Source organism: Jatropha curcas, chromosome 4 (genome assembly GCF_041381405.1).
Source record: "Jatropha curcas cultivar XTBG-Jc1 chromosome 4, XTBG_Jcur_1.0, whole genome shotgun sequence".
Taxonomy (NCBI): Eukaryota; Viridiplantae; Streptophyta; class Magnoliopsida; order Malpighiales; family Euphorbiaceae; genus Jatropha; species Jatropha curcas.
In genome coordinates this window covers 5,502,206-5,565,189 of record NC_143154.1, presented here as the reverse complement: position 1 = coordinate 5,565,189, position 62,984 = coordinate 5,502,206, and the positions used below count along the sequence as shown (strand labels likewise).

At 31.3% G+C, this 62,984-nt stretch overlaps 6 protein-coding genes and 1 long non-coding RNA gene across 8 annotated transcripts; 4 read left to right on the top strand and 3 right to left on the bottom strand.

Annotated features, from left to right (window-relative positions):
- Positions 1 to 3,359: 3,359 nt before the first annotated feature.
- Positions 3,360 to 9,676, top strand: POP1 (ribonuclease Ps). Of its 2 annotated transcripts, none has more exons than XM_089720492.1 (12): positions 3,360 to 3,781; positions 4,070 to 4,228; positions 4,785 to 5,302; positions 5,391 to 5,487; positions 5,746 to 5,853; positions 5,953 to 6,183; positions 6,532 to 6,650; positions 6,725 to 7,249; positions 7,999 to 8,107; positions 8,182 to 8,771; positions 9,089 to 9,256; positions 9,342 to 9,481. In XM_089720492.1, the coding sequence occupies exons 3-12, from the start codon at positions 4,866 to 4,868 to the stop codon at positions 9,352 to 9,354; spliced, it is 2,397 nt and encodes a 798-aa protein (XP_089576618.1). In that variant the 5' UTR covers positions 3,360 to 3,781; positions 4,070 to 4,228; positions 4,785 to 4,865; the 3' UTR covers positions 9,355 to 9,481. The 2 variants fall into 2 exon arrangements, with proteins under 2 accessions (XP_089576618.1, XP_089576617.1); XM_089720491.1 differs by having other exon boundaries at positions 3,361 to 3,781; positions 9,362 to 9,676.
- Positions 9,677 to 11,238: 1,562 nt separating this feature from the next.
- Positions 11,239 to 14,702, bottom strand: LOC105640061 (alpha/beta-Hydrolases superfamily protein). Its single transcript, XM_012224271.4, has 4 exons — positions 13,834 to 14,702; positions 13,597 to 13,699; positions 11,879 to 12,087; positions 11,239 to 11,718 (listed from the first exon to the last, which is right to left on the bottom strand). The coding sequence occupies exons 1-4, from the start codon at positions 14,472 to 14,474 to the stop codon at positions 11,454 to 11,456; spliced, it is 1,218 nt and encodes a 405-aa protein (XP_012079661.1). The 5' UTR covers positions 14,475 to 14,702; the 3' UTR covers positions 11,239 to 11,453.
- A 1,798-nt stretch (positions 14,703 to 16,500) lies between these two features.
- LOC105640060 (alpha/beta-Hydrolases superfamily protein) lies at positions 16,501 to 20,135 on the top strand. Its single transcript, XM_012224270.4, has 7 exons — positions 16,501 to 16,763; positions 16,865 to 16,966; positions 17,211 to 17,349; positions 17,710 to 17,880; positions 18,468 to 18,708; positions 19,229 to 19,320; positions 19,582 to 20,135. The coding sequence occupies exons 1-7, from the start codon at positions 16,667 to 16,669 to the stop codon at positions 19,853 to 19,855; spliced, it is 1,116 nt and encodes a 371-aa protein (XP_012079660.1). The 5' UTR covers positions 16,501 to 16,666; the 3' UTR covers positions 19,856 to 20,135.
- A 1,266-nt stretch (positions 20,136 to 21,401) lies between these two features.
- Positions 21,402 to 25,038, top strand: LOC105640071 (uncharacterized). Its single transcript, XM_020681700.3, has 11 exons — positions 21,402 to 22,795; positions 22,971 to 23,081; positions 23,176 to 23,208; positions 23,324 to 23,501; positions 23,588 to 23,769; positions 23,856 to 23,992; positions 24,090 to 24,185; positions 24,345 to 24,414; positions 24,510 to 24,584; positions 24,665 to 24,710; positions 24,792 to 25,038. The coding sequence occupies exons 1-11, from the start codon at positions 21,494 to 21,496 to the stop codon at positions 24,857 to 24,859; spliced, it is 2,298 nt and encodes a 765-aa protein (XP_020537359.1). The 5' UTR covers positions 21,402 to 21,493; the 3' UTR covers positions 24,860 to 25,038.
- Positions 25,039 to 26,580: 1,542 nt separating this feature from the next.
- Positions 26,581 to 29,834, bottom strand: LOC105640059 (Rer1 family protein). The gene is made up of 4 exons (XM_012224269.4): positions 29,675 to 29,834; positions 28,993 to 29,355; positions 27,071 to 27,251; positions 26,581 to 26,918 (listed from the first exon to the last, which is right to left on the bottom strand). The coding sequence occupies exons 2-4, from the start codon at positions 29,331 to 29,333 to the stop codon at positions 26,868 to 26,870; spliced, it is 573 nt and encodes a 190-aa protein (XP_012079659.1). The 5' UTR covers positions 29,334 to 29,355; positions 29,675 to 29,834; the 3' UTR covers positions 26,581 to 26,867.
- A 6,973-nt stretch (positions 29,835 to 36,807) lies between these two features.
- On the bottom strand, positions 36,808 to 39,486 carry LOC149496760 (uncharacterized). The gene is made up of 2 exons (XR_016320554.1): positions 39,108 to 39,486; positions 36,808 to 37,056 (listed from the first exon to the last, which is right to left on the bottom strand). It is a non-coding gene; the product is annotated as an uncharacterized LOC149496760 (long non-coding RNA).
- Positions 39,487 to 47,423: 7,937 nt separating this feature from the next.
- LOC105640058 (uncharacterized) lies at positions 47,424 to 55,721 on the top strand. Its single transcript, XM_012224268.4, has 8 exons — positions 47,424 to 47,580; positions 52,249 to 52,734; positions 53,325 to 53,471; positions 53,565 to 53,663; positions 54,075 to 54,266; positions 54,408 to 54,527; positions 54,721 to 54,792; positions 55,153 to 55,721. The coding sequence occupies exons 2-8, from the start codon at positions 52,459 to 52,461 to the stop codon at positions 55,375 to 55,377; spliced, it is 1,131 nt and encodes a 376-aa protein (XP_012079658.1). The 5' UTR covers positions 47,424 to 47,580; positions 52,249 to 52,458; the 3' UTR covers positions 55,378 to 55,721.
- The last annotated feature ends 7,263 nt before the right edge of the window (positions 55,722 to 62,984 follow it).

Genomic DNA, 62,984 nt, shown 5'->3' with positions numbered 1-62,984 from the left:
AGAGATTGAACAAACTACATCTAAAGGGAAGCTGCCAAGGAAAGGCTTAGTCTATATGAAATGTAGTGTACATGGTGTTATTGGCCACAATAAGAGGCTTCATGGCATTGACAAGAACAACCCTTCACAAAGCAAATCTGTGAGTTAATTTCAAGTTACAATTGCATATTGATTAATTATGACCCTCCTTTAATGATAGCAACCTATTTCTTATCTGCGTCCCATCTATTGTTGTGTTCCAAGCTTCCTTGTTGCACGAAGAGAGAGAAAAGTTAGCAGTTGTAGCTAATGAGGTAAACCTCAAACCTCCCTCTAAGCCCTTAATGCTAGTTATTTTCGAGCAATTTCTGCATTTTGTGAAGGATTTGGAATATTAAATTTTTAGGGTGAAATTTAAGAAAATTTAGGAATTTATTTAAGTTGACTAATATTTTCAGAAACTGAGGTTTCTCACTCGATTGCTACTCATCATTGCCGTGCGAATGATTGATTTCAACTCTACTCAACTATAGTATAGGACACCGTAACGATGACTATTGAAATAGAGTAGAGAAAGGGTCCTTTCTTTCACAAGCTAGTCCGCCTCTTTCTTTGTCTTTTGCCTTTGTCTGGTCCGGTAGAGCTACTAAAGTGAGTAGGAGCCTTCTCCTTTCGCTAGCGACTGAACCAACCTTAGCCAGCATGTTACCAAGCCACCTTTGAGCATTTCTTTTTTTTCTTTCAGTTGCTTAGCGAATCCGCGAAAGCAGTGAGTTAACTGGGCGTAAGGGAATTCTGAGACGGTGGTCCTACGAAGGTTCCCAGCGACTAGAAAAATTTTCATCAGAATGCCAAATTTGTGCATAGATCATGAATATGCAATTGGCTTTGCGAATCGAACTTTGGACTAGTTAATCATTGTTGTAACCTAATTAGGCCTAAAGTGAAAACTAGCCGAAATAAATGTTTGAATGGTCATTCATGGTGCTAGCAGCACATCACTAATATTAGTGCTTTATTGTCATTATGATAAATTACTAATGATGTTTTTTTCCTAATTAAATTAAAATATATTTTTTTATTTTTTAAATATTAGGATTTATAATTGAGTTTTTTTCTGTTTTTCTTTTCAAGGATATCAAGATTCCTAGTAGTTAAATAATGCGATGGCAAAAATATCCCTCTCCTTGACAGATGCCTTAAATAGTTCTGCAACATATTCTGCCAAATCAGTGCCAAACTCATCCACACTTTCATGAATCCTCAACTCTTCTCTATCTTTATGAAACCCGAAAAGAGCCATCCTTTAAAAAAGAAGTTTAGAAACTCAATCATTAAGTTTAAACAAATGCAACATCGCACAAATTTATGGTCAAAAGAAGAAACAAATCACACACTATTTAGCGTCAATACTGAGAGAATCAATGAGGACAGACTGGTAAGTAAACAAATGGGAAGAGAACCTCAAATAGCCAAAGATTTCAAGGTTCAAGGGCACTGAAAGCGAAGAAACATTAAGGATAGAGATCATTATCCCCTTGCAAAGCTCATGACTGAAAATCAGAATAATATTTTTTTTTTTTTCTCTAGGGATAAACAGCAAAGGAAGCAGTGCACACATTCAGTCCTACTTAGCAATATAATAGCAATTCAACTAACTGGTACTGATCATTGTAATTAAAAAAGAAAAAAAAAATTAGATAGAAAACTAACAAAATCACATATACAATAAACAGATTAATTTCTCAGCAAAATTATAAACATATATACCCAAATCACAAAACTGTCTGAAAACTGAAGCCCATTAATATCTTTCAATTTTGTTAGAAAATGAAATCGACTATATAATAAAAGAAAAAGACAAGAAAAAACAAAACAAAACAAAAAAAAGAACCTGTTATATGCATGCAAGACCAGTAACTCCTTGACTGCGGTGTACCCAACTCTTACTCCTTTGCATTTCACAATCTGTAACAACAATTTATAGTTAGATATTGAGTGCTCAAACTAACTAGGACAATATCCATTTTGCTTGGACTTTTAGGTACCAACAATTATAGAATATTTGCTTTCAAAACCAGATTGGCGAGTCACGAATAGCACACCATGCTGATGACCGGGTTTGGAACACCATTTAAGTTTTTACTGTTTTTCTACATGTATTTTGCTTTAAATGTCTTAAGGATTTGTGTGCATGTGAACAGTATGTAGAGCTTTGTTCATAATAAAGTGAAACAGAAAAGAATGACATTTTATCTGTTGGTAAAAGCTTAGAACTCAAACCGTTAACATGCTTATTAGAAACTAAAAACAAAATGCTGCTTTTTTTTATCCATAATATTTTTTATAAGAGTGTGATAGGCTGTATGAATCTTGAATCATTTCTGTCCATTTTGTATGATGTTCTTATTCCCAAAATGCAATATTGTCATCATGGACGGAACTAGAACTTTAAGTTTGGAGGGGCTAAAAGCAATATTGATTTACTATTTTTGATTGATTGATTTATATTTTTTTCTGTATTTGATGTGTTATTTGCTGTTTTAATAATCTAATTTAGTTTGCTTTAAAATGAAAATTTGAAAAATATCAAACTACTGAAAAGAGTTTTCTAGGTTTTATTTTTGGGTGATTGATTTGGTGTTTTGCTCTTATTATTTAATTTTGTTTACTAATATATATGGCTTTACTTTGCGTCCCTAAATTGCATAAAAAATGAGTTTGGAATTTAAGAAGTTTGGTTCTATAAAACTAATATAGTTTGGTTCTTTTGTTATAATTCTTCTACTCTATCCACTTCTATCATGTTGCTTGACAATGGAATTGGAGAACTGTTGTAGTTGCAGTAGACTCATAACTCTTATCATAAATGGATTCAGGACTTGGAGCAGAGGCTGAGCAAAGTAATATGATTAATTGTCGGAGGTTTAGCAAGAATTTATGTTGTAACATTCTTTTCTCTCACTTTCCTAGAAAATGAGTCTCCAATGAGTTATTAGTATGAATTTCATCCATTAGTCTCGCTTTCCCATAATTTTGACGCTGTCCAACAATCTAGCAAGCTCCATCTAGAACTGCTACTATCCAGCATTTGATTATTCATAAAAAATGTTTGGTTATTGTTCAAGTAAATATGGTGTGTCTATTTATTTTATATTTATTCTTCTCTTCAAAACAAAACAGGGGAAAAGGAAGTTGTTGGTTTTTATTAATTATAGGAAAAATAATTATTTCGTCCATGAGGTCCAGTATTTTGTCAAAATATTTGAACCGTCCTGATATTTGCCTTTTTAGTCCTTCCGCTAAAAAAACACGCGTTTTCCATTAATTTTAAAGTAAAAAGACAAGATTAACCTTTGTATACTTCTTTTCCATATCAATCTCTCTTCTCTCTAAAATACTTGCTGCCATCAAACTTTGTCTCGATCACCAAACCAACTCTTTTCCCGTGTTCCGGTCACCGTTCAACCACCTCTAGCATCGGATAACTTGATGTGGGTCCGAAAGCATCATCTCGACGTCCTTTCCTCCATTAGCGCTGAGTTCTAACGAAGATAACCCAACTCTCTCTCGATCGCATCGCAGCACCTACCCATCACCTGCTCCCGATTTCCGATCACCTCTCATCGATCTCAAGCTGACGAAGCCTCCTTTGACCTCTAACTGCCAACGAGATGCTTTCCTCTTCCTTTCTGATGCTGAGAAAGCTGCGAATCGCAACCTTTGTCACTTCACTGCTGTCGTAGTGATAGTCATTAAACTTCGGAGAAGTCAAGCTTTTCTGATGAAGGCTATCAATTAGGTAGGTCTCCAAACATCACTTTCTTCTTCTAGACTTCACCACTTTCTTTTTCTAGGCCTCAGTGACATGGCGTCACATGCTTGACAAAATACCCTATTGAGAATTTATTGAAATCTTGAATTCCCGTTGTTCAGCGAGTGCTGGGTCTTTTGGTCTTTAGCTATGAAGCCAATTTTTTTTGTGAAATCTAGTAGCAGAATGCAATTTGATAGTTGCGATTTTGTTTCCTGATAAACCTGATGATTAATTTTTTGGGAAACTGAGTTTGCATTTTGGTTTGATTTTCAGCTATGAGTTTGAGGTGAATGAGCCAATTCCTTCATGACTAGGTAATGAAGGGTTAACGTGAGAGGGTTGCCTCAAAATGTTCTTATAAAAGTGCAATTGATACGCCAAATAAATCTCTAACATCCGATTGTTCAGACCAATCAGGTTCCAGTGGTGATAGTAAGTTCTCAAAAGGGTTTTATGGTCAAGCTTTTTCACATGGCTATTTTTGTGTTTGCCATTTTTGTGAGCGCTCGAAATAGAGAAAAGTGAGATTAAGAGAAACTGTTAATTAGATAATTTAGGGTAGTTTTGTCTTTTTATAAAAAATTAACGGCATAAAGTGTGTTTTTTTAACGGAAGGACTAAGCAGTAAGCGATAGGCAAATCTCAGGGACAGTTCAAATATTTTGACAAAATACTGGATTACTTAGATAGGTAAATCTCAGGGACGAAATTATTATTTTCCCTTAATTATATGCTGCCTAAAGAAACATGAAAGTTGCATTGAGTTTTTTGAAGTTTTTCCACATAATATTACATATCGTGCTAAATGAGTTTTTGAGTTTAAGATTTTCTTTTTGCAAGTAATTGATTTCTTTTTTACAGTTGCATTTAATATGCCACAGCGAAGTGTGATCTTAATTGCTTGTGACAACTATAAGGAGACATAATTTAGAATGTTGCATTTAGTAGAAAGCCGTCAACTTTATTTCTCACTGGCACGCTTGCATAGGTACGGCAGCCAACTCTAAGCCATCAGCGAACTATCATCACCCCGAAGGCAAGTAAAAGTTGAACTTTAATAAGAGTTACAATGGCCGGTGATAGAAGCAAAAGAAATGATGCTTCAGCAATTCTGCCTCGAAAAATCAATGTGCAGAAATTCGCAGAATCCCGTTCTTCTGCGCTTGAGACTCTTCACTCAATCATCTCGGACCGATTGAACAACGATTTCCGGTCTCGAAGAAACAAGAGAAGAAGAACCACTGCCTATGACAATCTAGTTAAGAAGAAACATAGAAAAAGGAGGAAATTAGTGGATAAAAGCAATGCTGTGGATTTCGAGAAAGTCAAGGAAAGAGTTCCTCCTCGCCGCCTTCGTCGGAGGATGGAACTTAGAAAGAATCCTGAAAGTGGTTTCTCTACTTCAGGGGATGGGACTAAGAGACTGAGGACTCATGTTTGGCATGCGAAAAGGTTCACTATGACAAAGCTGTGGGGTTTTCACCTTCCTCTGGGTTTGCAGGGCAGGTATTTTTGATATTCAAACGCTTCTTGATAAATTTATAAACCTTCTCTTTGTTGTTGACAATAATAATACCGAGTTCTGTGCGTGCAGAGGAAGAGGTTCTAGGGCTTTACTGAGGTGGTACAAGCATGGAGCACTTGTGCATGATGCTAGCTATTATACTGCTGTGCAATTAGAGGGTCCAGAGGCAGGCATCAATTTTTCTCTATAATTAGCAGAGTCTAAATTATGAATTTTTGTTGCTTAATTTACTTATGCATGAAGATAAGAATCCATATCAAGTTAAAGTAAAGGGTTTCCTCATATGTAAAATATATACATCACTTTCTTGGTTTGAAGTGAAAATGGTGCTTTTTTGTTCACATTTATTGAAAGGTTAGTAATGCAAAAGCTCTTTATGCTTATTAGATTTATAGTCTAAACTTCTTATGATTTGTGTCTCTAGGAGTCATTAATGTCAGTACTAAGGATGGTGCTGGAACCTTCTCCATCTACTCATTCTGACGAAGTTACCAATGCTATTCTTTCTGGTGTTACTTATGGGACTGCCATGGTAGTTACTCGCTGCAATTCTTTCTTCTTCCTTTCTGGTTTTTTACCCTTCGAAGAGGGATTATCAAAAATGGATATATAAAATCCCTTCTCTTTTCAGCTTCGTCATGTTGGAGCTAATGTTTCTCAGTTGATAGCTCCTGTGACTTATATGTGGCAACCTTCTCATCTTTGGAATGGAGAAAACCGTGGTAATGAAAATAATTATGATGGAAGCAATAAGCCACTAAGTTCTGAATCTTGTCCTTCCGGTCGCCAGCTTTGGGTGTGGATACATGCTTCAGCTTTTAGCGAGGGATATGACGCTCTGAAATCCGCTTCTCAGAAACAGGTATGTACTTTTTGTTCTTGTAAGAGAATTAAAGCATGGTAATCAATATTGTTTGATTTTGCTGACTCAACATTCCATCCTCACAATTGAGGTTTCAAGAATCATTTTTTTCCTTCCGAAATCATAGCATTTTGCTAAAAGATAGTCGGTTGACCATTATATACATATTCTACTTTTTTGTCTCTTGTGATTTGTTTTAAATTGGTAAATCATGTTACCCAGTGATATAATTTTTGTTTTAAACATTAAGTTTGTAATGGGGATTGAATAATGTAATTCTGTAAAACTACATCCTTTGCTTGCTGTCTTAAAGATGTGATTTTCTTAGTTTTATATCTAATTTTTCAGATGAATGAGAGTGGCATGTTGGTAAATTGTTTCTCGCTTGAAGGTCAACTTGCAAAATTGGAGGTAATGGGATCAGGGGCATTCCAACTTCTTCAAAAGATATTGCATCCTGTTTCTTGGTGAGCTACTTAAGATAATGCTGAATCCTTTGAGTAGAAGTTAACGATGGCTAAAGTTGCTTGCTTGCTTGCAGTGAATCAAATAATTCTTTTCTACTGAAGAAATGTTCTATTGGAGAGGCAAAAGATGAGTCTGAATTTAAGAAGTCCATACTTGAAAACGAAAAGAATATTTCTTCATGTTCAGTTTTATATTTTACAGCCATGGATCCTCGAGTGCTGCCTGAGGAAAAGATGGCTGATGTTCTCGTGGCAGCTCCTACTGTTACAAATTATGTATCAGAAGAGGAACCCAGAAGGGATGTAACTCTACCTGGAAGTTCAGAAAAGAGTAAAGTATTACTTTTGCCTTCATGTTCAAAACCTGAAGGGGACAACAGTTTCTCTGACAAGAGGAATCTGTGGGATGCTAGCTGTAGAATAAGTAACCCATTGGAAGAGAATATTCTTTGCCTGGAAAAACACCGTTTGTATATGGATTCTATTTGCCTTGAGGATCGAAAATCAGAGATAATGAGTGCTTCAACTAAGGTGCAGGGTTCAAGATCTTGTGCTGTTGTGCTTCTTAAAAACAATGATCAAACAGGCTCGTTCATGGGGTAATCCTTTTACTAGATTTAATCTCTTATTCAACATAATATTTTTTACTCAGTGTATTGAATTAAATTAATTGCTGCTATTTTTGCTTTAGTATCTTGACTGCATATGCCTGTTTCCCTTTTTTATGCATGTGTATTCTCACTGAATGCTATTATTTTTTAAATATATGGCTTTGTTGAGCGCTGTGATTATCAAGTTAAGTGATAGCTGTAAATATTCATTCGTATGTTAAGAACCTAATGTTAGATTCCATCTGTCAAACCTTTTTCCATCCTTGCTTAAAATTTGGAAGATAGTAATGGACAAGAAATACATATTCCAAAATCCTTCGTCTCTAACAACCTTCAAATATTGACATTCATTCTTGTGTTGTTCAATTATTACTTGTTTTTAAGAATATGTTTTAAGTTGGCTTTGGCACTTATACTTAATATGGTGAATTTGTCCTGGTAGTTTTTTGATTTGAATATTCATCTATGGACAAATTGCATTTGTATTTATCCTAATGGGAACAGGGAGCTGGAGTCCTTCCCCTTAACCAAAGGCTGATGGGCTTTAGTTGTCAAGTTTTTGTGATGTTCGGCTTTAAATTACACCTGAATGGATGAGATTGGCCTGGCTTGTTTTCTATGAATTCATATGATATCTTATATCTGTGTCATAGAAACATCTTTCAGAGCATGAACTGTATGTCTTCTCTAGCACTTCATGGACGTTTTTTTTTTTTTTTTTTTTTTTTTTTTTTCAGATGGTCAATAATACTCCCCTTATGCTGGGTCAAGGTCTTCTGGATTCCTTTTGTCTCCAAGGGGGCTCATGCCATAGGTCTTAGAGAGAAGCGGTGGATTTCATGTGAAGTATGTGAACTTACAATGGACATTTTTTTTTAAAGAAAAAGGGAACTATTTGTGCTAAAGTTTTCTCCTTGCAGGCCAGGTTACCATTTTTTCCTTCAGATTTTCCTGACTGTAATGCATACTTGTCTTTTATGGCAACTGAAGCTGTTGCTCTACACCAAAAAGCAGAACGGTTATGTCATGCTGTAAGACCCTTGAAACTGCCTATTCCACCCCCATGGGATAGTGTCCGTGTTACTGTTGACAAGATGTGCGTTGCAGGACAAGATGCTTCAGTTTCGACTGCAAAAGATATGATTGATTATAATTTATCATTGAACTCCGGATGCAGGGATAGTTGCACGGCATCATCATTAAGAGTTGATGGTAACTCGTTTGATGGAATTGTTGCAAGGACATCCAGTATACTAACTGATTTCTTGAATGAAATCAACAGTGACAATTTACTATTATTTCCTCAAGTTCCAGAAAGGAAGCTGAGTCTTGTAGAGGTTATGAAAGATGAGAGCAAGTTTGGTCAACTTCATAATGGTATTCAAATTACTTGTGACCGTAAATTATGTTTTGTTAGAGTTCTCCTCCATGCATACAAGGAAGGTGTTTTTGAAGAGGGTGCGGTTGTATGTGCACCTTGCCTCAGTGATGTATCATTATGGACTCTCAGGTGCTCTTCCAAAACTTCTTTCTGTATTAACTTTTTCTTATTACTTGGTTTTAAAATTCGAAGTCTTGTTGATTATTATGAGAATTCTTTTGGATAATTGTTATATTTTCGATGGATCTATAGTTAGCAAAAATAATAGATGAATATTTTGCAAAATTTCAAGGATATTTGTGCAAGTATCTCTTATATTTTTGGGTTCCGAGCCGGGGACTGACAGTGTCTTTCACTATAGAATGGACATTGCCAAGAGCATTTCATTTACAAGGGAAAAAAAATAGTGATTTTGATGTTACTGATGTGGTTGTTGCATGCTTCAGATCGAAAAATAATGAGGCTAGATTTCAAATTCCAGAGTCTTCTGTATGGTCATACTTCAAAGAGCAATCTTCTGGTAAGTGGGAGCTCCAGATTCCAGAAGACTGTCTTGCTAGAGAATCTCATCGATGGCCTATTGGTTTTGTTACAACTGGATTTGTTCGAGGGAGGTTGGTGATGATTCTTATTCTCTTGATACATAGCCACTGTTGTTTTTTTCTTTTTCAATGAATTTGTGATATCTTAAAATCATAGTATATGTTTTTGATCTGCAGCAAGAAGCCAGTGGCAGAGGCCTTATGTGAAATTGTTTTACTTGCTCGTCTTAGGGAAGAGCAATGGAATGAATTGCCTGTGAAACAAAGGAGGAAGGAAATATATGTTCTTGTCAGGAGCTTGAGATCATCAGCATATAGACTCGGTCTTGCATCCATAGCCCTTGAACAACAAGAGGAAGATGTAGAATTCTTGTGATGATTTTTGACATTTATTTATTTGTTAGGAGGTTTTCTTAGTTACAGGTACATTTTGTCAAGTAATTATAATTTTTGTGTGTGCAAAAATATGTTTATCTTCTGTTGTTTTTGTAATCTTCATTGCCTGTATAATTTTGGTGTGGCCTTAGTAATTTTGTTCCTGAAGCAGCAAACTTGGGCTAGCAATTTAGGTGCTCCGCAATAATTTCTAAAATAGAGTGCTATTAACTTTTGGTCAATTCAAAATGAATTAAATAAATATGAATAAATTGAAAATGAAAAATTGCTAAAAACCAATTATCTACAATCAACAGTGGTCTGATTGTTTTTTCTATTTCTCAGAAAAAATGTAGGAAGTGTGATGTCTCGAGTCTTTTTAGTATCACCAATTTGATAAATGTTATTCAAAAAAATGATGGTTATTTTTACTGTACAGTGCAAAACGTTAAATTTAATTTTAAAATATAATTTGTAAATTTAATTTCAAAATGTAATTTGTAGAAAGGATGCATGAATGCATACCATTACTTAACAATAGGTATGATCTTCCATTAAAAAAAAAAAGGCTTTATTACTTAACAATAGGTATGATTTCCCATCAAATAAAATAAAAAAAAAAAAAGCTTGATCTTGTGTCAAATACATAAATTCATTCTTCTATTTATTTTCAATAGAAAAATTTGAGAAAGTTTCAACTTTATTTTGATATATTGAACACTTTAATTTATAAAATTACAAACATTAACACTTCAACTTGATTTATTTAACATCTTAACTTGTAAAATTAAATCAATAATTAATCTTAACATTTATTGGTAGGGATGAGGCTAAATAATTGCCCCCCTCCTATTTTTGTTTTTTTTTTTTTAAAATTCCCTTAACAACATTGTGATTTAAACCTTGGCCTAAGGGAATTTTCAAGACACATTAATCATTTTGCCTCGCTCTTTTTTTTTAATTTTTATAATATTCTTTTAATAAATTCTTATAGTAGCTTGCTCCCTATTTATTGGATAGTTAAAAAAATATAATAATTATTTTTTCAAAAGTTGTATCATTCACTATCAAATCAATATAGTCTAAAAATCAATATAGTCTAAAAATTATTATTGTTAATACGAAGAAGGGTTCAACATTACCAAAAATCTTCAACGATAGATACATAATATCAGTCCGGCAAAAATTAATTTAAAATGATATAAGATTTTTCATGAAAATAATATATGTATCTCTCTTATTTTAAAAGTGAAGGTGCAAAAATAACCCACTTTCATAATCTGAATCGACCGCGCATGCTCTGCAATTTGAATGCATTTAAACAGTCATTCAACGACATTTAAACAGATTGTTAAACGACCAAGTTTAGAAGGAACTAACTGCTTTCAAACGACCGGGCAGAACTATTACGCAGATAATTTGCTAATCGTAAAACAACCAAGATTTATTAGCTGTCTCGAGGCACTATAAGCAAAGGATGATTGGGCTTAACCAGGCCCAATCAGTAATTCTACTTATTTTTTCTTATTGTTTCGTTAAGCATGAAATTAAAATATTTTAGATCTTCAACCCCTATCTCCAATTCTAGTGTCTTCAAAACATTCTTTAACAATGCATTTTCAGGTTGTGCTTTTTATCAGGAAGATGAAGATTGAGATTGTTGTAGATGGCAAGGAAACTAAAGAGTAAAATCAGAAGCGGCTCAAGTCCTTCACAATTCTGATACAATGAAAAATGTATTGAAAGGAAAATACAGAAAAATACAAATGATCTACTACCCTATATATACCCATATGATAAAACTAATATCTATGGTAATGGTATTAGGACTGGAATCTTGATATTATTAAGATAAAAAATTATTTAACCCAAATAATATATGCATTAGCAGATGTCACGTCTGCTTAACGGCCGCAAAACACTCTTTCAAGAAATTATCAAGCACTGATATATATATGTCTGGAAAAGTTCGGTAGTGATCAACATGAGGAGATGACTGAAAATTATACGAAAATACCTTTTTCCCCATCTTCTTCTGGTCCTCAATTAGACACTCTATTGATTGAAATGGAACAACCCTATCACCTGTGCTATATAGATAAAGCTGAGGACAAGAGGGCTGATTCTTTGAGAGGATAGAGAAAATCTTCTGTAACTTCCTGCGATAATTAGAAAAGTACCAATAACAGCCATCTATTAGTTTTCCTTGACAGCCAAGATATGTTCTGGTTGCCATTTCCTGAAGTTAATTAGGTCTCTCTCAAAGGGACTATAAATTTCAAATATAATATTCGATAGAGCAGGCAACAAAATACTTACTGATCAACATCAGGCAACTTCAGTACTACAGAGAATAGCTTCTCCAATATGGATAGCACCATGGATTCTACTGACGGTGGTTCCTTTTCCTGTATGTTAGATTCAATGGATTGACTTCCTAGTACATTCATTTGTTTGGCCTCAGCCAAAGAATTTACTGTAGAGCTGCGTTTCTTCAATAAAGCAGCAGAAAATCCAGCAGCCCATACCTGCCAGTATGTCAAAAAAATTTTCAGGTTAAAAAAAAAGGCTTCAAATTTAATGATCAAAGAAAATTTTTTTTTAAGAAATTAACAATGCATCTTCACCAAATTTTCAGGAGGGAAATTCCTTTCAACTACGGACAATTATATTTAGTCAGGATTTGTCAACGATACTCTAAACCATGATTCCATGACTAGTAAAAGCACTATATGTTATAACAATCACTATATGCTATTACAGTTGAATTTTTTATCATATTACAAGACCAGTACTTCCCAGCTTAATACAACCTTAACTATCAAGAATTTACTAATTCTCTCATCTACCCCAAAAATCTCTTCCCAAAGTACTTTTAAGTCCATTTCTAGCTAGATTCCATAAACTCCCACTTGAGTTCCAAGTCCACTTTCCACTTCATTACAAGAGTAAGACTATTGTCTCAAAAGCAAAGATGTTCATAAATTAAATCAAACATCAGATATCATGGAGTTTTAATATAAGTATACTACAGACTACTATGTTTGTTCAAACTCCCTAATCTTTCAGGCAGGATGTACTCTTACTCGGAGCTCCTTCACAACAGTCCTAGAAAGACATACTCTTTCTTTTGTCAATTCTAGTTCAACGCTTTTGGTTTAAGTTTTCTCCCTCTTTACTTTGCTTAGCGAGTTCGACTAGTTGATTTCTTCCTTCGAACTGGGAAGTTAGACGAGGGAAAGTCAGAAAGAATATAAGAGGACAACCTCTTCCCAACTAACTAAATCAATCATGTCCATGGCTCATAATGCAGGCTAAGGATATCTGAGATAATTGAGCCAGCTGTACATGTATAAATTTTTCCTAGGTCATTAAATTCTAGCTAAAAAAAATTAAGAAACTCATTCAGGAAAAGGATATACTTCATAGTTCATATCAGCATGGTGAGAAAAGAATATATGAAACATCAATTAATTTAGATATGAAAAACAAAGTGGGGTAACAGACAACCAGGAAGGATTAGAATTTAACAAAAGCAAAGAAATGAATGCTTTCATCATGTAGTATAAATCAAAAATAAAGAAAAAAATGCAGAACCAATAAAGTGCCAGATTAGGTGGTTTTTCCTTTTATGAGGATTACTATTTCAAGAAGGTTCTCCGCTTTTTGAATGAGACGTCTCCTTGGACCAAAATATATTTAATGCTAAAAATGGTGTATGCAAATGATTAATTCAAGATCACTAAAATCTGCGAATACATTCCCCCTCACAGAACAAGAGAACCCAGCTTTAGAAATTTCATACCAAAAGGAATTACAGCCCCAGTAACCACTCTACAGAAATTCCATCTTATATATATAAACAACACATGATCAACTGACAGCCCCATTAAGAGACCATAAGAACGATCATAGCCTCATAAAATTTACTAATTAACTCAACCTACTTCACCTAAGTTTTTCAATGCATACAATCTATGTTATTAAATTTATCAGAAAATCATTCAATTCAACAAGTTATAAGCCCACAAACAAACCTTAGGATTGAAAGGCTCACCGCCTCCCGAATCAACAACACATCCTTTGATTTTCTCCTTCAGGTCTTCTCTACCTTGCAGAATGTCAAGAAAGTACCCATACCTGCCAAAAACACAAAAAAATAAAACAAAAATAGAAGGTCAAACCCCAAAAGCCAAATATTATACAAGAGTAAAAGGCAATACTAAACTACTACGATAAGTCAGTCTATATGAATAAATATAAAATAAACCTACACAAACCAACCGGTGTTACTAAAAGTGTGAAAAATCAAACACCGTTCTCTACCATCTTCCTCTCTCTCCGATACCCATGAAATGAGCTCATTTGCCAAAGCAGTAATACGCTTCTCAACTCTCTCCCCTAAATCGAACCAAAGCAACTCTCCCACTCCAATAACGAACGTAACAGCATGAATCCCTCTTGAATTATACCACTCAACATACTTCTTTAGATGTTTCTTCTTCGCTCCAAGCCAACCCAACAAGACTACAGTCACAATTGGGTCTTTAGTACCCGAAGCACCCACATTAGCGTTGATGGCTCTCTCCGGAGCTGGGTTCCAAGTCAAATTACCACCGTATTGATGAGATTTGAAGCTGAGATTAGACTCGACAGTTGGGTTTGATGGCTTTAAGAGATGAGAAGAAGAAAGAGAGAGAAGGAAATTAATAGGGCTCGGATTTGGACTGACGGGCAAGAATGAAGAGTGAATACGAGAAAAGGAAAGGTGGGCGGTTGAAATGAAATGGGTTTGGCGATGGTGATTAGGGGTTACTGACCGATAAAGAATGCGAGGAGACTTGAGAAAAATTATTGATGGATATGCTGATTTAGCGAAGAGTTGGCGATGGAAAATCCTCGCCGGAGCTTCCATGGCGGAAAATATTATTTGAAGAAGTTGATTTCAATTTTAGAAGAGAAAAGGAAATGGGAATATCGAACGACCAATACTTACTACCACCGACGAGGCATGATTCGAACTCAATCCCAACCGTATTTGGAATCGGCGTTTTCAACCAACAGCTTCGATCCGAGTCGCTCTATGCAAGAGCGGAGGCGGAGCTACGTTATGGAGAAAGCGGACATTTGCCCTCTTAGTTTTGTAAACATTACAAAATAGGACCGTTTTTTATTTGCCTTATTCAATTTGCCCCTTAAAAAATAATAGTATTTTCCTCATTTAAGAATAAAATAAAATTTGTCTATTTTTATTTTTGTTTTTTATGAAATATTAAAAGACAAAGTTGAGAATTAAAAATTTTATTTTTTGTTTTATTTATTGTATAGTAAGAGAATATATTCCTAATTAGACCGTATATGTTGTTTTTTGTACGAGTAAAGTTAATTAATTAATAATTATTATTAAATTTTACAAATGTCTACTTTTTATCCCTTTTACTTCTCTTTTTCTTCTTCTTAAATTTTATCATCTTATTTCTTCCGTTTTATCACCTTTACCTCTTCATTTTCTTTCAATTAATAATTTCGGATTGCAAAAAATATTCTTACTAAATTTATAAATCGATAAAAATATTTTTTAACATTTTAAATTTATTGATTTAAAAAAATATAACTTTAATTTGGTTGGTTATATTAATTTTTTATTTAAATTTAAATTTTATTAGTTAAAAATAAAATAAAGTTTAAATAATTTTTATAAAAAATTCTTATTTTCATTTTTATTGTTTATTTTTGTTTTTTCAATGAAATACAATTATCTTTTTTTAATGATTATTCTATTCTTTAGCCGCCAATTGTTTCGATATTGGATATTGGATATTTGATATTCCTTACTATATATTGGAAAATAAAAAATAAAATATGAATAATTTCTAAAAAAATTTTATTTTTAGTAATTTGTTTCATAGATGAAACCATGGATTCAGTTCAGATAAGTAATTTTTTAAGATTTTAACAGTGGTTTGAAAACTTAACTTTTTTTTAATCAGTTGAATTAATTTAATTTTTATAATATTTTATAGAATTATTTATTTTTTGTGGTTGGCATTTTAACACCTTTTGACGTTACATTCTTGTTTGGGCAACAACCTAGTCATTTGTCAACAAATATCTTAACGACCAAGACTTTTACAATGGACTTTTTATACCCATAACCCGACAATAAAAATTAGCAATAAAATTAATATGATTAGAGACAAAATTTTCTCTTGCTAATCATAAATTTTTTTGTAATATAAGGAAAATTTACTTCAAATTATGTAGAGATGATGGGGTCTTTGTTAGATGGGTTGGGTTGAATAGTTATTAAAAAAATTTAACAAGGAATTGCAGACAATAAGATCATTAAAAATAATCTCAAAATTTTTATTTTGATAAGGGTTTAGGATATACAGAAAAATGATCCTCAAAGATAATTATGGTAAAAAGGGAAAATAAATAAAATTTAGTTATATGAACTCGCATGTCTCTTTTGAAACCTTCGACCGATTTATTTATTAAAAGAGCTCAATAAATAAACTTGAACTCCATTTATTAAGCTTAACAAATGAGTATGAATAAGTTTTTTCCGAGTCAAATCTTGCATAGCTCAAGAGCAATTTGGCTTACTTCGAGTTCTAGTATATTTTAATATACTTTAAGGAGATGTTTATTTGTTGAAATTTAATATACTTAGCATTTGACACGCTGACCATGTTTCAATATCAAATTGTTAGCTGGTTAAATGGCGTTTTCAAAATTAATAAGTATAAAAATTTTCAGAGGGGTTTAATAGCAGATCAAAGATAAAATATGTGATGATTATTAAAATAAAAAGTAAAGATTATAGTTTTAATTAACACATTCGATAAAATTTAGGGACTAAATAGCAATTCACCCTAACTTTCGCCGGGAAAGAGACGTGAAAAAATTGAAAAAAAAAAAAAAAATCCCAGTGTGAAGTAGCTTCGTCTACTGGCTTGGAGGTAGCCACAACTCCAGATACATACCAACCACAGAAAGCCTCCACATTTATAAATTTAATGAAGTAAATCTCTTGGTCTTTGAAAAGTTCAGCTTCTTTTACATTTTTAGCTTCAAGAGTTAATTAGGGTTGGAGTGTATTCAATGTCTTGTTCGTTTGCTGTGTCGCCTTCACTGAGGTCACAGCTCTTCAGTTATAATAACACCAGGTTTATTGCACCTGCTAGACTAGCTCAGTACAGTAAGCTTCTTGAGCTCCTTTCGTTTTGGTTTCTTAATCAATTCTTGAATTGAATTGGGGTAGTTATTTATTTGTTGCTTTTTTTTTTTTTTGGCTTGAAGGAAGCAAATGTGTAATGAACAGGAGAGGTTTTGCTTTGAAAGGAATTATGGCTTCTAGCGTTTCGGTAATGGGTTCTTCTTTGGCCACTGAACCTGCTCAAGGTCATTTTTTGCTATTTAGCCAATTAAATTTTGTGTATGTTACTGGTTTTCTTTCTTTCTTTCTTTCTTTCTTTTTTTGTTCAATTATATAAAAATGTTATCTAAATTGCATTGATCATTTTGTTTCTTCTCCAATAAGGAAACTCTGTTATTGTTATTAATGGTTTTGCAGCTTTTGCTTAGTATAATTTACTTGATTAGCATAAAGAAATTTGTTTGAGTTCGACTTTTATATTTTTTATAGGGCTGGAGAAGTTGCCATTCAAGCCAGAGGGCTATAATTATTGGACATGGCGAGGTCGCAAAATACATTATGTAGTGCAAGGAGAAGGGTTTCCTATTGTTCTCATTCATGGTTTTGGTGCTTCTGCTTTTCACTGGAGGTATGTTCACTCGTTCTATTAGTTAACAAATGACCCGGTACACATTCTTTGATGCATTAGTGAAGACCATTTGTTGTAGCTTAGGCAATATAAGTTCTCTTTCTGTTCTGTGATGACACTCAAACTATCATTGTTTACACAGATTTTAAGCATAGTTGATCACGCTTGAAACAAAATCCAGTGAGACAATGAATGTTACCATTCTAGCATTTTAAAGCACTAGTAATTGTGATTTGGAAAAACAATACATGTCTTTATTGCTCTTGGCAGTTAGTTTGGGCAGACTGATGTGACTTTTTTGCTTGCGGGTGATCAAATGAGTATTACTTTGATGAAATTCCTCTCTTTACATGTTTGCAGATACAACATACCTGAGCTGGCCAAAAAGTATAAGGTGTATGCCTTGGACTTGTTAGGTTTTGGATGGAGCGAGAAAGCAATTATTGAGTATGATGCCTTGGTGTGGAGGGATCAAGTGGTGGATTTCTTGAAGGAGATAGTGAAAGAGCCAGCAGTTATCGTGGGAAACAGGTAATACTCAAGAAAAATCAGCAGTTTTTTCATAGCATTTTCCTTTGGATATATGTGATAATCCCATAAAATCAAATTTTGTTCTCCATATTATACAAAGTCTTTTCACAAAGGTTTTATGTCTTTTTTAAAGTATTACAGTTCCTTATGCTTAAGGGAAGCCCATTCAAATCATGCAATACTTTTGTACCTTGAGGTTTGTGCCTCAGGGTCCCATAAATACCCTGTTTAAAATGTCCAACATTGCGATAGTAAAGTGCCACTCTAAGCAAACACTGGGGAGCTTTGTACATTTAGATTATGCATCATATTCATGTAGAGTATAAGGATGATCTCCTAGGTTGTAATTTGCATTAAACACTGCACTATAACAATTAGCGTATGAGCTTACACTTAACTGAGCAAATTCCCAAGTGGTGAGGAAAAACATCTATATATTATTTTTTCATGATACATCTGAAAGGTAGAAAATAATCTACTATGCATAGAAATGAAACACTTGATTTGTTTTAATTTATAATATTAATAGCAAAATATGATAATTTACCTTTTTTTTATGCCACTATTAACTCTAGTTAATTTTGCAGCCTTGGAGGGTTCACGGCTTTGGTTTCAGCTGTGGCGTTGCCTGAACAAGTTGTTGGTGTTGCTTTACTTAATTCTGCTGGACAGTTTGGAAATCCAAATGGAGAAACCACAAAGTCTGAAGAATCAGCCTCACAGAAATTTATCTTGAAGCCACTGAAGGAAATTTTCCAGCGTGTAGTTCTTGGATTTTTGTTTTGGCAAGCAAAGCAACCAGCTCGAATAGAATCTGTACTGAAGAGTGTAAGTCATTTCATCCCTAATTTTTGTTTCAACGCATGTGTGGAACTGAGTTTTTATATCATTTTCCTTAGCAAGGAGCTTCTTATATATATGCATGATTGGCTCTAATACTCTTTATCATGCCAAAAATTATTGTTTAATGTATTTATATGGAGTGGGAAAAAGTTTCCTTGCTATGAGTGTCTTCCAATACAAAACTCATGGGGTTATCAACTGTTTACATCGAAATCGATAATACTAGATTGTATCATTGAGAAACCTGTTAAGCTTAAGTCAATATGTTTCTTTGGCATTGAAACCGAGATTGAATTTTTGTTTCCCACTCTTTACTGTGGTATAGCTACTGGCATTAGTGCAACCTACATAATGATGGATGCTTAATAACTCTTGTCATCTGTGAGTTGAAGGATAATCTGTATTGACTTCTTGAGGAAATGGTTTCTGCAACAATGTCCTTTATGTTTATTATTATTTTTATGAGTTTATACTTAACAGTACATTCATCACCTTGATTTTGCAGGTGTATATAAATACTTCCAATGTAGATGATTATCTTGTAGAATCAATAACGAGACCAGCAGCTGACCCAAATGCTGGAGAAGTGTATTACAGGTTAATATGCAAACTTAAATCATCTCATTAGGAAACAGATTTTCTATATTTTTCCCAAAGTGAAGGTAAAATTTTTATATATTTGAAACTTGTCAACTCTATATATGTCAAAATTTGTTGCTTGCTATTATTAATGACGTTATAGTGATAGGCAATACTAGAAAAATGCTTCAATCAGTAGGTTAAAATCCTTAAAACTATTCATCGACATTTACTGTTGACCTATCTTACTAATGATGCCTTTGCGATCCTCTCCTGCAGATTAATGACTCGGTTCATGTTGAACCAGAGCAAATACACTTTAGACAGTGCCTTGAGCGAATTGAGATGCCCATTGTTATTGCTTTGGGGTGACTTAGATCCATGGGTGGGTCCTGCCAAGGCTAATCGAATCAAAGAGTTCTATCCTCGTACAACTCTTGTAAACTTACAGGCCGGTCATTGTCCACATGATGAAGTTCCAGAGCTTGTTAATAGGGCGTTGATGGATTGGATGTCATCTCTAATACCAGAAGTCTCTATGCAGACGGTGTAGAAGTACTTAAATTTTGCAGTATTGCTGCCAAAATCTGCTTTTTGATGTATCACTTCTCGATTAATTGTACGTGCATTCATAGTAATACATTCATCGTCACCGACACCTTCTGGAAGAAAAACAGTGAATTTTAGGCTGTTGACCATCATTTCATGTCCATGCAGCTGCACCTTGTCAATATGATTACATACTTGAGCAACCGACTAGTTTAAAGCTACTTTATGAATTCTTTTGTAATATGATTACAGGAGATGATGTTAGCAATTTTTAATTATTCAAATTATGCTCAAGTAGTAAAGAAACATATTGCAAAAAAAAAGAGCTAGTAACATTAAAAACCCCAGGAAATTGCACCAACCTCCCCCCTAGCACCTCTCTATTTGGAATGATCATGCATGCTCTTAAAATGAATTTTTATTTTCATACACAGTAGGCTAAGAGTGACGTTCTCCAACTTTGTTCAAGTCCTTGAACTATTTCTTTATCAATCAAGTCCTTGAACTTTTTAGAACATTTCAAGTAAGTGCTTTCGGATTGCAAATATTATAGTTTGAAATTAAGGCTGACTTGACTGTTACTTGTTTTGACAAATAAATGCAAATTTGTCAATGGTTACTAGAAGTCTAGAGTGATGATGATATTACTTAATGCTAAAGAAAATCTGAGGTTCTTATATTTATGGATAGTCATGGCTTTCTCTCTTAATGGTGAATATTTTCTGCCTCAAATAAGAACACCTTCGAAACAGGTTTTTTTCAATATGGCATGCTTTGATTTGTCAAATAGCTATTACAATTTCAATTTACCTTTTATATAACTATTCCTGTAAAAAGGATCATCTACATCATGTTGGAAGTTACTTCCTAAGTTGAAATTTTAGTTGAAACAGCAGAATATGCCTTGAAATAATACTAAGATGACTACCTTCTACTATGTTTTATACATTTGTTAATGATATCCTGTTGCTCTTCTCATGTTCTGAACAAACCATTCCAGTGTGCAAGTTGAAGTAAATATGGACCTTCTTTCTCTACTTTTTATTCATGGGAAGCAAAAGACAATGTCTTGATCCACAATATGGGTTACATGTATGACCTTACATTTTAATGAATTCTTTTGGCAATAAGATGGAATGACAGTTTAATTATCGTACTAAATTTTATTTTTCGGTTTGTTCGAAGGCAAAAAGGGTAATACCCCAACTACAAGATACCCACGTTTTCATTACAGGTAATGTGAGCAGAACAAGGGAAATCTTGCTTTCATATGTAAGCAGCCATCTGAAGATTCCAGTCTGTTTGTCCCAAGATCAACTAAAAAGCCAGAGATTGAGCACAAAAATCCAAGAAACCTTGTTTATCAGCTTAGAAATTGCAGGAAACATAATAAATAAATAAAACTATTTAATGGAAGTTGTAATTTTGCTGGACAACAGAATATGAACCAGATGAACTAAGCATTGTCTTCACCGATGTTCCCACTTTGTAATTATCTGTTATATCCTTAAAAATTTAAGCATCTTTCTGCATTTTCTTTTCCTCAGATTCTCCAAAATTTTTCTTTTCCTTGTTGAATTCGTATAATTTTCGAAGCCTATACAAAGAGTTTTTCTAATTTCTTCACTCGCAAAAAGAAACCATGGATTCAATGGAGATTAATACGTTACGATATAGCAAACCTTCTCAGCCTTCATCTGCTCATTCTTTGAAGCAAAGGCGAAGCGGATATGAACCTTCTGATACAGAAACAGATTGGCAAGAAAGTCCATTGCACGATCAGAGTCATCAATATGATGGTATTTTTGGTAGAAAAATGGGTTTGGATTTGCCAAGAAATATCAGTCCTATAAGAAATATCAGAAAAGTTTCATCGAAATTCGAAGATTCTTCTCCGAAAAAAGACTCTAGAGTTAGTCCAGTTCGAAGAAGGAATAGCAGCAAGTCACCATACAAGGCAAGAAAAGAAGAGGGTAGAAATGTTTCTCCAATATCAGTACGAAGAAATGTTAGTCCTTTCTCAAAGTCTGAGTGTAAAAGACAGATTTCTCCAATTAACTCCAATACAGAGAATCATGTTATGCATAACAATGAAGAGAGTATAAGCTCTAGCAGAAGGAAAAATCAAAGAACACCAAATAGAGATGAAAGGAGTCCTTTCTCTCAATTTGGTGAAGTTACTAGAACGAGTGAGAGGTCAGGTCATAGTCGTAGATCATTAACTGCACCAAGACAAAGACCTAGAGAGAAGGATCAAGAAAATAACCAAAGAGCCCCATCGCCTTTGACAAGAAGCATGTCTAATAAACAAAGGGAGAGAGAAGCTACCCATGTACAAACACCTTGTGTTGGTGAACTAAATGAGATGGTAGCTAATATTAAAATGTCCAGAACTCCTGTGTTTAATGCTCCGAATTTTGAAAGCACTGGGTCTATTTCGCCTGGCGATATCTTCTTTTCTCGCGATCGTACAGCTTTGATGATGCAGAAGAATGGCTTGCCAAAGAATGGTAATAATATGACTCCAAGGCCTACAAGTTTTTTAAGTACTAGTAACGGCAATGTCAAACATAACCCACCTAGAAATTTAATGAGTTCCTATTCAAGAACTAGTATGATTACTAGCTCTGCTGTAACTAGTGGAAAGTTTAGTACTGAAAGTAGCAAAATGAGCGAATCGAGTAGAACAACAAGTGGGAGCTTGAAAAAGTTTACAGCAAATATAAAGAAGAGCCAGTCAGATGCTTGGTTCTCCTGTATGAGAAGAGGGTCTTGCAGGAATTCAAGATCATCACCTGAAAAGGGGCAATTGAATGAAGCTTCATTTATAGAAAAGGCTTTTGTAGTCGAAAACTTGAGACAGTTTTGGGCTGATAAACATCAACCTTGCTCTTTGAATGGATTTACTTGCCACAAACAAGAAGCTCAACTTCTTAAGCAAATTGTAAGTTAAAACATCACCTTTTTATAAATTCTGGTTCCATCTCTGAAAAAAAGCATGAGATAATAGAAAAGCAGGGAGCCTTGGGCACTAGAGATGCCCATTTATGTTTGTTTGCCTTTTGTTAGTGGTTACTTTACTTTAGAATACCACTTATTTTCTTTTTATATAACTGCAGGTATCTCTTAACAATATTCCCCATATTCTGCTAAAGGGACCATCTGGTTCTGGGAAAAGATCACTTGCAATGGCTCTTCTATGCGAAATATTTGGTGATGCTTGTCGAAATGTATGTTCTTCTTCCAAAAACGTAACATCTTTCTCAATAGTATAACTATTTGTTGATGCACAAGTTTACAGTATGGAAAAATTTCTTCTTGCAGGTATCACATGATTTAAGATATTTCCAGGTGCAGGTATGTTTTTACCCTTATGTTCATGTTAACCTAATTCTTTCTTTGGGTCAATGAAGGAAAAAAAAACATCGGTACCTATTGTTTCAAGATTAGCAATTTACTCTTATGATTGCAGGAAAAGAGAGCAATGCAGGTTGTTGTTCCAATAACATCCAGTGCTCACCATGTAGAGCTAAATGTAACCTCAGAACCAAATGCTAAATATGCACTAATGGGTTTAGTGAAGGAAATAAGGAACAACTATGCTATTGTTCCTGAAGTCAGCACTGCTACTTTTAAACCAGATTACAAAGGTCAATTTTCTTTTAAACATAATAACATGATTTTTTTTCTTTAAGTTAATCCATATGAAGCTAACATGTTCTCTTCTTAATTTCAGTTCTTGTTCTTTACCAGGTGGACAAAGCAATCGAGAATGTTCAGCACTTAATAAAATGGATAATGGACTGTTATACCGATACTTGTAAACTCATACTGTGTTGTGAAGATGATGTAAACATATTAGAATCAGTTAAGAACCGTTGCAAAGTTATCAAAGTCGATGCTCCTGTAACCCATGAAGTAAGTTATCTATTTATTCCAGTAACTCCTGAACCTTTTTCGCTTCCAATTTTTGATTCAATTTCTATATATGTTCTTGTTTATAGATCATGGAAGTTCTCATTCAGATAGCTAGGAAAGAGGACTTTGATCTACCTATGAACTTTGCTGCTAGAGTTGCTGCTAAATCGAAGCAGAATCTAAGAAAAGCAATCATGGCTCTCGAAGCATGCAAAGCACACAAGTAAGATATTGAACATAACAACACTTACGCAATTTTCTATAAGCATACACCAAAATAATCAATTGTGATAATATTTATGTGGGTTTTGCCTCTGCAGCTATCCTTTTGCTGATGATCAACCGATTCCTTTGGGATGGGAAGAGGTCTTGATAGAACTTGCAACAGAAATCTTAGCTGATCCTGCACCTAAGAGGTATGCTTCCTTCAATTTATTGGCAATTGAACTGCCAATTCATTGACCAATTGTTCCGGTTTAATGAACCAGCTAGGCCTAAGTAATCCTAGAAGTATAAATACAAAACGATAAAAGTAAGATTTTTCCGATAATTTTTCACATTTATGAATTCGGCAGACTGTTTTTAGCACGTGGAAAGTTTCAAAAGCTTCTTGTGGATTTTGTGCACCCAAAACTAGTTCTCCTGGTAATGCATTTGATACCTAAGCTAGAAGTATATATTCAATTTTATCATTTGGCAATAATTACATTTCTGACAAGTGTTGTGACTCTGACAAGCAGAAACTCGCCGAACAATTCCTCAAGGGAGTGGAGGCTAGTTCGAGAAGGGAACTTTATTACTGGCATGCTTATTATGTAAGTTCAGAGGAACATATAAATTCAGATTTTTGTCCTGTAAATATACGAAAGAAACTAAATCTTATTGTTATTAACAGGATAAGAGGCTCCCAACAGGATCAAGTGCTTTGCTAAAATTAGAAGGTAAAATGGATAAATCATTCTAGAAAACAATAGTTCATATTTCTATCAAAATGAGGAATCTAATTACAAGTGTTTCTGCAGAATTTGTGGCCAAGTTCATGAGCATACAAAGAAAGAATTCCGGTTCGAGTTCCAATCGGTATGAGTAGTGCAAATGGTGCTGGTTTGAGATCCTCTATCTATATGCTTATACACATGTTTATGTAATGCTACTTGAAAATTGAAAATATATCAGTTTCTGTTGTTTTATAACATGAAAGGTGAGGATTTTTCTGTATAACTTGTATGTACTGCGGCTTTCAATGAAAGATCAATTTGAACTGTTCCTCTTCCACCACCAAGGGCATTATTATATCAGAGCTTGCTGGTAAAAGTCAATGTCTATATGACCAGGATTTATATTAGTTTATACTAGGCTCTACATTTCTTGTAATAAAGCAGGAAGTAAATCCACTTGCAAATTAGACAAAATAATCTTGAATTTGAATATTATTTTCCAATAGAAATTGAAGTTGTACATTATAGAAAAACACAATCGGCTTTTACATTTCCAGCAAGAGTAACTTCACAATAACCAAATCTTGCACCACAACATTTACTTATTTATCAAGAAGCTAATTAACCAAAGCTTCCATTATTCTTTGAATGGCTAGCCATGCACAATTTCCATAAACTTACTTCTTGCAGAAGCTCCATGGGTGCAATCCGGGGTGTGATAATCGATGGAATCTCTTTGTTTAATCCATCCTTAAGAGAGAAAATGCAAGATTCACAATCTGCAGAAAGAAGTGATGTAGTTCTATATATACTTACTTTCACCTCCTAAAACTGGCATTGCCACACCTGGGTTTTCAAAATTAGGCCTGTAAGTTGTACCCAAAACTTTATTAACTTTAGGTGACAAGTTAAAGAACCTAAATTTCACCTCCAAATGGACAAAGCAGTTGTTTTTTTCTTGATACTCTTTCTACTTTGACATCTTTTTCTGGTGAGTGCCAAATGGAAAGTGACTTCAGGTATGACTAAATTTTGACCATTGTAAGTGAATTTTTAAATGGTCAACTTAACTGACTTTGTTGCTTCGAGAGAAAATGTGTTAAGAGTTGCAAAGAATTCTTAAGGCCTGAATCGAAGTGCAGTCTCTGGTTCTGCCTTCTGCTCTAAATCTATTTATTTATTTTCTTTAAATTAAAGCTTGTTATTTAATCTAAGCGTTAGCTCATATTTGAAGCATTTTTGTTTACAAAAGCCTTTGCTTTATATATAGAAGGGAAGCAGTCACGTAGGTGATTACTGATGAATGAAATTGGGTGGCAGGAATTTAGCAACTTGAGAACATTATTATTAATTAAGGATTAACTTTGCAATTTAATCATAATTAATTAATAATAACTATAACTATATATATATATATATATATATATATATATATATATATATATGCTGGTTTCATGTTTAATTAAATTCAGTTATTGGTACCTGGCCCAAATGCAAAGGGGAATAATTCAATTAGGTAGAAGAAGTGATTTCTCCTGACAAAAGTAGCCTCGAACATGACAATCTGCAAGTTGATTCATATTAAGTAGCTTAACCCGCAGGTTGCTTCAGATAAATATTTATACGGTTAAAAAATATAATATGAACTAATCAAAAGAAAATAAATTTCTATCATGCCATTGAGAGAGCCTTTTTATTTGTTTTAATTGATACATGGTTCTAATTGCTCTAATCTTTTCTGCTTCCAGAATCCCATTACTAGTAATACAATTGGGACATGTAGGAGGAAAAACTTCCTTTATGCTTGTTTTGAAAATCAGACCAATTGGGTGAACCAGATTCAAGCAATTAAACTGGGTCAAAACCGAGAAAATTTGACAAACCAGAAATAATAAAATAAAAAACAAAACATGATAAACATTCCATGCAAGATCTGCATAACCAACAGCAGCCACCATATTGGCCATATAGTTTCAATGTCACATCAAATACAGAATTTTCATCCAATATGTATGCAGAAATCTACCTGGATTATATTTTGTTAGCTATACATAAGAAAAGTGAGTCAGTTGTTTCAGTAATACTACCAAGGTTTTTACCAATATGCAATTTCCAAAAGCTGCTGTTCTACTCCTGCCTTCTTTACTGGTTTTGCAGGTTTTAGTCCATAGCTCTGCTGCTACTTGCAGATGATTTCTTACTGGTATAACTCTGTCAAATCAATGGAACATCTTAAAATGCTTATACAAGTAATAAATTAATGAAACTGCTTAACTTACAAATATATGTGATGAAGATAACAAAAAAAAATGACCAAGTAAAGATTTTGCAATACTAAGCATATATTTTTTGAACCAACTGACCTGCTTTCCAATATCGAATGGGATGTATTTGTACTTTATCATATGTATGATTTGGCGTTTCATTGTGAGAACAAATAGCACAATCCAGTAACATAACAATATTGGCCAAAAAACAGGCACATCCAATACAGAGAAGAAGGTCAAAACAAAAGCCACAACAAAAGCCTTAGTAATTGCATACCTGAAATCATGATGAAACAATATTAACTATCAGAAACTTCCTGAAGATTTGACAGTTACACGCACACACTCTCTCTCTCTCTCTCTCTCTCTCTCACACACACACACACACACTTAACACTTCCACAAAACTAGTCAACACAAGACACGACGAGATGCAATGAAGCTGATTGTGAAGGACAGGGAACACTTAATTCTTTAGAAGCTAACTGATTTTCAAAAAAATTCTGAAGGAACACCACTGTCTGGCCATTGAAAAATATTTTCAACAACTGTTTCCAATAACTGTAACTAGAACATGGAATTGTTGGGATATCCATACAAGACCTACATTACTACCGGAATCAACAGCCCAAAAGCAATGGGGAATCCCCCAAGTCAATCAGAAAATAGAGATAGAGACTGGAATAATAACTTCATGAATGAAGGTAATATCCAAGCAAAACCCACATCAGTCAACATATATATAGAAGCTAAGGCAGAAAATCAAGGAACCCTTTCCTTTCTTTACTGTTCCAGGTTTCCAGCACAAGTAGAAAAAACTCTGTTATGATACATCAAAGTTCATGAAATTACTAAAAAATACAGAATGCCAAAATTCAAAAACCCTTTTTTTTCATCAATAGGACATGCCACATAAAAGCCAACATGTTATTAATTTCTGGCAAGTTTGGTCAAAGCTTCCTAAACCGGCTAAATATACATTGTTCAAATGAATTCACACTTTTACCAAAAGCAGCCTCACATGCAAGCCAGTGGATAAACAACCATTTGATATCAAGTACCCAGAGCTACTTTGGGTGAAGACTGAAAGCATGAAGCTAAAGTCAATCCATTCTTCAATAAAGAAAACATGACAAGTGAAAATTAAGAACATGCTAGACAACACAGGCAAATGCAGTATATAAGCTTATTCTGAAAACCAGAAAAGAAATAATCATAATAATAAAAGGTAAACTTGTAATTGATAAATATTCGTAAATCGTGTGCGAACATGGGGAAACATATGAACTGACCAAAAAGGATATTTGTATAATTCGTATATATATATATATATATATATATATATATATATATATATATATATATATATATATATATATATATATATATATATATATATATATATATAAGGCCATTATATTTTTTAATAATTAAATTTGTTCATAATATCATAAACAAACTTATGTTCTAATTTTAGCCACGTTGAAAACTTCCGAATTAATATAAATTGATTCCTGATTGCTACAATTTTAATTCTTCCTATTTAATTTGGTTTGGTACTTAACATAAATAAACTACTTCGTAACTAATATACCTTTTATTCCTCCTATTTAATTTCATTGAATTCCTATAAATATAAAAAATATACATAATTTTAATGTTATACAAGCACATAAGCAAATATATCAAGAGAAAAGTCATAGGTACGCGTATGAATTTTTTTTTCTTTACTTATTGTTTTACTATATGGTTTTTCTATATTACCATTAGACATGAAAAATCATTTCTGCATAAAAATATTGCTTATATGTCTTTAAACCAAACTAATTTGTATGCTATGTTTGCTTGATATCAATTAACTTAATAAAATTTTAGAAATTCAGTAAAATTATACCACCAAAACTTCTTTTACTTCGTTGCTCATGCCAAAAATAAAATTTTCATAATATTATAGATACAACAACTCTTCAAAATAGAGTAATTAATTTGGATGTGAAAACAGAAAAATAACAAATTACCAGAACTTAAACTCAGGAAGGCGGCGAATGAAAGGCTTGAATTCATCAGAACCTTTAGTTGGCAAGGAAGCCCCATCCAAAGCTTCAAGCTCAGGGTCATCTTTGGGCGATAGAAAACCAATCAAGAGATTCAAGATATATATCCCCAAACCGTAGGAAACAACATAAAACCCTCGAATATAGTAAACACGTAAAACGTATATCATTGCCAACGCCAATGTTCCCAGCCACCTCCGCAAAGTATGAGGGGTTGACCTATCCAAGTAATACTGAAATGCCCTTGAAAAATCACTTCTCCATTTGGCAGCAGGTGATCCACTTTCATCTCCCAATCCCTCCATGATACTAAAGATTGTCCTTGCACTGTTAAATTAAATCCCTTTAATGCCTAATTCAACAGCATTCAAAGAACAAGGAAACTAACAAGGCAAGCTTTAAAAGTTACCCTCTTTCAAAAAAAAAAAAAAAGTTACCAAGAAAATTCATCAAGAAACTATAACCCTGGAAACATTTACTAAAATATGAATGAAATCAAAATTATACTGATTCTAACCCTAAATCTTATGCTGCAAATTCTCGCTAACCAAACAGAGAGTTGAATAAGAAGAGCTCAAGTGACATGCGAGCTAAGTTAGGGTTAGAATCGAAGTGAAAGATCTACTTTAAAAGAAAGACGAATTACCAGAAAATGATAGCTCTGCGATAAGTCAGACGACTAAGAAATTGAATCGATGAGTAGTTGAGGGATAACTCTTGTTGTTTTTATTTTCTCCGTTTTTTGCACTGGAATTTATCAATTTGAGAAATTTTAAAGAGAAGGAAACGTCCAAGGACGTTCAGAGAATTGGCTTGAGCGGCGTCGTTTTTCAATTTGGAAAATATGTAGTAAAAAATAGGATTTGCGAAATACAACTGATCTATCTTTATTTAAAAAATAGACTAAAAAATAGGCTTATGCTTTATTTCCATTAGACTATAAAGTTCTTTGATTCAATTTTTATATTTTTTTCATTAAGTATCTTATGAAATAACATGAAAATACCCTTTTTATTTTTAAAAACACATGAGTATTGACCAAAAGGACTACAATATAATTTGTCCATCTAATTATATTTTAGTATAATTAGATGTATTTTTCAAACCATTGGGACTGCAATATAATTTTTTTGGTATAATATTTTAGTATCTCTCCTTCAACCTCTATTTTCTTGTTGTCTTAACCAAAAATTGAACATAATGACTTAATATTATAACAGAAGTAAAATATAAGGACAAATTAATATATTTTAAAAAAGATAGAGATGGATTAGTTGTATATTTTTCTTCAAAAATATAAAGAGTATTGACTCTAGCAATTTTTTATTCAGGTTATTATTTAAATTTTCTTGAAGGTCAATGATAAGCTTTCATTGACTTTAAATCATCAAACAAAATATAAGCAATAGAGGAGAGATAAGACCTTCCAGTAGATCATAAATAGACAAAGCTTGAGTTACTAAGATGTGAGAAATACGATTTTGATCATTTTTCAAAAGAAACAGAACTTACAAACAATTCTTTAAAATACAATAGAATCAAAATATGAAAATTCAAAATATGCAGGCTGAAGGTGAATAAGATATGGGAGAGGATGAATCAAATGAGGGACTTAGTGATGTGGATTGTGATAAGGAAGATTATGTGTCTAAAGATGAGGAGGGAGATGAAGTAAGTGAAGCAAGGAAGAGAAGAAGTAGAAGGATCCTTTTAAGAAATTGAATGAGAATGTGTTTATTGCACCTCAAGAGGGTCCTATTGCATTGAAGATAGGGCATGTTTTCTATAATGTTGATCATTGCAGAACTAATTTGAGGGATTATGCAATTAGAGGAGGATATTTAGTCAAACTGATCAAGAATAATAGTGTTAGGGTAACAACTAAATGCAAGGTTAAAGGCTGTCCCTTTAGGTTCCATGCTAGTGTGGCTCCTAACTTGACCACTTTTGTTGTGAAGACCTTACAAGCTGAGCACACTTGCATAAGGAGCTGAGCACACTTGCATAAGGCCTATTGGTAATAAAAATTCAAATGCTACAACTAAGTGGGTGAAGCAAAAATTGGCTGAACAGTTGGCAGTTGACCCAACATGAGTTTTGAGCTAATGTAGAGTGAATTGATGAAAAAATGGGGTATTGAGCTTGACTAATGGCAACTGCATAAAGTAAGAAGTGAAGCAAGACAATAAGCTGAGGGCTCACATGAAGAGAGCTACAAAAATCTCCAATAATATATAGCAAATTTGCAAAGGTCTAACCCATGCACTTTCATAAAATTTGAACCTATGCCTAGGAACTCAGAATCTGATCCAATTATATTTGGAAGTATTTTTATTTGCTTTGAAGCAATGAAACTTGGATTCTTAAATGGGTGTAGACCCTTCATTGGAGTTGATAGAGCACACCTCAAAGCGCCATATGGTGGATGCTTTTTAAGTGTTGTTTTTGTTGATGGCAATAGAGATTTTTTACCCTTAGCATTTGCAATTATGCAATCAGAATGCACTGCAAGTTGGAGCTTTTTCCTTGACTGCCTATTTCAATGTATTGGAGGTGGAAATGAGGACAAGCCACGAACGTTCATGTCAAACCGACAAAAAGGTATGTTATTTGACATAAACTTTTACTTTTTCTCATTGAAGAATGTCTTTCTTATATGATGTATTATTAATGTGTGTGGAGTTGGTAAATTAGTTGCTTACAGTTTAGACATTTCCTATGTTATACATTTTAATTTTTTTAGTTTCTTATACATGATTAACGATTACTTGAGGCAGTTAGAATGCATTTTCTCAACGCTTGTCATAGATTCTACTGTTGACATCTCGTTATGAATCTTAAAAAACAATTTCTTGGAGTTATGCTCAGAAAAGAATTTTGGATGGCTGCCAAATCTACTTATGCTTATGAGTTCAGACAACACATGAAAAATATTAAGAACAAGCATGCAGGGAAGTCAGCAGGTTGGTTGCTTAATATACCTCTGTCACATTAGTGCAGACATGCCTTTTAGCCAGAGGCCAAGTCGGATGATGTCACCAATAATATGACAGAAAGTTTTAATAGTTGGGTGGACAAATTGAAAAACAAACCTATTATAACTCTCATTGATAAAATAAGGCAAAAATGGATGGTGCGGTTACATAAGAGGTTTACGAAGGCTTGTAGTTGGGAGGGTAGAGTAACACCAAAGTGTAGAGAGAGTTTGACTAGGTTAATTAAATAAAATAGGTATTGCAGGATGTTGCCAAGCAATTCTGACGAGTTTGAGATCATTGAGGGCCATATTGCTTTTGCTATTGACTTGAGTAAGAAAAATTGTACATGTAGTTGGACGAAATTTTAGGATTGCCTTACTATCACGCCCGACTCTAATCACTAGAGAAATTGTCCGCTTTGGATAAAGCCGAATCCATCCCATATTGGATTGGCAGGATCCGCACGATTTTGTCCCGCAGGTGAAATGAGAAATTTTCCAGGTGGTCAACCATCTTAGGGTTTCCGTTAAGTGAGCACGCTTAACCTTGGAGTTCTTCCAACTTTTCAAGCCATTTCACCAAAAGGCGCCTCTGTTGATTAATTTTCCCCTTTTCGATATATGATTCGATTCATTCCTGTGTCCCGCAGTCGGGATATCACAGGGCCACTAGCTGCCGCGTGGTGCGTCCTCGAACCATCCATCTACTGGAAGAGGTCCGGCTCTGATACCACCTTTATCACGACCCATTTCTAAGGGTCGTCGGACCGGCCCTTGAAAACGGGTCATGACACTTGCAAGCATGCTTGTCTTGCAATTGGCTGTAAGACGGGCAAAGTTGAAGATTATTGTCATGAGTATTATAGTATTGAAATGTATAAAAAGACATACAATGAAGTGATACACCCTATCCCTTATTACAACCTCCAGCCTAAGACATAATTTTTCAATATCCAGCCACCTAATCTCAAGAGAAAGGTTGGCAAACCAAGAGAGAGGAGAAAGTTGCAAAATGGTGAGGCTGCACCAAGCACTACTAAGAGGTTAGCCACTATAAGATGTTGTTTTAAAAGCAATTAGGGCATAATAAGAGAATGTGTGAGAAAGCTCCTCCAGTTCCTACTACTGCAGTTGCAAAAGTATGATGTGATGATGATTTGTATTTTTTTTTTTTAAATTGTTGTGTTGTTTTTGAATACAAGATGCATTGTTATAAGAAAATTAACTTCACTCTTGCTATATCAAACAAAGAAGAAGAGAACACAAGTGGGAGATGGTGCTGCAAGTGCAGCTTCCAATAATGAAGGAGCAGTAGCTACTAGACAGAGTTCTACTGTAATATAGGACATATGAACTTGTTGATTTTGGACTGAGAGACTTAGTGTCTTTGCGGTTTAATCTCTCTTTCATGTAATTAATTAGGTTGGCAATATATATTTTTGGCAGGTAGCTTTTTTGGTTGTTTGTAATGTAATTAATCCTTGCAAACAACTGCTATTTTTGGATTTTGCTCTTATGATAGGCATTTGTGTTACAAGAGGGACTCTCTGTAAAGAAATAGGCATTTGTGTTGAGTTCTGTTTATAATACATGGCAATACAGGTTATTTACCTATAGGTTGTGGCTTAGTTAGCAACGCAGGCTAGACATGTGGGAAGAGCTCTCTGATTCGATCCCACTAAACACACCTGAAAGGAGGGGCAAAGAGCCTTAATGACTAACATAATTTATTGCTCCTTAAAATATTCAAAACGATTTATATTTTCTGATAAAATAATCAACTTACTAAATTAAAAGTAAATTTACTAAAATTGAAGAAATTCACATCACCATGTAAAGTAAGTCCCATAAAAACTAACAAATAAATAGAGTAAGTAAACAGTGGAGCAGACCCAGTGGCTAAAGGAGAAGAATATTGAAGCTGAAGAGGCTTTTCTCGCTTAAGAAAAATATTGCAAGGGCTATGTTGGCAACAACCAGAGGATTTAAATACAGGTAACTATTGTCCAACTTCAACCTACCCAAAACCCTCACCCACCCTCTCTTAAGCCCTTTCAAGGTCTCCTCCTCCCGTTTCTTCTCTGGCCTGCTCCACAGGTTCTCCTTACCAAGCTCCTTCAACGCGAGTGGGCACCCACAACGGCAGCTTCCACTACGACGAGGCTCTTGGCTGCTTCATGATTCGCCTCGCCAACGAGTTCTCTAGGCCGAAATCGTCCGCTCCCGATATCTCCAGTTCCAATTAGCCTAACCATTTTCTAGTTTAATATATTAGTAGCTTAGAATACGAAGCATGGTATTTTTACTAGTGAAAAATAAAAAGAAAAAAAAGTTAGAATTTGGGCCTGGTTTGCTTCTCGGATTGACATCCAGTACGGCGGGATTAGGATATACCTATTTTCAGTTATCCCAAGCTTTACCTCAAATTTAAACGTGGAATAAGTATAAGTTGTTGCTAGTCAAATGTATGGATTTATTATTACATGTGGGAAGAGTTCTCAGATTCGATTCTCAATTAAACACACCTGAAAGGAGGAGTGAAGAGCTTTATTTGTAACTAAGCCTCAAGTTGAATTAGGCATGTGAAGATAATATTGCAAAAATATAATATTACTCATTAAAATATTCAAAATGATTTATATTTTCTAATAAAATAATCAACTTAAAACGACATATATTTTAGTATGGAGAGAATAGCAAATTATAAGTAAATTTACTAAAATTGAAGAAATTCACATCACCATGTAAATTAACTCGTGTAAAAAAATAAATAAATAAATGGAGTAAGTAAACAGGGGATCTTAATTTTTATACTCATATAAAATATCACCAGTGAATTTATACATATAATTATAATTGGATCTTAATTAAATGTCCTCTTTTTTTTTTATTAGTATCATCATATATATTAGTATAATTATACCTAAAAGTCTAGTGTACATTAAATTATGTACATTAAATTATAATATCTTAATAATTTAAATTTGTTTTTTTCATAAAATATATTAAACTATATTATATATATAGTATTCATGTCCTAGTCATTTAATTGAATTTTTATAGTTTGGTAATTATGAAATTTGTTAAAAATAAAAAAGTTGTTAATTGAATAGAATGCTAATAATGTTATAATTAAAAAATTTTAAAGTTATTTATCAATATTACTAATGAACTTCTAATGATAATTATAGTTAGATTTTAATTTAAAAAATAACTCGTGTTGAATATGAAAGCTAGAAATATTTTTAGTACATTAGAATATGACTCGTATAAAATATCACGAGTAAATTTATACACATAATTATAATTCGATCTTAATTAAATGTCCTCTTTTTTTATTAGTATCATCATATATATTGGTATAATTATACCTAGAAGTCTAGTGTATTTAAGGATTACAACATTCATAATTAATTATAACTTACTAAGTATATTCTCTAATAAAAAAGTATTAAACTTAATACTTTACCTAATATTATTGTTATTACAATTACTATAATATTGAAATATAATTATAGCCTTTTAATTAACTAGTTTCTATGAACGTGCTTTGCATGTGTACTCGTGGTATATATTTATAATATAATTTTTTTACCGACAATATATTATAAAAGTAGAAAAATTACTAAATAAAAAAATTATAAGTATAAATTATAATAATTGACACTTTAAAAGATCAATAAAAAAATAAAATGTTTATTAGAAAAAATAATTAAATCAATATGTTTTAAAAAAAAATTGTACGTACAAATAATGGCAATTGGCACATTTAATGTTAATTATATCATAACTAAATTAAATAAAACTATAATATTTTTATTAGTACTCACTCGAGGAGAGAAGTCAATTGGTAAACATAAACTAGAACATTTCAAAATACACTAAATAATTATATAGGAATCACTCATGGACTACAACTAATTAAATAGGTTAATTAAAATAAAAGGAGTTTCAAAATTAGGTCCATTAAACATTTTAAATTGTAATTATAGAAATATAATTATCTTAAAGATATCTTAATGATAATAATTAAATAATGTAGCAGTAATTTAAAATTTTCAAAGTCGTAACAGCCTATACAATATCTATTAAACTTTAAAAATATATTTAACAACTAATCAAACCGTAGAAAAATAAAATAAAATTCTAAAATTTCTAAAAAAGAAAAATAGAAAGCTGAAATGAGAGAACGTATTGAACTTTCTTTTTGTCTCAGCTTAACGTATTAAAATTTCTTTTCATCTCAGCTTTCATATATATATAGATAAATAGATTACCTTAGGGAAAAAAAGATTATGAAAATTTTTTAATTTAAAATCTTTTAATTAAAATAAAATTAAACCATACTATTAGTTAATAGAAAATAAATTGAAATTTTAGTTTTTTTTAAATATTAAATAACAATTCCTCCACATTAAATCTATATAAATATACATAAATTTAAATTTAAATTTAAATTTTTTAATGTGTGAACTTATATATAAAAGGAATATGCTAATTTAAAGATTCAATGTTAGATATATAATAAAAATTATATATATTTTTAAAATTAAAATTTTAAACTCCTCTCAATCATACACATGTGTTCATTTCTATTTAAAATAAATTCTGAAATTAAAAATTTTAAAAGTTTGAAATATTTAATTGTCACGACCCGATTCCACGGGCCGGACCGGCACTAGGACCCAGGTAAGCTTAAGGCCCCCGAGGCTCGTAGTAAGCCTGAAACACTAAAATTTGCTATCTCAATATAAATTTCAAATATTCAGCCCATATTACAAAAAAAAAAATAAATAAATAAATAAAAAATAAACCTCAAGATTTTTATTACATCTCATTTCTAATATAGGCTCACAGAATCATTTCGTCTACGATAATACACGACTAAATGTAAGTAAATTCTACAACTGCGGAGTCACTAACTGTTTGATATACATAGCCTTTTATACATACAGTTACATAGTGAAATAATTATAAAACTAGGGAAAATTTCTTTAGTGCCCTGCGTCGAAGAAACGTAACCTAAATCGAATTAAAGAGAAACTTATTTCCTGAAAAATTAAACAAGACATGTGAGTTTTCTAAAGAGTAATAATTATTGCACAACACATACAGTCACACAAATGTGTAAACATATCAATCTAGTCATCCGACTAGTTATATGCTCACGCAGCCAGTCACACAAATGGCATATCACCAGCACTCACAAACAATATCACCTTCAAATAATCACATCACGTGGAAATTGGTCTGTGGCGTCACCGAAACCCCCGATGAGCCGTCCTCCCACATGGCCCATCCTCTCATAACGTGTGCACCAGGGAGCCAATCCCCCATACTGGCCGACCGGTCTAATCCTCACTTGACCAGCCCTCTCATTGTTTTTCCATTCTCTCTTTTCTTTTCCCATACCAACAGGAGGCAACCCGGTCGTCTCCATCAAATCTAGATCATCAGGCGCTCACAACAGGAGGCCACCCTGCGGGCTGCGATCAAACCTAGATTATCAGGTGCGCCCAATAAAGAAGCCAACCTGTGGTTTTCCATATCATACAAATCACAACAGTAGGTACACACGGGGGCACCGATCTCCCATTTACCCGGCCGACGGTCCAACCGTCCTCACAAACCCATGGTGACCCACTTCATCCCAATTCCACACAACAAAGCACAACAATATCACAACGCAATTAATCAAGTATTGCAATTAAATGCAAGCATATTAATCAATTAAACATCGTAATGCAATGCACAATTAGACATCCAAAATCAAATGCAAATAAATAAGTAATAGTGTTAACAACAAACAATAATAAATAAACAAATAATAATAATGATAAACAATAACATTGAAAATAAATAAATAAATATTCGAATACTTAAATGAATAATAATGATCATAAATAATTAATCAGAGTACTTTATTTATTATGTATCAAATTATAGAATTTATTTAAATAAACTTATTAATTATATTGTTAATTAAAACTAATCTAAGTTCTATCGAAATTTCGGCAGCATCTCCCCTAAAAGTGGGATTATCTACCTGCTTAAATATCAGCAATATTATATCCATCAACCATTACACACACAGCCCATCCATCGGGCAATCAAATAAATTAATTTCCCTTCCTCCATATCAAGTAATAGTATAAATATTTAATCACAATACTAAACTTTAGCTATTAACAATCCAAGCTTTGCTATCTAAGGTTAAGCCCATACATAAAATAACAAATAAATGAAAATAAACATTTACTTAACCACCACATTCTACTGGTTTAAAGTATCCATATATATATATGCTTGTAGTAACCCTATGCCAACTATAATTCACTCTTTCTTTTCTTTTCTTTATCATTATATAACTAAGATCCCGAATACGACTTAATAATATGTGAGTCAGCAGTATCGCCAAGCAAAATTTCAGGTAACGAACCCATTTTATTTGTCTCTCAAATCATAAATAAGCATTTATACATCAATCATCATGAAATCTTGAAAGTACGCTCATTTACATATATTTATCCTTCTAAAGCAACACAAAAAAAATATCAAGGTAATTGCTGTCAATTCGCAAAAGAATTAAATTTTTCTATCTTAAAATCATGGATCACACCAACTAACTAATTCCACGCAAGAATTAGATTTACAACCTTAATTGTACCATGTCAAACCAAAAATCAATAGAAATAATTGAAGATAGCTGCTGCCAACCTAAGCAAATCAAGGTTTCTCGATCAAAATCCATATTATAAACACTAGTTAACTCATTTACCAACAAAACTTAACTTATCATGTCAAATGCCTCATATCAAAGCAGAAATTTTAAGCAAATAGCTAGGTTGGCTGCTACCATATCACAATCATTCTAAGTTCTTTCATAGGACCTACAATAAACACCCTAACTTACACATTTCCTTGAAAAATGCAGTTATAGTGTCAATTAATAGTCAAAAATCAAAATTTTCCCAACTTCCAATCGTGTGAATAGTGTTTCAGGAACCTAGCATTTCTCATTCATGATTCTAACAACCCTTTCCTCAAATGAGCTATTGAATAAGCTAAATAATTGACGGAAAAGAGATCATATAGAGCTCACCAAGGTTTTGAATGCGACTTTACTTACTACGCGCTGTGATCGCAGTTTCTTGGTTCGCTGCGCCAGCCGGAACGGGAAGGAGAGAGTGAAGAAGAGAGATCGAATCTTCTTCCTCGACAATACTGAATCGACGCCGCTGGAAAATCAGGCAGGAGGAGTCTCGACGCGAACTTCCGATCGAAGGATGTCGCGGCTCTCCTGCACCTCCTGCGTACGCCAGAGACGAAAGAGAGAAGGGAACGGAAGCCGGGATCCGCTGCGACGTGGAGGCGATGGCGAGGAGGCGCGGCGTTGGTCTTCGGTTGTCGGAAGAAGAGGAGGAGGAGGAGGAGGTCGCGCGCTGGTGCTGGCGCAAGGAAGAAGAAGGGAAAGAAAAAAAGAAAAAGAAAAAGAAAAGAAGAAAAAAAGAAAAGAAAGAAAAATCTTGGGCTTCTAGACCATTCCGGTTCGATTCGAACCGGTTTGGTCTAATTTAATGATTCGACTCGATTTTTACTCGGTTTGCATGGTTTTTCACTTGGTCTTCGAATAATCAATTTGCGTTTCGGGTCCGGTTCAATTTATTTTAATTATTTTAATTAGGTTTCATAACATTTACTCCATTAGCTAAATAAAAATAAAAACATAGTTAGTAATTATATTTGATTTTTAGGAAAATTAATTTATATATATACATAATAGATTAATTGCTGGACTTTCATTTTATTACTCGAAAATTTAACTGTTCTCGATTTCAAAATTTTCGACATTATATTTGGGCTTGGGCCCAATTTGCAAAACTTGAACTCAAATTAAGATTGTTCACTATTTACGGCCCATACCGTCGAAAATTCAAATTTTGATTTAATAAAAATTCAAATGTTTCGAAAATAAAAATTCAGGGTGTTTCATTAATTATATATATTCTATTTGACAATTTATTTTTTCAAAAATATCCAATCAAATTATACAAATATAAAAAAATATTAATAAAAATATACATTTTTCTTTTTATTTCTCTCCAAAATAAAGTATTTTAAATTATAATTAAAATAGAAATAAATACTTAAAAAATAAAATATAAAAATTTTCAAATGTCTGCTTATCATATATATTTATTTTTATAAATATATTAATAAACTATTATATATATTTTACAATTAAAATTTTAAACTCTTCGCCAATCACACACACATATATTCATTTTATTTAAAATAAATTTTGAAAAGTAAAAATTTAAAGTTTGAAAGATTTAATTTTGGGTATTCTATTTAATTTTTTAAAAATACTATCAAGTCATACAAACATAAAGAAAAAATATTAATAAAAATAATATATATTATTCTTTTTTTTTTTCACTCTCCTAAGTAAAATATTATGTATTTTTATTTGAAAATTTATTTTTTTAAAAAATATATATTCAATCAAATCATACAAATATAATGAAAAAATAATATTAATAAAAAGATTTTTTTATTTCTCTCTGAAATAAAATATTTTAAATTATAATTAAAATAGAATCAAATATTCAAAAATAAAATAGAAAAATTTTCAAATGTCTTCTTATCATATATATATTTATTAAAAATAAATTTAAAAAGGATAAAAATGCCTATATGTATTTATTTAAAAATATTTTTTATAAATATATCTAATCAATTAATAAAATGTAGTTTTCTAATTGGCTATGACTAAAGTTATTTTAGCATATTCTAAATTTTATTAAGGGTATTATAGAAAATCTCATTATTCCCTCATATTCTCACATTTATATATAGTACTAGTCTTTTTATAATGTGCATTGCACGTTGATTTTGCTCGTTATATACTCACTCTTTATACTCATTTAATTTTTTATTTATATAATATTAAAGTACTCTTAATAGTGATTAATTTATATTGCACTTTATATATATAATGAATATTTTTTATTACACATCATGTAACATTAAATAAAAAAAAATGATATTTCTATTTTTCCTTTTAAAACACTTTTCATTTATATTCTCTTTAAAGTACTTATTCGCTGCGATCTAGAAAACATTCATTAATAATCATTATCTAAATTAAATTTGCGTTGTTTTTTTTTTTCTTTTTTTAAGTTTTCCAACTAGAGTTACATGAATATAAGTATTAAAGAGATTTTCATCTCTTTAATATAAATTTCCTTTTGAGTTTGATTTTATTTCAAATATCTATTTTAAATATAATAAATAATATTTAATATTCTGCCAGTAATTTTTTGCATTGTGCGTGGGAATAAATATATTGTTTAAATAATTTTTATTATTGAATTACATACTATTTATTTTGATTTCAAACAATAACAATTAACGTGCATTTTTACTCATTCAAAATTAATGATATAAAAATATCTTAATCCCTTTTAATTAGTATACTCCATGAAATAAAAAAAAATGATTACTATTTCAAAAGAGTGATAAAAAAAATCACCATCCTCTCCAAAAAATAAAAGAGAAAGAATATATTTAAAATATTTTATTTTAAATACATTTTATTTAAATAATAGAGTCTACTAATAATATGTTTGTTCATATTTTAAAAAATTCAGAATATAATTAATTAAAAAGTAAGTTTGATTCTCAATACATGAATTAAGGTTTTCGATTTACTTCCTAAAAATAATATCACGTGAGAGCATATAATTAAGAATATCTATTAATTATAAAAATCATTGGACAATAATATTACAAGATTAAATAGAGAGTACACATATACATATTTTTTTGAATTAAAGTATATAAAAAAATCTAAATAAAAAATTCAAAAGGATAAATACAATCTATTTTCTCTAATTAAAAGACATAAAAAATATAACTAAAAGGATCTTCAAAAGAATAAATGGACCTATTTTCTCCAATTAAAATGCATAAAAATTATAACTAATGCTTGATTATCTATATGTATTTATTCAAAAGTAATTATTATAAATTATATTCAATTAATTAATAAAATGTAATTTTCTAATTAGCTATGACTAATATTTTTTTAGGATATTCAAATTTCAATAAGAGTGTTATTAGAAATCTCATTATTTCTCCTCCTCTATTCCTACATTTATATATAGTATAAACTACTCTTTTTTATAATGTGCATTGTACATTGACTATACTCGTTATTTATAATCATTCAAATTTTTTTATGTCATTACTCATTTTTGCTTGTTTACTGTTTTAATTTTTAATATTAAATATTAATTATAATTTTTGTCTTATGTTATTTAAATTTTAGAACGTTAAAATAAAATTTCATATGAGATTAATATGAATATAATAGTTAATTAATAAAATAGCAATATGTATATACACACATTTCAATTCAATTTATATATCATCATTTATCTAAAATCATATATGTAAAATTCTACAATACTATCTAGTAAATACATTTCAATATATATAGATATAAAAATGAAATATTATATATATCTTTAAAATTAAAATTTTAAACTGCTCATCATTCCACACACACATGTTTATTTTATTTAAAAATAAATAAATTTTAAAAGTAAAATTTAAAAATTTTGAAAGGCTTAATTATATATATTCTATTTAAAAATTTATTTTTAAAAATATATACCTGATCCAATCAAATTATGCAAACATAAAAAAATATACATTTTTCTTTTTTTTATCTCTCTTCTAAATAAAATATTTTAAATTATAATAAAAAATTAAATATTTAAAACATAATTTTGAAATATGGAATACAAAAATTTTCAAATGTCTTGTTATATATATATATATATATATATATATATATATATATATATATATATATATGTCACGACCCGATTCCATGGGTCGGATCGGCACTAGGGCCCAGGTAAGCTTAAGGCCCCCGAGATCCGTAGTAAGCCTGACACACTAGAATCTATTATCTCGGTATAAATTTCAACATTCAGCCCATATGATTATGAAAAACAAACCTCAATATTTTATTATTTCTTGGCCCAAGTTTATCTTCTACAGCATTCCATAGTTCAGGCCCAATTTACAGTGCAACACATTCTAATATGGGCTTACAGAATTATTTTGTCTATATTAATACACGATTAAATATATGTAAATCCTACAACTGCGGAGTCACTAACTCTTTGGTATACATAGCTTTTTATACACATAATTACATAGTAAAATAATTATGGAACTAGGAAAATTTCTCTATTGCCCTGCGCCGAAAAACATAGCCTAAATCGGATTAAAGGAAAACTTACTTCCTGAAAAAAAAAATCAAACAAGACATGTGAGTTTTCTAAGGAGTAATGATTATTGCACAACACACATAGTCACACAAATATGTAAACATATCAATCTAGTCATCCGACTAGTTGTATGCTCACGCAGCCAGTCACACAAATGGCAAATCACTAGCACTCACAATCATTAACATCTTCATATAATCACATCACGTGGAAATTGGTCAGTGGCGTCACCGAATCCCCCGATGAGCCGTCCTCCCACATGGCCCATCCTCTCATAACGTGTGCACCAGGGAGCCGATCCCCCATACTGGCCGACCGGTCTAATCCTCACTTGACCAGCCCTCTCATTGTTTTTCCAATCTTTCTCTTTTCTTTTCCATACCATCAGGAGGCCACCATGTGGTTAACGGTAACGGTAACGGTAGGTGCACACGGGGGTGCCGATCTCCCATTTACCCGGCCGACGGTCCAACCGTCCTCACAAACCCATGGTGACCCACTTCATCCCAACTCTACACAAACAAAGCATAGCATTATCACAACACAATTCATCAAGTATTGCAATTAAATGCAGACATAATGATCACTTAAACATCGTAATGCAATGCACAATTAGACATCCATACTCTAATGCAAATAAATAAATAAATAAATAATTCAATGAATAATAATGAAAATAATTAAATAGTTAGAGCACTCTATTTAATATTTATTAAGTTATAGAATAATCTAAATAGACTTATTAATTATGTCATTACTTAAAACTAGTCTAAATTCTATCGAAATTTCGGCAGCACCTCCCCAAAAAATTGGACTATCTACCTGCTCATTTATCACAATATTATATATATATTTATCAATCAATGCACACAGCCCATCCATCGGGCAATCAACAATTTAAGTCCCATCCTCCTTTCAGTACAAGTATGTCAACGTTCACTAAATAAGTCTACAAATTATAATAACCTCCAACATGTTCCAATGATTTTATTAATTGTCCTCTAACTAATTATCAAATAAATGTACACTTTATAAATAAAACTTACATCGATAAGTTAAATTCCAAACTAGCCACTAAAAATCAATGCTAACCTAAAAACAATTCAAAACATATATATCTACTAAGTAACTTGATTCACTTCCTAAACATAGGCTTTATAAATTTCCTTTGTCTTGGCATAGAAATATAAGTTCTAATTATGGCCAGGTCTACAATCAAACCATTCATTAACATATTAACTTATATACAATGGCACTAGCTTCATCTTAGCTGCTGCTTATAACAACAGGTCATACTTTACCCAAATTTACATATTATATTCTACGCAACTCATATCATCCAATTAACAATATCATATATAAAACAAATTACACTAATAATCCTTAATTAACATTCAATTACATATTACTTAATAATATTAACCCTTATTAGTATTAACTTCATAGAAACTAAAACATCCTAATTATTATAAAATTCATCCATATAACTTATTTTGAATACTAACCAAATTTAATTACTTTGCTAACTAGCTAATTAAACCTTTCTAAGATCGTATAGTTCTTGTTTATCAACTTCCTTAATTTTTCAGCCTGAAGCCTAATTTCTAAATATACGTTAATCTACAGATCAATATCAATTGATATCAGATGGTAAAACTGATTGTATATTCATACTCTACACGAAAAATGCAACATTCTGCCTCTGGGGAACTCCGGTCACCGGAGACACCACTGTCGCCGCCGTCTACGGTGGCCGGAGGTATCATGGTTCCTGAATATTGCAACTCTTACGCCAAGACATAGCAAATTTCATATAGAACTCAGTTCTATAGCCAACTACTACAAATTATGTCAATATTTAACGAAATCCCAGTTTTTATTCTTAAATCCCTAGTTCCCATTTTGATCAATTCTTCAATAAATCGCCTAATCTTTACAAAATACTTTCTAAAGGAGTGAATTGGGAGGACAAGCAGCTTACCTTGTCGGAGATAGTCGTCGGAGTTGCTCGGAGGGAAGGACGGAGACGCTATCTCGATCGGGCTAAAGTCCCAGCCTCGCCGTGATTTTTGCGCTCACCAGAAGCGGAAACGGGGAGAAGGGAAAGGAAGGCCGGGTTGCTGCGGCAAGGAGTCGACGGCGAGGAGGCGCTGGTCTCAGGCGGATGGAAAAACGAGAGAGGAGAGGGGAGGGGTGAGGTCGACGCCGCTGGAAGAAGAAGAAAAGAAAAAAAAGAAAAGAAAAGAAAGGAGAATTCTAAAGCTTCTAGACCATTCCGGTTCGATTCGAACCGGTTTGGTCTAATTCTATGATTTGGCTCAATTTGCTTGGTTTTCGAGTTTTTCGCTTGGTTTTCAAAAAATCGAATTGGTTTACGGTCCAGTTTAGCAATAATAAAATACTAGCTGGTATAATCTCATTGGTTGAAATAAAAAATTTAGTTTTTAAATGAAAATTCTATGAAATTAAATTTTCGGGTCGTTTCAATATATATATATATATATATATATAATAAATTTTAAAAAGATAAAATTTTAAATTTTAAAATGCTTAATTATATGTATGTATTTATTTAAAAATAATTTTAATAAATTATAGATTTTACTATCTTTTCTTTTCTTTGAATTGTTTAAAGAACATTTGTTTCTTTGTTATTTTATGTTCTATTTAAAAACAACTTTCATAAAAATTAAATTGTATTTCTCATCTATCTAATTATATTTTATATTGCATTTTCATTCCTCACGCTAAAGTTTCAAGATATATTCATTTTTTTTAAAAGAATATATATTTATTAATTTGTATGGATATAAATATATCAATAAGTGTAGCTGCATGATGTAATATATATTTTTTTTGAAAGAAGCATGATTTAATATATGAATTAGTTTGAAAAAAGAAAAAAATATAAGATAAAAAAACAAATAAATCATATATATAAAAAAACAAATAAATCATATATTAAAATAAAATGTAATTTATATATTACTATTCTTAATTAAAATTATATACAAATTTCAAATTTATTATAATTGTATTATAAAAATTGAAACTCATATTTTTCCTAGATATTATTTAATTTCTTTAGCTCTTGTTTTTTCATTTTCTTTTCAATTCAATTGGCATTTATAAACGGTGTAAGGCAATTCTGAAAATAATGTAATAATTAAATATAAAAAATAAAATAACAATAATATACAATCAACTTTTAATATCTAGTAATATACATTTAACATAGTACTATTTACAAATAAAAAACTCAATAAATAGAGAGTTAAAATTTTAACCTTCTCTTTTTTTCTTCGTGTAGAAATATATATATTACTTCTAAAATTAAAAATAAATTTAATAAATTATATCCAATCAATTAATATAATATAATTTTATAATTGATCATGATTAAGATTAATTAAAAAAATTTAAATTTTATTAAAGACGATATTGAAAATCTCATTATTTTCTTTTATTACTTTAGCTTCTATGCTTGATATGAAAGAGGGTACGTACTACTGTAAGGCCTCTGATAGTTGAAACCCTTGGTCTACCTGCTGTTTTGCTGTTGATATTTCAGACGAATATGATGAAGAGTTCCCATAGTTCATGAAAGGTAATCGCTGTTTTTTCTTGAGGTTGGCCCCTTGTATAGTAGGAGTGATAGGCATCTGGAGAAAAGCCTTGCTTTCAATGAGAATTGAAAGATGTTTAATACGCTGTCAAGCAATGACATGTGGGGGGTGCCAACTACGACTTGGGTTAAAGCGGATTACCTGCCATACCTGGAAGTTTACCTGATGTTCTCCCCGCTCCCCGATTTTTTTGTGTTTCCCACATTTATATATAGTATAGTAATATAATATAATATAATATAATATAATATAAAGTATAAATATATAGTATAGATAGATAGGTAAATTTGGATAAATAGATAAATAGATTGATTATAAAAAACAACAACAATAATAATAATAACAATAATAATAATAATAACAATAACTATTTCACCACAAAAACGGCGTAGTTTTGACATAGGAGGTTTAAATGGAACACGAACAAAACTACGTCGTTTTAGCATAGGGTTGCATTTTAATCATACAAACAAAAAGTTGTCTCAAATCTCAACTCTAAGTTAAGTGTTTCTCCTCCCTCCCTGTCCCCGCGCCGCTCGTTCTCTCCTTCTACAGCCCGAGTCTTTTTTTATACCGTACCGTCGCTTTCGTTCTTGACCGTCGACTCCGCAGCAGTCGTGCTCTTCAAGCGTACAAGTGCCAGGTTCGTTCTTGGTTATTTTTATTTCGTTGTCAGTTTATTTATTTTTCTATATATAAAGACATGTAAACAGACAAAGAGAAGGACTTGTTGAATATATTGATGAATTAATTTGTGGGTTCAGCCCGAGAGATATATGTTTATTGTTTTATTTTTTCGTTTGTGGGTTTTGTGCATGTTTTATTTGTTGAAAATATATATATTAAAAGGCAAAAGGATGGTGAATATAAGCCAATTCGTGGCTATATGAGTGAAATGTGACATGTTTGGTTTGTTAATTCAAAATTTGATTTGTTAATAATGATTAAGCTTGTGTGGAGATACTGAGAATGAGATTATTTGCATATAGTTGTCATATACTGAGAATGGTTTGTTAATAAAGTTTGGTTTTCTGCTGCTAAAGATGTATGGGATTAGTATTTTGTGATTTTATATAGGGCTGAATTTTTTTTTTTTTTTTTGTTATTTTGGAGAAGGATATAGGCTGACTTGGATAGTGGAGTTCTTGTTCTTATTCATTTTTCAGATTCTTAGTTATGCGTGGAGTCGAACGTTTTTTGTGCTGAAGAAGATGATGTTCATTGTTAATCTTGCAATCTTGGTTCTTAAAAGATTGGAGTTCAAGAATTATGTTTATGTGAAATTTCTTGTGTTTTTATTGTAGTGTTCTGTTTTTTTAATGTACTTTTTAATTCAGTAATTTTTTTTATTGAGATACTTTTATTATGTTCTATATGGATTTAGTTCTCGTTCTATGATAATTTGTTATAGTTTAGTATTATTGTATTTTAATTGATTTTTAGTTTGTTATTGTTATTATTGTTATTGAATTTTAATAGATGTTTGATTGTCAAATTGTTTAATTGAGATATTGGTTTGAATTATTTATTTAGGTTGAATTTCAATTTTTTTGTTCTATTTTAACATTACTACGTACTGTTGTTTTAAAATATTACAGGTTAAATTGTTTTATTATTTTGAAGTTGAATTTTAATGCATTTTTTGTATAGTTTTTGTTGCACTTCGGGTTTGGATTCTGGTTCTATGCGGTTCAGGTTTCCTGGATTGAATAAATTTGTGATTAAATGGGTTCAGGTAGTATGAGGATAATTTTAAACGGATTTGCTACGTCCGGGTATTATTGATTTATTACTTAACGGATTCAGGTACTTAAAATTATAACGGATTCGGGTTCAGGTAGTTTATTTCTAGAGGGTACCACCCCGCTGCTATCCCTATTCTGAATGGTAACTTTTTTTTGCCAACTTCATCTTCTTTATATGCTTCTTCGCGGATTTCACTGCGCACTCTGTTCCTAATTATTCCTCTTCTCCTCTCCTCTTTTTAAATTCTCTTTTTTCTCTTCCAGTTAATTACTAATCTAGGGTTCTTCTCTGTTTGGTTATTTGGGTTTTGATGAAACTGTGATATGTTATTTGGATTTTGATAGGAATGAATATGATATTTCCTTTTCCTTAATTGCTTTAATTTGTCCGGAAATCTGCATGCTTTATAATTGATTGGTGATGGTTAGTATCCTCTTCTGAATGATTTTTCTCATCTTCTCTATCTTTGGTTTATGTTTGATTTTTATACAATTTTGTTTTGTTATTTGATTGTGATTTGAGTTTGTTAATTTTGAATTGCTGTTCTTTGTTAGAACGATTTACGGTTCCTATGAAATAAAAGTAGAATCTGAAATGGTTTCATTGATGTTTTCTAAAGGATCTAGTGATTATGGATTAATCAAGGAGATGCTATGTGTTCTTAAAGATTGGATTATCTCTCTCCGTGTTGCTTAAAAAATTTCCAATATAAGAGCTTTGAAGAGAAAAAGAACAAAGCTCAAAGGATAAATTTATCTTTGTATTTTGTGTGTCTTTCCTATCTGTTTGGTTTCTCTGATTGTTTTAGAAAAGCACAAATATTTGATATGTTCCAGACTGTCTACTTATTGATTTTTGTCTTTCTAATTTGATATTTTAAGGTCAATATCATTTTCTCTTCTATGCTGAATAAAAAAATGATGTATGTATTTTTTTTTTTTCCCCTATTTGATGTTTCTCTTTTCTGAAGTGATGAGTTTCCAGCTTCTCTTCCATTCGGCTGTCAAGACTTCCTTTTATGACTATATTAATATTCACTTAACAATATCATTCACCTAATATTACTTGCCATTATATTTGCAGAATTGAGAATATTTTGAAATGGATTTTAGTATTTTACATAGTATAAAGGTTGTATACAACAAAATTCGGAAGTTAGAGCCTGAAAACATGTATAAAATCATAGGGTGTATGTTAGTACAAGATCATGGTGACCAGACTATTTCACTTCTTCAATTGGAAAGGTTTATTTTTATTGAGATACACCTGCAAGAATTTATTTTTCGGTTTGATGTTTATGCTTTTGTATTTTGTATAAGATAGACGGAACTATGATTGCGATTTCATATTATTGCTGTACGTACATGTTGCTAAAGGAAGCTGTTGCTTGGGAGAGCTTTAATGCTCCCTATATACTTAACTATACTCTTATTTAAAATGTTAACTTGCTACTATCCATTGAGTATTAATTAGCTTAAGTTAGTGCCAGTACTTTCTAACTGTTCTAGATGGGCATTGGTGATTGTGTTATTAATCAAATGCTGGCTATATATGAATAGTTAATATTTCTGCAGGAATATTTAGTCCTTCAAGAGTATGTTAAGAAAATGAGGTTGGAACAATGTCAGATAAAATATGCTTCCTTTAACATAATTTTATTTGCAAAGATCGTCATATGTGCATAAAATGCTACAGTTCATTCTAGCCCAATCCAACCTCTAGTGTTTCCGGAAAAAGTCAATATATTAGTACTTTATACATAATTTATTTGGTTAAGTCTGATTAAGATTTTATTTAAGATCTTTATGATTTTTTTAAAATTGATTCAAGTTAAAATTATAGGATAAGATTAATTTTTTAATTTATATAATTACCTAGTTTTATTTCAAATTTGTTATATATTTAATAGGCATCTGGGTGAAATGTCAATCTGATGCAGGGAAAGATGTAGGGCTGTCAGTTTTCAACAAGTAAGCTAGAATATGGTTGATTGTAGGTGGAATAGTAATCAGTAATTAGGTTTATAACCTTTGAATTAAAATTATGAGGAGAATAAGATGATTTACAATGCTACTAGTGTTGTCTATTTATAGTGATAAATCCTAACTAGACTAGGAATCCTAATTAAAGAAAGAATTAAAACTCTACTCCTATTAAATGATAAAATAGTAAATCCCAATCTGCCTCGTGCTGCTGGGTTTGCAGGTCCAGCTTCATGAAAGGGATTTACATCCTCAAATTCCCTCTTCACTCTGAAGAGCTTCTTGAAAATCAAGGTTTTGGTGGTTGCCTTCCGGAGTCTCCATTCGGGCTTCCACGGGTTCCTGACGCTGCGAGGCTTGCACAGCCCGGGTCAAATCGTCAATCATTTGCCGTATCTCAGCTATTTCATCTTGTTGGGGCTGATTGCCTCTGCCTCTTCCAACCAAAATTCAGACAAAAAAATTCCTAGGATTTGTTTTTGTGCTTTGATACCAGATGTAGGGCTGTCAGTTTTTAACAAGTAAGCTAGAAAAGGGTTGATTGTAGGTGGAACAGTAATCAATAATTAGGTTTATAACCTTTGAATTAAAATTACGAGGAAAATAAGATGATTTACAATGCTACTAGTGCTGTCTATTTATAGTGATAAATCCTATCTAGACTAGGAATCCTAATTAAAGAAAAAATTAAAACTCTATTCCTATTCAATGATAAAATAGTAAATCTTAATCAAATAAGGAAACGGAAAACTAATGCATATCTGAAATAAAACAGTAAATTAAATAAAATCCTAGTTGTGCTGGAAATCCAATTAGGACTAGGATTGCTCCTGCATCACAATCTTAACTTAAGAGTGTCCCGTGAAATTATAATTTTTTTATTTAAATATTAAGTGATTGTAAAATGAAGTTTAAAAAAATCAATAGAATGGTACCTTCCCGGCAAGGTGGGAATATTTTTGCTTGTTTTCCATCTAAAATGGTTTACTTTTTTTAGATGAAATTATTATATTGTATACTAGATGACAGAGGAGCTCTATTTGTTGAATTTATCTTTACTTTCTTTCTCCCCAGATTGTAAGAATCTAAATCTTGGAATGTGATTTGGCATTTTCAGGTTCAAAGAGACCCTCTTGTTCTTGCTTTTAAGTTTAAACTCATTTATTCTCAGTATTAAACTAGACTTAATTTGATCTAAGGAACATGTATTATTTTACAATTTGTGTTATCTTGATGATAGTTTTTTCCTTTGTTATTGTATTGTCTCTAAACTCTGCTGTAGGCTTTAGCTAGTTTAATTTGATTGTGTTGATTGTTAATCAAATTATTATAATATCGAAGTTCTTATTTATTTATTTTGTTGATTCTTGTTCAAGTGTGGAGTCAAATGTTTTCTTGTGCAGAAGAAGATGATGTTGATTGTTAATCCTTGCAATCTTGGTTCTTGGAAAATTGGAGTTCAAATATTATGTTCATATTAATATTACTAGTACTGTTGTTTTAGGATATTACAGTTGAAATACTTTATTATTTCAGGTTGCATTTTTTCTGCATTTTTAATATATCTTTTAATGCGTTTTCAGGTTCGGATTTCATGAATTGAATGAATTTGTGATTAAACGGGTTCAGGTAGTATGCGGGTGATTCTAAATGGATTCCGAATGGATTTGAGTATTGTTGGTTCATTTCTTAACGGATTCAGGTACTTAAATTGATATTGGGTTCAGACTTGGGTAGTTGATTTTTAGCGGGTACCTGCCCCGCTGTCATCCCTATATATATAAGCAAGGGTTATGTTGGCAATAACTAGAGGGTTTAACCACAGCAAACTGTTGCCCAACTTCAACCTCCCGAAAGCTCTCACCCGCCCTCTCTTAAGTCCTTTCATGGCCTCTCCTCTTCCCGTTTCTTCTCCGGCCTACTCCACAGGTTCTCCCTACCAAGCTCCTTCAAAGCGAGTGGGCACCCACAATGGTAGCTTCCACTGTGATGAGGCTCTTGGCTGCTTCATGATTCGCCTTACCAACAAGTTCTCCGATGCTGAAATCGTCCGCTCCCGAGATCCCCAGGTACCAATTAGCCTGACCTTTTTTTATTTCAATAGATTAGTAGTTTAGAACATGAAGCATGATATTTTTTACCAGTCTGAAAAAAAAGAAGACAAAGTTAGAATCTTCTGCCTTGTTTGCTTCTCAAAATAGCGTCTGATAGGGAGGGGTTAGAATACCTAGTTCCAGTTTTTACAGCTTTGGTTCGAATTTAAATGTGGAATAATTATTGCACAGAATAGCAAATTTGTAACTCTAAGTTTTTTCTAGTTAAATTTCTGGATGTATGATAGCTTATTATACATAATAAAAATTTTATAATTTATGAAACACAGATTTTACAGAAAAAATGAAGTGTGATTTTTGTATGTCTTGGAATAGCTACTCCATTCTGTTTGGTAACCAAACAAGTCCTTGGGGTTTAAATGCTTGGTTTTCTTAGGATTTGGAGAGTTTATTTATTAAAATTCCCCCCTACAACATTATGGTGGTATTGTGGTTGATGATGAAATTCATACTAGTTTTGTTCCTTTGTGATGAGCAAACTGGACTTTAGCTTGCTGTTTGTGTTTTATGTGAAGGCTTATATGAAATTTGATAATGCAATGCAGGTACTAGAGAGCCTGGATGCTGTGCTTGATGTTGGGGGTGTATATGATCCAAGTCATGATCGCTATGATCACCATCAGAAGGGGTTTGAGGAGGTGTTTGGACATGGGTTCACTACCAAGCTTAGCAGTGCTGGTCTTGTTTATAAGGTAACGCTTTGTGCCAAAAAACAAGGAAAAATGTACACTCTTAATTTTGTATGTGTCTATTAATGTTAATTGTTTTAATTGCTTCTCTTTCAGCATTTTGGGAAGGAGATCATAGCTAAGGAGCTGCAGGTTGATGAAGGGCACCCGGACGTGCATAGACTATTTTTGGCTGTTTACAAAAGCTTCATGGAGGTGCGTAATTCTGGTTTCTTTTGATAAATTTTGCTGGCTTATTAATGTTATAGATGGATATAGAAATTGAGAATATATAGTATTCTGATATTGCTTTTCTCGAAAATATCGTGAGTTGTTTTCTCTGTAGCATAGGAGCAATGATGGTGCTCTAAGCAATGGCTTTAAAGCATTCCATGTTCATATAGATGATGTTGTTTGATAACTTTAGGGTGTAACCTGATATATTTTCACATATGCTGCCCATGCTATGCCTATTTGTTTTCGGATAGTTTTGCTTCGATTTAGATTATTATTCTTGTTTCTTTTTTTTTTTTTTTTTTAGTAGCTTATGTTTTTGATTAGTGGTTAACTCCTCTTCCTTTCTTCTCTCTCCCCCTTTATTTGGAATCACCTTTCCCCCTTCTGCAGGCAATTGATGCAGTTGATAATGGAATTAATCAGTATGATACAGACCAGCCTCCAAGATACGTTAATAATACACATTTATCTTCAAGGGTTGGGAGATTGAATTTAGATTGGATAGAGCCGGATCAATCAGCTGAGAAGGAGAATGAGGCCTTCAAGAGAGCAATGGCTCTGGCTGGCAGTGAGTTTTTAGATGTAAGTTTTCTGTTTGCTTTGCATATGAAGTAGTAGGTGGATGCTGTTCTCACTTTTATAATCTTCTTTTCCCTATCTTACAGTCTTGAGATATAGAAACATGTCCTACTTGCATATTAACTGGCCATTTGTTATTTTCAGAGTGTTCGCTATCATGCTAAGTCTTGGTTACCAGCACGGACATTTGTAATGGAAGGTCTTGGAGCTAGATATGATATTGACCCTAGTGGTGAAATTATGGTTTTGACTACATTTTGTCCTGTAAGTATGTTGTGAACATCTCCCACACTAGCAATTTAGCACATCTGCAATCAAATTGCTTGAAACCTGCATGATTGTGCATTAAGTGGCATAAGAAGTGCAGTTGTGAAATTTGGCATGTGTGTTTTTGTTTAGCTTCATTGAATATCCTTCATCCTGTCCATAAAATTCTGATAGATTTTGCTTCCTACAGTGGAAACTTCACTTATTTGAGCTTGAGGAAGAACTGAAGATTGGATCTTTAATTAAATACGTCCTTTATCAGGTATGTATTATTATGAAAAGTCAGTAAGTCACTCCTTGCAAATAAAAATCAGTAGAATTCCCTGTCAAGGATCCTCTTTCTTTGTTGGCATCATCGTGCATGTCTTTCTTCAGGAGAATGTTGTTTTGAGTCGCTCACCAATTATTTGGTCAATTTTACACTGGAGATCAGAATATTCTCTGAAATATCTTTAATCAGTGGATCCTTCTGGAGTATTATGAGTGTCAGATGCCAATTAAATGGTTGTTAATGAGTGCATTAAAGACTTTAGTTGCAATGCTCCTCTCTTCTCTCTTAAAAGAGAAATAAGTTCCTCTCCAATGTGTTATTCAGAATTCTTACCAGAAAATGACTATGCAGGATGATAGGAGCAAACACTGGCGAGTACAAGCAGTGGCAATAGCTCCTGATAGATTTGAAAGCAGGAGGCCTCTTCCAGCTCAGTGGCGAGGTCTGAGGGATGATGAGCTCTCAAGGGTATCAGGAATCCCAGGTTGTGTTTTTGTCCATATGAGCGGATTCATCGGAGGAAATCAAACGTATGAGGGTGCTCTGGCCATGGCAAAAACTGCACTGACACTATAGAACACGGAAGAATGAATATCCGGTCCTGAATTCAGTATTTCAGCCGGTCTACTTTATACTGGTCTCTTATAATTAAGTCGATTCTTCAAGAATTATTGGCATTTCATTCTAACATTACTTGCTTACCGGGAAGGTTTTTCCATGTATTTCTGGGGACATACAGTTCCTTGATTTGCATATTGTTGAGGAAATTGGAAGTTATGATATAGTTTTTTTGCCTTAGCTTGTTGAGCAAACTCGTTAATCTGATTATTAACTGGTCATAGAAAGCCGGCACTGCCATGTAATTCGATATTCGCAATATCTATAAGACAAATTCTAGGCTCACAACACCTGTTAAAACATCTTTACTGTATTTTTCTATACCTCGTATTTTTCTTTTATTGTACAAACAAAATCATCAATTAAAATACAAATAATCTTCGATGTAAGGATGAACACTTTCATGAAAAAATGAGTCAAACAAAATATAACTTTTATTGAAAAAATTTTAATTATCGGAGTAATGATATCTTTATTTATTGCCTCTAACTCCAAGAATTTTCAAATATGAAAAATAAAATTGAGAACCAAGCTTACATTGACATCGATTCAAATATTCAAAAGACGTCATGCGAAATTTCAATTTGTTGTCCCATGTAATTTTATTGCATACATAGTGAAATTCCTATCACAAATAATATTTAGAGCGTCTAATTCATTCTCCGGATTGACAGTCTTAACATATCAACGTTCTTTTCATTAGCTACATTTTCGAGTTTTTTTCATATTAGTTGGTAGCTGATTTGTATATATTATTATTTTAAACTTCATTAATCCCATAATAATAATAATAATTATTAATAAAATTATTTTTTTTCAAACAAATATTTTTATAATCATTTTATTTATTTATAGTTATTTAAAAGTAATTTTTTTCCTAATTATTTAAAATTTTACTGAATTCACTTTGAATTATATACATGATAAATAATATAATTAAAAGCAATTATTTAAAAACTTAGTAAATGTGTTAAGTGACTAAGTCTAAAATTTAGAGGTATTTAACTAAAATTTTGACTCTAAATATCCTATAAGAATCGATTCACTAATTTTGGTGTTTTGTCTCGCGATTGGGTACCACGTTTCAGAAACGCGGTACGGAGTGCAAACCACCGATTTAAGTAACACCGTCAAACAACATCATCTATATGAACATGTATTGCTTTAAAACCATTGCTTAGAGTATCAGCATTGCTCCTATGCTACAGAGAAAACAAGTAACAATATTTTGGAGAAAAGCAATATCAGAATACTAGATATTCTGAATTTCTATATCAACCTATGACATTAAAAAGCCAGCTCAATTTGTCAAAAGAAACTAGAATTAAGCACCTCCATGAAGCTTTTGTAAACAGACAAAAACAGTGGATGCATATGTCCAGGTGCCCTTCATCAATTGGTGGCTGTGAGGAAGAGTTTTGGGCATGTTGGTGTAATGATGGGAAAGGGTTTTGTGAGCATGGATTTGGCAATTGGACGAGAGAGAGAGGCCGGGCTGTTTATGGTGGTCATGGCTTTGTATAACTGGATGAGATTTTAATAGAAGGAATTTTCGTACAGACCCAATTCTCCCTTTTAGCTTTTCAGTCAAAATGGCTAGTGATATTTTTGATTTTTTTTTTTCTTTAGTAGGCCAATTTTCTTATCTTTGACCCTTTTTATAATTTTTTTTAGTATTTTTTTGTAAATTTGTTTTGTTTTCATAGTTACGGAATATTTATAGTAGCGTGAAAATATGTATTTTTAGAATAAAGATTTGCCTATGCTCAGTTTATGACACCACTTATATATTCAGCTAATTGAAAAGAAATTTTTTAAATCATTGTTACTATTTTTTCTTTTTTGAAATGTTTTGGAATAATGTCCTTCTATTTAACTATTTACTGATCTTTTTCGACACATTGCATGTGTTTGTACTCATTGTTTTTACTTGTAATTTTTTTTTAACTTTTTTATATATCATAATTTATCATTACTTTTTCTAATTTTTCTATAGTAAATTCATTTGATTTATTAATTGATTGTCTTCAAAATTTTTCTAATTTGTATTTTAATTTTTGTATATTGTAACTCTCTTGTTAGTTCACAATTTTCTTCGATTAGTTTTAAGTTTTACGAAATGGTTTGGACTGAGTTATAAATAGAATTCCTGGAGTTACTTTTTAAGATTAGATTTGGTTAAATAGTTAATCAAATGTGAAATTAACGATCAAATTCAATTCTTACACTATTTTTCTTAACTTAGTATATAATTTATAATATTTATTGAAACTCGGGTTGAAACCATTGTTAGCAACAACAAAGAGAATTTAAACCGATATATTTTAATAGAAATATCAATTATATTATGAATCTTAGACAAATTTTGTTTTATTAATATTTTGAATATTCATATTACAAATAGTTAAATTCATTAGCTAATTTGGTATATTCAACTATTTATTTTCTTGAATTTAAATGTTAGAGAAATTAATAACTATTTTCTAAAATAAAATATAAAATAAATGAATAATAAAATATAATATTTTTCTTAAAATTAGCTAATATTATTTTCATTAAAATCTATTATTGTGACTAACACTCTAATAATTCATTCTTTTTGCGAGTATCATTATGTTCAACATTAGTTTGGTCTTTCATATCATTATTATTAAGTCAATAAGAACATATTCTTGATAGCAAAATAAAAAATTATTGATAGTAAAAATAAGCAAATTCTTGATAATTAAAAACAATTAAAACCAAATATATATATGGTAACATAATAGGATAAATTTTTCACAATAATTTAAATTTAGATGGAAATTAATTTAACCAATCAAAATTAATTTATTTTTATTTTTATTTTTATTTTTAACATTAGGTTCCTAAAATGCCCTACTGAATTACAGATTGATAAAAATATGTTGAAAGATTCTAATCTATTGGTTGAAAAAATAAAAGTAATTTTAATTGGTCATTAGTTTTTTATTTAAATATAATTATTTATTTAGTATATGTGCTTTACTAAATTTATATATTGATTTTATTAGTTAAAAAAATAAAATAAATTTAATTTTGATTGGTTATTAATTTTTATATTTAAACATAAATTCTAGAAGAAAATTATTCAAAATGCTCGAGTTTGCTCACAAACTGTTCCTTAAATTCTTGGGAATTGAAAGGAAGACAAGAACTTTGAATGTAAACTTTATTGCTAGAAATATTTCTTTTGAAACCATTTAGCATAGGCTTGTTAGAATGTAATTGAATATAGTGGTGTGTGATCAACATAGAAATTCAACAGAAGCATGTGACAATGAACTAAAGTTTGTCAATCCAATTCCTACTTTTATATGTATATATATTAGTCTTTTTTATGACGTGCGTTGCACGTTAACTATACTCATTACATACTCATTTTTTACATTTTTTTAATTTTTTTATTTATACAATCTTAAAGCATAAACTTTTGTTCAGATTAAAATAAATACAATTGGTTAATTTGTATGCTACATTTTATGTACTTAATTTATTTTTATATAATAACAATGGTCTTAAAATAAACTTTAATCTCATCCCTAAACTTAATCCTTCAGCCCCTAATTTTTAAATACAGATTTTTAAAATTCTAATAGGTGTCCAAAAAGAAAATAAGCAATCACTCAATCTCCAACCACTCTCCTCAATCCCAAATCAATATCTATATACAAATATAATGAAAAATAATAATAAATTATTTTTTACTGCTAGATAAAGAAAAAAGAAATGAGAAGATGATATGAATTGATAATAGGAATCACTTTGGCTATAGGTTTACAATATTACTTACCCAGTGTATTGGAGAAAAAAATATATGTACAGACATACAGAAATATATAGTTATAGTTTTTTTTCCAGTTTCATAAATACTATTTTCTTTCAAGTCAAACATATTTAGAATATAAGAGAAAAAGTATTAAGAAAATAAAAAATGCTTAATTATCAAGAGGCTATCTATTTAGTTCAAGAGAGACATAAATCTCTTAGTAAATTAAAGTGATATAGTTAAATATTAATTCAGTAATGAAAAAAAAATGAAAAATAAAAACTCATTATTAAAAATAAAATTCTTTTGAGAACTCAACATATAATAAAAAATAAAATATATTAAAAAGTTTCCAATTTGAATTTCAAAAATCAACTCCTTTAACTGGAAAGACAATAATTTAATGAAATTTTATGTTGATGGATAAAAAGAAAAAAAAAGACTGAAGCCGAGTCAATAAATGCAAATTATAAAACAAATCATATTAGGATCCAATATTTGTCAATTAATAAATTTATTTAAGTATTTCGTTTCTCTATTATTCTAAGTTGTAAATTTAAAATAAATAAAATTTTAATTAATTAATAAAAAAAGATACATTAAAAAAACGTTCTATCCTTTTCAAATAAAACATCAATTTTTCCTATAACGATACAAAAAAAATATATACTCTTTTCTTTTTTATCTCTCCTAAAAAAAATATTATATATTCTATTTGAAGATTTATTTTTTTAAAAATATATTCAATCAAATCATACAAATATAAAAAAAAAAGAATATATTTTTTCCTTTTTTTATCTAACTCCTAGATTAAAGATTTTAAATTATAATCAAAATAAAATTAAATATTTAAAATAAAATATAAAAAATTTTCCAATGTCTCTCTCTCTCTCTATATATATATATATTAAAAAATAAATTGAAAAAGATAAAACTTAAAATGTCAAATGTAATTTTTTAATGGGCTTTTTTTTATGACTTAAGGCTATTTTTGGATTCCAAATTTCATTAAGAGTGATATCGAAAATCTCATTATTTTTCCCCCTATTCCCACATTTATATATACCAAGTATTTTGTGTGGCGTGCGTTACACGTTGGCTATACTCATTTTTTTTATTTACATAATATTAAAGCATAATTTTTGTTTAGATTAAAATAAGTAAAAGTGATTAATTTGTATTACACTTTACCGTACAAACTACTTGTAACGCTATTTCTTATACACTTGATTTAATTTTTATATAATGAAGTGGTCTCAAAATAATGTTCAACCCACTTCCTATATCTAATCCTTTAGTCTCTAATTTATAAATGCAAAATTTTAAAATCCTAATAGAAGCCCAAAAAGAAAATCTAGCCATCACTCAATTTCTAACCCATGCCTTCAATTCAAAATCAATATCTATATACAACTATAATGAAAAATAGTAATAAATTATATTTTACTGCTAGGTAAAAAAAAAGAAATGAGAAGATGATCTAAATTGATTATGAAAATTATTTTAATTACAGTTGTAATATTACTTACCCAATGCATCAAAGAAAGGAATATATGCACATATACACAAATTCTAGAAAACCCAAAAATAATATACTTTTTTCTTCTTTTTTTTCTCTCTCCTAAATAAAATTTTATGTATATTCTATTTGAAAACTTATTTTTAAAAAATATATCCAATCAAATTGTACAAACATAAAAAAGAATATTAATAAAAAGGAATATATTTTCTTTCTTTTTTTATATATCTCCTAAATAAAATGTTTAAATTATAATCAAAATAAAATTAAATATTTAATAAATAAAATATTAAAAAAATTTTCAAATGTCTTGTTACCATATATATATTTATTAAAAAATAAATTTAGTAAAAATACAACTTAAAATTTTGAAATGCTTAATTATTTATGGTATTTATTTAAAAAATAACTTTTTGATTTATTAGAAGGTCTAATGGGCAGAAATAAAACTGTGAACTACAGAACGATGAATAATCCTCCTCTAGACTCACAAAATTGGTGAAAACACTTGCGGTCGAAAGAATTTGAACTCGAGACCTTTCACTCCTCATATAAATAAGAAGACAATTATTCTACACATGATTGACTTAAAAAATAATTTTTATAAATATATTCAATCAACTATTAAAATGTAATTTTCTAATTGACTGTAACTAAGGTTATTTTAGAATATCCTAAATTTCATCAAAGACACTATATATATATATATATATATATATATATATATATAGAGAGAGAGAGAGAGAGAGAGAGAGAGAGAGAGAGAGAGAGAGAGAGAGAGAGAGAGAGAGAGAGAGAGAGAGAGAGAGAGAGAGAGAGAGAGAGAGAGAGAGAGAGAGGTATGATGGGATATCCTCCTAATTAGGACGAAATCAAACTTAACAATTTCCTATTTAAAATTTGATTAAATTTTCTAATAAAATTTAGATTCAAATATAAAATTAATATAATCAATTAAAATTAAACTATTTTTATTTTTTGAATTAATAAAATTTTCAATCTATTATAATTAAAGTCATAAGTAATATTTTTATTAATTTTATAAACTTATCAAGATTTTCCGTTCGTACTTGTACATATTTTATGGCCCTTATCTTTACAAAAAATCCACTAATATTATATTAAATTTCACACCTAAGCCATTTCAAGCTAAATATTCAATTTTTTTTTTTAATTTTAAAAATCAATTTAAAAGCTTGAAGAAAAGGCCATATAAGCGTGAAATTAAGTTGAGAAATTCAAACTAAAATATCCCCTCAGTAAATATATTGTAGCTCCAAAGCCCTTTATCTTAAACAATGCAACCATCGAGTTCAGTCCTTGCTATTGTGTGCTTCAGGAATAGCTCCTTTTTTTTTCTGATGCTCTTGGGATGGGCTGAGAGATTTGATGTCAATAGATAACGATGTCAGAGGATCGACAGAAGTCAGATGGAATTAGAGAGGAGCGACAAATGGTGCAAGTGGCTATAGTAGCGGTGAGAAAACTATATAGCTTGAATTTTTTTTTTTTTCTCTCTTTCAATTTCATTAATTAATTTTAATGGAAAAGTTGGGTGAACTGCCTTAGCACTCGTGGAGTCCACTTTCTAGATTTAGCAATTCACCACAATTTAGACAAAGTGCAAATGAAAGCTAAAATTGATAAAATAGTGAAAGTTCAATTTTTTTTTTTTATTTGGCATTTAATTTAAGACATATAATTAAATATTTTATAAAATTTAGTAATGGTATTAAATTAAACTTTTGTTTTAAATGATAACAATTACAATAATCAATGACAATCAATATTATGAAAGAAATTATTTCATTTTCTCAAAATATATGTTTTATCGAGAATTAATTGAAAATAATAGTTAAACAACAATAAATAAAGAAAAAAAATGTTTAAGTAGAGGCAAGAGTGCCAAATTTAATTTTATAAAAAAAATACATATATGTATAAAGAATGATATAGATGAGTTAAGTTTTTTTTAACTCAACTAGCAAAAACTTAAATTTTGCCAAGTTGAACTTAAATATTATAAGGGCAGTGTTAAATGGCTCATTATGGTATGAATCAAAATCATATTTTTGGAAGAAAACTACTTTAAAGTTTTGGTAGAAATACAATATTGTCCTTTAAGTATTTTGGAGGTAAACCATTTTGGAGCTACTTTATATATATTGATCGTATTGACAATTGCGAAAAATACTTAATACTTTTACTGTTGTTGTCGAGAGAAAAGAAATTGAAAATCAAAGTGTTTGGATTGATGAT

Excerpts from the sequence above, each read along its gene's own strand:
- LOC105640061 (XM_012224271.4), bottom strand. The coding sequence starts at position 14,474 with ATGGAAGCTCCGGCGAGGATTTTCCATCGCCAACTCTTCGCTAAATCA. Across the intron at positions 12,088-13,596 it reads GTGAGCCTTTCAATCCTAAG|GTATGGGCTGCTGGATTTTC; the intron begins GTTTGTTTGTGG and ends ACATACTGGCAG. Across the intron at positions 11,719-11,878 it reads AAGTTGCCTGATGTTGATCA|GAAGTTACAGAAGATTTTCT; the intron begins GTAAGTATTTTG and ends TAATTATCGCAG.
- LOC105640058 (XM_012224268.4), top strand. The coding sequence starts at position 52,459 with ATGTTGGCAATAACTAGAGGGTTTAACCACAGCAAACTGTTGCCCAAC. Across the intron at positions 53,664-54,074 it reads TTTACAAAAGCTTCATGGAG|GCAATTGATGCAGTTGATAA; the intron begins GTGCGTAATTCT and ends CCCCTTCTGCAG. Across the intron at positions 54,793-55,152 it reads TTAAATACGTCCTTTATCAG|GATGATAGGAGCAAACACTG; the intron begins GTATGTATTATT and ends ATGACTATGCAG.
- LOC105640060 (XM_012224270.4), top strand. The coding sequence starts at position 16,667 with ATGTCTTGTTCGTTTGCTGTGTCGCCTTCACTGAGGTCACAGCTCTTC. Across the intron at positions 16,764-16,864 it reads TGCTAGACTAGCTCAGTACA|GAAGCAAATGTGTAATGAAC; the intron begins GTAAGCTTCTTG and ends TTTGGCTTGAAG. Across the intron at positions 17,881-18,467 it reads GCAGTTATCGTGGGAAACAG|CCTTGGAGGGTTCACGGCTT; the intron begins GTAATACTCAAG and ends TTAATTTTGCAG.
- LOC105640071 (XM_020681700.3), top strand. The coding sequence starts at position 21,494 with ATGGATTCAATGGAGATTAATACGTTACGATATAGCAAACCTTCTCAG. Across the intron at positions 23,993-24,089 it reads GAAGCATGCAAAGCACACAA|CTATCCTTTTGCTGATGATC; the intron begins GTAAGATATTGA and ends TTGCCTCTGCAG. Across the intron at positions 24,711-24,791 it reads TGCTTTGCTAAAATTAGAAG|AATTTGTGGCCAAGTTCATG; the intron begins GTAAAATGGATA and ends GTGTTTCTGCAG.
- LOC105640059 (XM_012224269.4), bottom strand. The coding sequence starts at position 29,333 with ATGGAGGGATTGGGAGATGAAAGTGGATCACCTGCTGCCAAATGGAGA. Across the intron at positions 27,252-28,992 it reads CTTCCTGAGTTTAAGTTCTG|GTATGCAATTACTAAGGCTT; the intron begins GTAATTTGTTAT and ends TCATGATTTCAG. Across the intron at positions 26,919-27,070 it reads CATTCGATATTGGAAAGCAG|AGTTATACCAGTAAGAAATC; the intron begins GTCAGTTGGTTC and ends TTGATTTGACAG.
- POP1 (XM_089720491.1), top strand. The coding sequence starts at position 4,866 with ATGGCCGGTGATAGAAGCAAAAGAAATGATGCTTCAGCAATTCTGCCT. Across the intron at positions 5,854-5,952 it reads TTACTTATGGGACTGCCATG|CTTCGTCATGTTGGAGCTAA; the intron begins GTAGTTACTCGC and ends TTCTCTTTTCAG. Across the intron at positions 8,772-9,088 it reads GTATCATTATGGACTCTCAG|ATCGAAAAATAATGAGGCTA; the intron begins GTGCTCTTCCAA and ends TGCATGCTTCAG.